This window comes from Saccostrea cucullata, unplaced genomic scaffold (assembly GCF_032062105.1).
Source record: "Saccostrea cucullata isolate Sc308-1 unplaced genomic scaffold, CSIRO_AGI_Scuc_v1 ctg806, whole genome shotgun sequence".
Classification (NCBI taxonomy): Eukaryota; Metazoa; Mollusca; class Bivalvia; order Ostreida; family Ostreidae; genus Saccostrea; species Saccostrea cuccullata.
In genome coordinates, this window is record NW_026919417.1 from 3,719 (window position 1) to 70,617 (window position 66,899).

The 66,899-nt window shown below is 34.3% G+C and overlaps 1 long non-coding RNA gene across 1 annotated transcript; it reads right to left on the reverse strand.

Annotated features, from left to right (window-relative positions):
* Nucleotides 1-29,160: 29,160 nt before the first annotated feature.
* On the reverse strand, nucleotides 29,161-53,204 carry LOC134231089 (uncharacterized). Its single transcript, XR_009984502.1, has 5 exons — nucleotides 53,153-53,204; nucleotides 48,230-48,301; nucleotides 30,292-30,354; nucleotides 29,361-29,595; nucleotides 29,161-29,280 (listed from the first exon to the last, which is right to left on the reverse strand). It is a non-coding gene; the product is annotated as an uncharacterized LOC134231089 (long non-coding RNA).
* Nucleotides 53,205-66,899: the final 13,695 nt, after the last annotated feature.

The window sequence follows — 66,899 nt, forward strand, 5'->3', positions numbered from 1 at the left end:
ATCATTTTGCATTCTTTAGACTTCAATGGGACTTATATTACAGGGATCATTTCACCACGACGTCACACGTGGCGTCTAAAATAAAAAAAAAATATGCCTTAATGAAAAAATGAAAAGTTTAACACTACCCCGGGATATTTAATTTCAATTTGTAATAATAGTTATGTTAAAACATCTCTGTACCATGAAAAGTGCTGCTAGAATCCTACTCTCCTATAACAAAAATAATCATTCAACACTTTTGGACGAAACCTTCCCAAAATTTTTACATTTTGTTCATAACATCGAAAAAAAAATCATCAATTCCCATAAACCATACGATTCTAGCAGCTCTTTCCAAAAACAAAAGAATAAGAACTTTAAATAGAAACAAAAAATAAGTTTCAAAGTATGCGGCGTTGTATTGAACTTTTGCATCTTTTTTGTTACAAAAGACAGAGAAAGGCTGAACGGTAAGTAAACATGCTGCCTGCTTTAATTTTACGAAGAAATTACATTAGCATACCTTATTCATAAGCTTTATTCCTACATGAATCACACATGGTATTCATTCTAAATACTTTTAAACTCCACTTTCTTGTGTTTTTTACATGAATTTTCCGTTGCCTTTTACTTACACTCTGCTACAGTACTGCATTATCAACAGTTATGACGTCAGGGGTTTGGTATTTAACCCCTGTGGTAACTACAGAGACCCAGAAACGACAGAATTCCGTTTATATTTTGCCTCTGCATTTTTGATTCTTTTTTAGGACCTCAGATTAATCGTAGATATCGATTTTAAAAAATTGTTATATCTAAACGTCACGTCATATAGCTTACTATGACGTCATATCATATCGGCAAGAAGAATATTTGGTTGTAACCTTAGCATACCTGCATACTTTTGCTCACATTTTTCTGTTGGAAAGATCGAAATGTTTACTTCCGAATTCCGAATACAAGAGAAGAAACGAATATTTAACATGAGTGAAAGCATATTCCCAGTTTAAATGTTATTTGAACGATCCCAGAGCGAACGCCAAACAATCTCATCAACGATGAACGCGAATAGCTGTTGAAAAGTGAATGCAAATCTGTGAATGATAAGCAAAAGAAACCGAACGATGTATGCACATTGAACGAACAGAGCTAGTGAGCGAACTGAAAAACAGAAAGTAGAATGTTTCCGAGATTGCTTGTATGATGAACTGTATTAGTGAAAATTTTATAGAGACGCAAATTTAGCGATTTATCCTTAAAAATTGTTACTTCTTTTTAGCGACATGCAATTTTAGCGATTTTAAAAATCTCACAAAAGAAGACATTACAAACAAGAGGCCCAGGGGCCACAGCACTCACCTGAGCACATCAGGCTTGAATTTACTCCCCCCCCCCTTCCAAGCGTTCATCATTTGAACAAACTAGAATCTACACTACCTGAGGATGATTCCATATAAATATCACAAATCATAGCTTTGAAGTACTTGAAAAGAAGATTTTAAAAGGTATCCCTGGCCCAGTGGTTCTGGAGAAGAAGATTTTGGCCCTACCCTTACCCCAGGGGTCATAATTTGAACAAACTTGAATCTACACAACCCGAGGATGATTCCACATGAATTTCATCTTTCCTGTCGTAGTGGTTCTTGAGAAGAAGGTTTTTAAAGATTTTTCCTATATATTCCTATGTAAAACTTGGGTCGGCCATTTTGGCCCCACCTTTGCCCCGAGGGGTCATGATTTGAACAAACTTGAATCTACACTACCTGAGGATGATTCCACATGAGTTTCATCTTTCATGGCCCAGTGGTTCTAGAGAAAAAGATTTTTAAAGATTTTTCCTATATATTCCTATGTAAAACTTGGATCGGCTATTTTGGCCCCACCTTTGCCCCGAGGGGTCATGATTTGAACAAACTTGAATCTATTCTACCTGAGGATGATTCCACATGAGTTTCATCTTTCCTGGTCCAGTGGTTCTGGAGAAGAGGATTTTTAAAGTTTTTTCCTATATATTCCTATGTAAAACTTGGGTCGGCCATTTTGGCCCCACCTTTGCCCCGAGGGATCATGAATTGAACAAACTTGAATCTACACTACCTGAGGAGGATTCCACATGAGTTTCATCTTTCCTGGCCCAGTGGTTCTAGAGAAAAAGATTTTTAAAGATTTTTCCTATATATTCCTATGTAAAACTTGGGTCGGCGATTTTGGCCCCACCTTTGCCCCGAGGGGTCATGATTTGAACAAACATGAATCTACAATACCTGAGGAGGATTCCACATGAGTTTCATCTTTCCTGGCCCAGTGGTTCTAGAGAAAAAGATTTTTAAAGATTTTTCCTATATATTCCTATGTAAAACTTGGGTCGGCCATTTGGCCCCACCTTTGCCCCGAAGGGTCATGAATTGAACAAACTTGAATCTACACTACCTGTGGAGGATTCCACATGAGTTTCATCTTTCCTGGCCCAGTGGTTCTAGAGAAAAAGATTTTTAAAGATTGTTCCTATATATTCCTATGTAAAACTTGGGTCGGCCATTTGGCCCCACCTTTGCCCCGAGGGGTCATAATTTGAACAAACTTGAATCTACACTACCTGAGGATGATTCCACATGAGTTTCATCTTTCCTTGCCCAGTGGTTCTAGAGAAAATGATTTTTAAAGACTTTTCCTATATATTCCTATGTAAAACTTGGGTGGGCCATCTTGGCCCATTTTTGCCCCACCTTTGCCCCGAGGGGTCATGATTTGAACAAACTTGAATCTACACTACCTGAGGATGATTCCACATGAGTTTCATTTTTCCTGGTCCAGTGGTTCTGGAGAGAAGATTTTTAAAGTTTTCCTATATATTCCTATGTAAAACTTGGGTCGGCCATTTTGGCCCCACCTTTGCCCCGAGGGATCATGAATTGAACAAATTTGAATCTACACTACCTGAGGAGGATTCCACATGAGTTTCATCTTTCCTGGCCCAGTGGTTCTAGAGAAAAAGATTTTTAAAGATTTTTCCTATATATTCCTATGTAAAACTTGGGTCGGCGATATTGGCCCCACCTTTGCCCCGAGGGGTCATGATTTGAACAAACTTGAATCTACACTACCTGAGGATGATTCCACATGAGTTTCATCTTTCCTGGCCCAGTGGTTCTAGAGAAAAAGATTTTTAAAGATTTTTCCTATATATTCCTATGTAAAACTTGGGTCGGCCATTTGGCCCCACCTTTGCCCCGAGGGGTCATGAATTGAACAAACTTGAATCTACACTACCTGAGGAGGATTCCACATGAGTTTCATCTTTCCTGGCCCAGTGGTTCTAGAGAAAAAGATTTTTAAAGATTTTTTCCTATATATTCCTATGTAAAACTTGGGTCGGCCATTTGGCCCCACCTTTGCCCCGAAGGGTCATGAATTGAACAAACTTGAATCTACACTACCTGTGGAGGATTCCACATGATTTTCATCTTTCCTGGCCCAGTGGTTCTAGAGAAAAAGATTTTTAAAGATTGTTCCTATATATTCCTATGTAAAACTTGGGTCGGCCATTTGGCCCCACCTTTGCCCCGAAGGGTCATGAATTGAACAAACTTGAATCTACACTACCTGTGGAGGATTCCACATGAGTTTCATCTTTCCTGGCCCAGTGGTTCTAGAGAAAAAGATTTTTAAAGATTGTTCCTATATATTCCTATGTAAAACTTGGGTCGGCCATTTGGCCCCACCTTTGCCCCGAGGGGTCATAATTTGAACAAACTTGAATCTACACTACCTGAGGATGATTCCACATGAGTTTCATCTTTCCTTGCCCAGTGGTTCTAGAGAAAAAGATTTTTAAAGACTTTTCCTATATATTCCTATGTAAAACTTGGGTGGGCCATCTTGGCCCATTTTTGCCCCACCTTTGCCCCGAGGGGTCATGATTTGAACAAACTTGAATCTACACTACCTGAGGATGATTCCACATGAGTTTCATTTTTCCTGGTCCAGTGGTTCTGGAGAAGAAGATTTTTAAAGATTTTTCCTATATATTCCTATGTAAAACTTGGGTCGGCCATTTTGGCCCCACCTTTGCCCCGAGGGATCATGAATTGAACAAATTTGAATCTACACTACCTGAGGAGGATTCCACATGAGTTTCATCTTTCCTGGCCCAGTGGTTCTAGAGAAAAAGATTTTTAAAGATTTTTCCTATATATTCCTATGTAAAACTTGGGTCGGCGATTTTGGCCCCACCTTTGCCCCGAGGGGTCATGATTTGAACAAACTTGAATTTACACTACCTGAGGATGATTCCACATGAGTTTCATCTTTCCTGGCCCAGTGGTTCTAGAGAAAAAGATTTTTAAAGATTTTTCCTATATATTCCTATGTAAAACTTGGGTCGGCCATTTGGCCCCACCTTTGCCCCGAGGGGTCATGAATTGAACAAACTTGAATCTACACTACCTGAGGAGGATTCCACATGAGTTTCATCTTTCCTGGCCCAGTGGTTCTAGAGAAAAAGATTTTTAAAGATTTTTCCTATATATTCCTATGTAAAACTTGGGTCAGCCATTTGGCCCCACCTTTGCCCCGAGGGGTCATGAATTGAACAAACTTGAATCTAAACTACCTGAGGAGGATTCCACATGAGTTTCATCTTTCCTGGCCCAGTGGTTCTAGAGAAAAAGATTTTTAAAGATTTTTTCCTATATATTCCTATGTAAAACTTGGGTCGGCCATTTTGGCCCCACCTTTGCCCCGAGGGGTCATGATTTGAACAAACCTGAATCTATTCTACCTGAGGATGATTCCACATGAGTTTCATCTTTCCTTTTCCAGTGGTTCTAGAGAAAAAGATTTTTAAAGATTTTTCCTATATATTCCTATGTAAAACTTGGGTCGGCCATTTTGGCCCCACCTTTGCCCCGAGGGGTCATGATTTGAACAAACTTGAATTTACTCTACCTGAGGAGAATTCCACATGAGTTTGATCTTTCCTGGCCCAGTGGTTCTAGAGAAAAAGATTTTTAAAGATTTGTTCTATATATTCCTATGTAAAACTTGGGTCGGCCATTTTGGCCCCACCCTTGCCCCGGGGGTCATGATTTGAACAAACTTGAATCCACACTACCTGAGAATGATTCCACATGAGTTTCATCTATCCTGGCCCAATGGTTCTAGAGAAAAAGATTTTTAAAGATTTTTCCTATATATTCCTATGTAAAACTTGGGTCGGCCATTTTGGCCCCACCTTTGCCCCGAGGGGTCATGATTTGAGCAAACTTTAATCCACACTACCTGAGGATGATTCCACATGATTTTCATCTTTCCTGGCCCAGTGGTTCTAGAGAAAAAGATTTTTAAAGATTGTTCCTATATATTCCTATGTAAAACTTGGGTCGGCCATTTGGCCCCACCTTTGCCCCGAAGGGTCATGAATTGAACAAACTTGAATCTACACTACCTGTGGAGGATTCCACATGAGTTTCATCTTTCCTGGCCCAGTGGTTCTAGAGAAAAAGATTTTTAAAGATTGTTCCTATATATTCCTATGTAAAACTTGGGTCGGCCATTTGGCCCCACCTTTGCCCCGAGGGGTCATAATTTGAACAAACTTGAATCTACACTACCTGAGGATGATTCCACATGAGTTTCATCTTTCCTTGCCCAGTGGTTCTAGAGAAAAAGATTTTTAAAGACTTTTCCTATATATTCCTATGTAAAACTTGGGTGGGCCATCTTGGCCCATTTTTGCCCCACCTTTGCCCCGAGGGGTCATGATTTGAACAAACTTGAATCTACACTACCTGAGGATGATTCCACATGAGTTTCATTTTTCCTGGTCCAGTGGTTCTGGAGAAGAAGATTTTTAAAGATTTTTCCTATATATTCCTATGTAAAACTTGGGTCGGCCATTTTGGCCCCACCTTTGCCCCGAGGGATCATGAATTGAACAAATTTGAATCTACACTACCTGAGGAGGATTCCACATGAGTTTCATCTTTCCTGGCCCAGTGGTTCTAGAGAAAAAGATTTTTAAAGATTTTTCCTATATATTCCTATGTAAAACTTGGGTCGGCGATTTTGGCCCCACCTTTGCCCCGAGGGGTCATGATTTGAACAAACTTGAATCTACACTACCTGAGGATGATTCCACATGAGTTTCATCTTTCCTGGCCCAGTGGTTCTAGAGAAAAAGATTTTTAAAGATTTTTCCTATATATTCCTATGTAAAACTTGGGTCGGCCATTTGGCCCCACCTTTGCCCCGAGGGGTCATGAATTGAACAAACTTGAATCTACACTACCTGAGGAGGATTCCACATGAGTTTCATCTTTCCTGGCCCAGTGGTTCTAGAGAAAAAGATTTTTAAAGATTTTTCCTATATATTCCTATGTAAAACTTGGGTCAGCCATTTGGCCCCACCTTTGCCCCGAGGGGTCATGAATTGAACAAACTTGAATCTACACTACCTGAGGAGGATTCCACATGAGTTTCATCTTTCCTGGCCCAGTGGTTCTAGAGAAAAAGATTTTTAAAGATTTTTTCCTATATATTCCTATGTAAAACTTGGGTCGGCCATTTTGGCCCCACCTTTGCCCCGAGGGGTCATGATTTGAACAAACATGAATATAATCTACCTGAGGATGATTCCACATGAGTTTCATCTTTCCTTTTCCAGTGGTTCTAGAGAAAAAGATTTTTAAAGATTTTTCCTATATATTCCTATGTAAAACTTGGGTCGGCCATTTTGGCCCCACCTTTGCCCCGAGGGGTCATGATTTGAACAAACTTGAATTTACTCTACCTGAGGAGAATTCCACATGAGTTTGATCTTTCCTGGCCCAGTGGTTCTAGAGAAAAAGATTTTTAAAGATTTGTTCTATATATTCCTATGTAAAACTTGGGTCGGCCATTTTGGCCCCACCCTTGCCCCGGGGGTCATGATTTGAACAAACTTGAATCCACACTACCTGAGAATGATTCCACATGAGTTTCATCTATCCTGGCCCAATGGTTCTAGAGAAAAAGATTTTTAAAGATTTTTCCTATATATTCCTATGTAAAACTTGGGTCGGCCATTTTGGCCCCACCTTTGCCCCGAGGGGTCATGATTTGAGCAAACTTTAATCCACACTACCTGAGGATGATTCCACATGAGTTTCATCTTTCCTGGCCCAGTGGTTCTAGAGAAAAAGATTTTTAAAGATTTTTCCTATATATTCCTATGTAAAACTTGGGTCGGCCATTTGGCCCCACCTTTGCCCCGAAGGGTCATAATTTGAACAAACTCGAATCTACACTACCTGAGGATGATTCCACATGAGTTTCATCTTTCCTTGCCCAGTGGTTCTAGAGAAAAATATTTTTAAAGATTTTTTCCTATATATTCCTATGTAAAACTTGGGTCGGCCATTTTGGCCCCACCTTTGCCCCGAGGGGTCATGATTTGAACAAACCTGAATCTATTCTACCTGAGGATGATTCCACATGAGTTTCATCTTTCCTGGTCCAGTGGTTCTAGAGAAAAAGATTTTTAAAGATTTTTCCTATATATTCCTATGTAAAACTTGGGTCGGCCATTTTGGCCCCACCTTTGCCCCAAGGGGTCATGATTTGATCAAACTTGAATCTACACTACCTGAGGAGAATTCCACATGAGTTTGATCTTTCCTGGCCCAGTGGTTCTAGAGAAAAAGATTTTTAAAGATTTGTTCTATATATTCCTATGTAAAACTTGGGTCGGTCATTTTGGCCCCACCCTTGCCCCGGGGGTCATGATTTGAACAAACTTGAATCCACACTACCTGAGGATGATTCCACATGAGTTTCATCTTTCCTGGCCCAATGGTTCTAGAGAAAAAGATTTTTAAAGATTTTTCCTATATATTCCTATGTAAAACTTGGGTCGGCCATTTGGCCCCACCCTTGCCCTGGGGGTCATGATTTGAGCAAACTTTAATCCACACTACCTGAGGATGATTCCACATGAGTTTCATCTTTCCTGGCCCAGTGGTTCTAGAGAAAAAGATTTTTAAAGATTTTTCCTATATATTCCAATGTAAAACTTGGGTCGGCCATTTTGGCCCATTTTGGCCCCACCTTTGCCCCGAGGGGTCATGATTTGAACAAACTTGAATCTACACTACATGAGGAGAATTCCACATGAGTTTGATCTTTCCTGGCCCAGTGGTTCTAGAGAAAAAGATTTTTAAAGATTTGTTCTATATATTCCTATGTAAAACTTGGGTCGGCCATTTTGGCCCCACCCTTGCCCTGGGGGTCATGATTTGAGCAAACTTTAATCCACACTACCTGAGGACGATTCCACATGAGTTTCATCTTTCCTGGCCCAGTGGTTCTAGAGAAAAAGATTTTTAAAGATTTTTTCCTATATATTCCTATGTAAAACTTGGGTCGGCCATTTTGGCCCCACCTTTGCCCCGAGGGGTCATGATTTGAACAAATCTGAATCTATTCTACCTGAGGATGATTCCACATGAGTTTCATCTTTCCTGGTCCAGTGGTTCTGGAGAAGAAGATTTTTAAAGATTTTTCCTATATATTCCTATGTAAAACTTGGGTCGGCCATTTTGGCCCCACCCTTGCCCCGGGGGTCATGATTTGAACAAACTTGAATCCACACTACCTGAGGATGATTCCACATGAGTTTCATCTTTCCTGGCCCAGCGGTTCTGGAGAAGAAGATTTTTTAAAAATGCCATTAATTTTTCACAAATTCATAATTATCTCCCCTTGGAAAGGGCCGTGGCCCTTCATTTGAACAAACTTGATTCCCCTTCACCAAAGGATACTTTGTACCAAGTTTGGTTGAAATTGGCCCATTGGTTCTTGAGAAGAAGATGAAAATGTGAAGAGTTTACGACGACAACGACAACGACGACAGACAACGGACAAATTTTGATCAGAAAAGCTCACTTGAGCCTTCGGCTCAGGTGAGCTAATAAATTTCAATTAATTTTTTAGAGAAATTCAATTTTAGCGATCTTGTCACCCTTGCTAATATTGCCAAAACTAGATCCTCGCAAAAACCCTGCTTTTAAGGTATTTTGTTTTGTATAGGAAAGATTTACCTCTTTTTTTCCAACAACATCGCTTGTTTGTGTATAAAAATACGGTGACGATGATGACAACCGCTACTATAGGCAGTGTAATAGATAAACTGTAAGTCCTAGAAAAAATGTAAAAAACATTTACTTAGATCTTGTATTATATATTCATTTTACAATATAAAAGGAAAAAAAGTCAAAATGAACGATAATACAATTTCAAGCTTTTTTTTGCTGTTGTTTTAAAACAGTTTTCCAAAATTTGTGCTGGCACATATTAACTTAAATAAAGACTACTTGCCAGCCCACAAATGTAGTAGGAATACATTTTTATGGTTCTGGAAAAGTAAACAGTCGACTAAGATTTTTTAACCATTTCATATGGCATTTGTTTATGACTGCGTTTCATACAATTCAAATTGGCATTTTAGCAATTTTAATTGTTCCTGGCCACCTATTTCTAGGTGTTTTGAGACTTTTTTTTTTTACAAGCAGCATTAAGAAAAAAAACTGGGAACTTAACTATTAAAAAAATATTTTTTTTTATATTATTATTAGTTTTCATTTACTTTTTCTAGTTACATATTCTCTATAACAGTATCAATTATGTTTGTCGCAGGCGGGCCGATAGGTCGCCACACAAATAGAATACTAGAAGAGTTCTTTCAATTTATCACATTTATTCAAGGATTAATACATATGTAAAAGTTGTGGTATTGGTATGTTGTTTGGGTAGATTGGTTCCCTGGACCAATTTGGGATCTACAAAATCATTGTAAATTCACATATTATAACAATTGTAAATACTACCTTGATTCGTGCTCATGCATATCATAACATTTACTGTATACTTTGCATTTTACTGCATACTGCATTTTACTGCAAATACTAAAGCATTTTACTGCATACTAAAGCATTTTACTGCATACTGCATTTTACTGCATAACTCCACAAAATATTTATACGAAATATTTGTGTACAATGCATACGTACTTTATACCATACATTGTAGCTACTGCATACTATAATAAGACCCTAATTTACTCGTATACTTTTAGCATACTTCTAGTACTTGAAATGATAGCAATGCACACATTACTCAATCACGTAATTTACAACAAAGTTTAGAACTAAGGTCCTTGGCCATTTCAGGAAATTGTATAAAATAAAACCTTTTAAATAATGAAACAAACTTACCTCAGAAGAGATGTAAAGGCTGGTCAAATACTTTGTAGAATACTACTGTGATACTAATACTCGAGCAAGTGAAGAACGTCTGCTCTACTCAATTGCTACACCCAAACTGACCACTTAATAGCACGGGATTTAAAACCCGCCAAGTAAATTCTACTGAACAGATAAGATATTATGGAACACAGTTATGGCATTCAAATAAGTTATTTACATAGCAAAAAGGTGTATGTTGAAATATTATGGAACAATGTTTGGACGTTAATTGTGACACACCTCCCCTATTCAAATAAGTATGAAGTACTTTTACAGCTCAACAATTAACGTATGAAGTAAAAAGAATTTTCCCTTTATACTATATACATTTTTTTTCTACTTTTTGTATTAAGCTAAAATAATAAAAACACTTTTCTTATTGTTAACTCATTACTGACTGTCACTGATTCACTCCTGTCGACTTAAATAATCCGCTCCGACGTTTTCCTTCCCCCTTATTGCGATGATACGGAATCTATAGGGCTGAAGGAGTAGTGCCCACCTCATAAGTCTGTAATTTACAAATTTAGTTCGGTTAAGAATCACCAATGGATGGTGATCGGTCTCCAACACGAACTCCTTACCATAGAGATATCGGTGGAATTTCTGGACCGCCCATACAATACCTAGACATTCCTTCTCAATGGTACCATAGTGTTCCTTACTGGGTTTCAAATTCCGGCTTGCATAAGCTACGGGTAACTTGATATCGTCTTCCTCCTGTAACAGAACTGCACCTAACCCTTTGTCAGAGGCATCCGTCTGGAGAATAAAAACTTTTGAAATATCTGGTAATTTCAGTATAGGTGACTTTGTCAAGGCTGATTTTAAATGTTGAAATGCAATTTCCTGTGATTCAGTCCATTGAAGTTTATTTGACGAGAATTTCCTTGTAAGATCTGTTCAGGGAAGAGCAATATGTGCAAAGTTGGAAATAAATTTTCGGTAGAAAGGAGTTTTCCACTTAAGTATAGTAGCTTGGTCCCTTTTTTCGCCCCTATTTTACAGAATATACTTTAGGAAATGATATAATTTTTATTTTCATGGTGTATAACATAGTATTTCTGATTAAAATTTTGTACAATCATTATTAATGATTTTGAGTATCAAGAAATAAAAGCCAATTTTCAACACCTACCGCACATACAAATTCCGGAACATTTTCTTTCGAACAGAGTACGGTTTCTCTATTACATACACATGGGCGGAGACATTTAAATTAGTTACTATTTAAAGGAAGCCACGGTGAGCTGTAGCGTGAGATAAGAAACAATAAACAATGTACGGGTTAGAATAATATTCAATAAGCTTGAATTTTATTTTGCACTATTCGTATTCTTCTTAATTTGGCGTGGGTGAGGGGTCTTCTTTTTGTTCTTAAGGTATTTTTGGTCTGAAAATCCCCTAATCACTTTTTTTATGTTTAATCCATAAATGCATTTATCAAAAATATTAACCACTTTATTAATTTTCTTCCATATGACAATTTAAAAATTAATAGCGATCGAATAATAAATTACGGTAAATACACAGAGAAATTTAATACACTTCCTTTCCTTTGTAAAGGGGGAGCTAAGAAAAAATAAACAAAAAATAAACAATAGACCTGAACAGAAGTTTCGTAAAGCAAAAGAAAAAGAGTAAACTCTTCCAAACTTGAAAAAATCGATTATGTAGGAGTGGGAGTCAAACTATTACTCATTTTTATTTAAAAGATAAAACAACAATTTTAATGTGTGTTTATTCATATCGTACTAGGCTAAAGGCGTAAGAAATTTTTTCTTTTTTTTGGTGGTGGGGGGGGGGGGGTGAAGACCTAAAGATTTGTCTCTGAAAAGAAGGGGTCACCCCTCCTCCTGATACTACATGTCTGACATGTATATTTATTTCTTAATTTTGCTCTAAATTCCGCAATGAATATTCCGATTTACTTATAGATTATATGGCGTGTACAAAGCGCGTAATATACAAGTGTACATGTATAATCACGTCAAAAACAGTTGTTGAATAATAGAAACATAATTACTACACTTCATAAGGATTCTTGATAATAAATATCACAAGATTGGTAAATGAAATTCAAACTCAATATTCATCGACTTCGTTGCATTAATACATTCGAAGCTTGTCCGACTTTATATGCACCCCAAAAACGTGACAAAAGTGTAAAGTTGCTTTGAATATTGAAGTGGTCAGTACAGTGCATTTGTTTTTATAGACTGGTTAAATGTGAAGAAACTGTAACGTCTTTGATATTTTTGCTTGTTTGTTTCTTTTCGCAAGAAATTGATTAAATGTGTATTTATATACATCTACTAGTATATTGATTGTGTTGTTCGCAATGCCCAGGAAAATTGCGATTACATGTATGAGAATTAAAATATGTTGCCATCATTTGAAGATTAACATGAGTGATATTCTTCGAAGTCTATAGAGAACCCTGTTTTGAATTTTAAAATAAAAAGGCCGGTGACTGCACTTTACAAATACGAGGTACATGTGTCGCTTCCTAGAGAAAACACGCTTTTCGGAGGTATTCACCTGTGGCGGTATGGAATCACGTGACAAATTATCTATTCTTAGCAGGTCAACAAAAGGTTAATCTTATGTAAATGTACTCAGCAAACAGTTTCAAAATCATGATACTTTTAAGTAGAAAACACAGTACGCAATGTTGTTTAACAAAGATATTTTCATACAATCTGTATTAATATGATATACATATTAAATTTAAATCTCGACTTTGAACAAATCTGCGCTCGATGTTTACGAAAGCTGTAAATTGGGTACCTGTCACAAATTTCTTTTGATATTCATGAAAACCAAAGGACCCCACCTTCAAAACACAGGTTCGCGTGCTGTCTATTGCAATTATTTGACCTTTTTAAACGTTGACGCAAATACTACAGACACGAGAGAATAATGTAATTTATTTTTTAAGTTTTTTAATGAAAGTTTAAAATTTGACGAGTAACCGGGGACCACAGATAATGCCTTATTGAGACTTCTTCTTTACCAACCCTAGGGAGGATCGCAATTGTTTCTTGGTAGTTGGACGACTTGCCTGTTGTATAACTGATATCTTGTCGGGATGAGGTTGCACTTTGTCACCTCCAACGATGTGTCCTAAACACTCCAGTTCCTTGTAACCCACAGAACACTTGGTTGGTCTATCTGTAAGGTTTGCCGCACGTAGACGCTGAAACACTTCGGAAAGCACAAGAACATGTTGATCAAACGTGTCAGTAAATATAAGAATATCGTCAATGAAATTATCAACGTTTGAAACATTGTGCAAAACCTCCCACATAAGTTGACAAAATGTCGCTGGTGTGGTAACTAAACCGAATTCGAATGGCATTTTAGTAAACTGAAAAAAGCCCTAAAGGAGTTTGAAAAGCAGTTAAAGGACGAGCAGACTGAGTAAACGGAACCTGCCAATAACCCTTAGAAAGATCTAGACGTGAAAAGAACTTGTGACCTGACAATTTTGCAAATATCGCATCCATATCTGGCACTGGCTCTGCGTCAAACACAGTAATTCGATTAAGTCCCCTGAAATCAACACAAAACCGATAAGTTTTGTCTTTCTTCACAACCAAAACAACAGGTGATGAATAAGGACTTTCTGATTCTTCTATGACCCCCATCTCTAACATTTTACTTACCTCCTCCTTAACCGTTTCTATCATTGCAAATGGAATTTGCCTCGGACTTACTCTAATGGGTTGTCTGTAGTTGTCCGTATGTCGTGTTCCAATACATGGGTGTGACCTGGTTTGTCACTCAAATCGTCACTAAAGCTGTGCAGAAGTTCCATCAAAATTTCCATCTCCTGCTTACTCAAGTCTGGATTTAAATTTACATCCTTGTATGTTTCTACCTTACATGAATCTACATACCCTTCTTGTTCATCTTCGTACTCCGACTCATCAATTTTATCTGAACTGACAACAGACATTGCAGAACTCACCACTGGATTTGAACGTTCAATATAACCTTTCAACAAATTTGCATGATAAGTTTTGAGTTTTCCATTTATGTCTAATTGATAGTCAACATTACCTATCTTCTTGACAATTTGGTATGGCCCTTTCCACTGCATTAACAGCTTATTTCTGTCAGTAGGTAGTAGAACTAAAACTTTCTCACCTGGCTTCATGTTACGACTTCTTGCCTTCTTATTGAAGTAAGCTCTGTGTCTCTTAGACGCTTTCTCCAAATTCTGATGGGCCAATTCACAGGTTGACTCTAACCGGTCTCTGAGATCAAATACATATTGATAAGTGGACTTTACCTGTGGATCCTGTATTTCTCTTGTCCAAAGGTCTTTGAGAATCGTCATAGGTCCTCGAACTGTGCAACCATACACTAGCTCAAATGGGGAGAAGCCTAAGCTTTCTTGTGGTACTTCACGATATGCAAAGAGGACGGCTGATAGGTACTTGTCCCAATCCTTTGGTCGATCGATACACATCCTCTTTAACATCTGTTTCAACGTACCGTTAAACCTTTCCACTAGTCCGTTACACATGGGGTGGTACGGTGTTGTCGTCAGCTGTTTCACTGAAATTAGCCTACTTACCTCCATCATAAGTCCAGATGTAAATTGTGTACCCATGTCTGTAAGAACCTCCTCTGGTACCCCAATACGCGAAAACATTTCTAACAAAGCCTCTGCAACCCTTTCAGTATCTATACCTGGGAGCGCTATAGCCTCTGGATATCTCGTTGCGTAATCTACTAAGGTTAATATAAATCGGTTACCTTTATCTGTTGCCGGATGTAATGGACCGATTATATCTACTGCCACTCTCTTAAATGGTACATCTATCAAAGGCATTCTGTCCAGCGGGACTTTGCTCACCTTACCTTTTGAAACAGTTCTCTGGCACGTATCACATGATTGACAGAACCGCTTAATTTCAGATTGCATACCAGGCCAAAAGAATTCTGATAAAATTCTGGATATAGTCCTACCTGTTGCTAGATGACCTGACATAACTATTCATGTGCTAGCTTCATGACAATCGTTCGAAATTTAGAAGGTACTATGAGCTGTGAAAAGGTCTTACCTCCTTCTTTCTCCGATGCTTGATACTCCCTGTACAAAAGTCCTCTCTTCTCTAACCATCTTACCTTCCCATTGCGCGATATTCGACCTTCTTTCGCATTCCGACGTGTTGTTTCAAGGGACGGATCTGCCTGTTGTTCACGCTGTATATCCTCAGGTTTGATATCATCCATGACTATATCTGGAACTCTGAGAGCTGGGAAAGGTTTCTTCTTTTCTCTTGCTTGTTGTCGAGTCTCCACTGCTAAGACAGTCTTTGGTCTCCACTCTGGGTCGGGATCATGGGGTTTCCTTGCGTCATGTACATCTCCAATGATTAAATCAAAAACAGGGTTTTCCATACACCAAACCTCAAATTCACCTGTCACATATGGAGAATCTATACATACCTTTGCAAGTGGCACAACTCGTTTGGTATTATCTGCTAAAATACAAATCTCACTTTTACCTGTTTAACTTTCATCTTTCACCAAGCTTCTCCTTACCACAGTATTTTGACAACCAGAATCCCGAAGAAGTGTGACTGGTTGACCATCCACATATCCAGCAGATAGTGGCATAGGTTTCCTAGTGCTGTGACATGCCGAAGTTAAAATGGTTGATTTGTCACATACCTGAGAGTACAGAACCAAGTTCTCACTACAAACAAATGCAGAACAATTCTCTGGTGTTTTGTCCTCGTCTTTACGCTCATCTTTCTGCACTAGTGCACCTGAAATCTTACCTTTGGATTTGTGACACTGTGGAGCTATATGGCCCTGCTTACAACAAATGTAACATTTTCTTTCTGTCACTGGAACGAACGAAGACTTCTGGTTTTGGGGTCGTTGCTGTAGATCTTTAGGTTTTACTTGTGTCTTACTTACTTGTACTTCCGTAGGTTTCTTAATAACCTTTGAACATAGGTTTGAAGCACTTGTGTTTCTCGCCTCTCGGAATTGGTCTGCTAGAATGCATAATTCATCTGCCGTCTTTGGGACGTTCTGTTTCAGAAACACCAACAAATCATCATTGCACACATGTAAGAACTGATCACGAAGTATAAGATCAAAGAGATCTTCAAAAGTCGTAGAGATCTTAGACATTTCTATCCAACGAGAAAGGTAAGAACCTAATCTGACAGTAAACTGAGAAAATGTTTCACCGTTTTCGGGACGACAAGAACGAAACTTTCTTTTGAAACCTTCTTTCGTCATGTCATATCTCCGGAGTAACGCTGCTTTGAGCTCATCATAATTATCTGCTTTTGACTTTGACATTAAAGCATAAACCTCTAAAGCACGACCTTTAAGTAAAGCACTCAAATGAGTTGACCAAAGAGATTTTTCCCATTTCATAGCTGTTGCATACCTTTCGAATCTTCGCAGATAACTATCCATTTCATCTGTGTTCTCTTCAAATGATGGAATTTTAGGGGTACTTGGTTTGACTGAGTTACTACTTACCTCATTCACTGATATGTTGCCCTTCGTCGCCATTTCCATTTCATGTTCATCAGCCATCTGTTTAAGCTTAAGGTCATTGTACATACGCTCCAATTGTAGTTGGTACTCACGTTCATCTTTCTCCTTTTGACGAACTGCCGCTCTTTCTTCACGCTGCAAAGCTTGTTGATCGCTAACATATTTGCGTAAACTATCGTCTTTATAGGCTAGTCTCTCTCCAGCAGAAATCAAATCATCTAAAGACTCCATTTTTAACAAAAATGTTAAATGTACACAACAAAATGTTTTTACTAACCCACTACTCTGTACACATGTTTGACATACTACTACTATACACATTACTGAACTGTTGAGTTTGGGTGACACAATTGTTAATGAATTTAACTGATTTGCTACATTACCATGACCAGTCTCCACAACACACTCTGAAGTAGTTTGGCAATCAGCTTTTAAGGAAGACTTCTGGATCCCAAATAGCCAATGATCTTGTCCTACAATTACAGCAATCACAATGAAACAATTGATACTATGCAACATAGAAAAGCTCAAATGTTCATCAGTTAAAAAAAAAATATAAACAAAATACAGTTTACTTTAAACGGAATAAATACTTCTGAAAATACAATCTGTTTGAGATAAATAGAGTTTCAATTATTATGTATGTCAGTTTTACTTATAATTTAACAATTCAAGAATTCCTGGTGGAGTCAGTTTTTCCCTGTCTGTATCCTGTTGCCCTATCCTATAGACGGGTCTGTATCCAGTAGATTGTCACGTGGGCGTATCCTTGTTGGTATCTGCTGTAATATGACAAGTTGAATCTACATCATCGGAACAACACACTTTCAATGGAATCCTTGGATCTGTATCTTTTAATGGCGATAGTCTATGGATCAATATCCCTGGATCGAAATTCCTGGATCTCCCTAGGTTGATCTCCCTCGGCAAGTCTCCCTGGGTGGATCACCTTGGGTGGATCTTCCTGGGCGGATCCCACTTCTGACACCAAATGTCGCAGGCGGGCCGATAGGTCGCCAAACAAATAGAATACTAGAAGAGTTTTTTTCAATTTATCACATTTATTCAAGGATTAATACATATGTAAAAGTTGTGGTATTGGTATGTTGTTTGGGTAGATTGGTTCCCTGGACCAATTTGGGATCTACAAAATCATTGTAAATTCACATATTATAACAATTGTAAATACTACCTTGATTCGTGCTCATGCATATCATAACATTTACTGTACACTTTGCATTTTACTGCATACTGCATTTTACTGCACATACTAAAGCATTTTACAGTGCTGCTATCCCATAAGTTGACAATTCTATCCTATCCTATCGTGAATCCTGCATCCACAATCCTATCCTGTGATTTCAGTCTAAACCTATCCTATCCTATCCTGCAACTCTCAGTTTTTTAATATTTATGAATTAATTTGACAAAACGAAAAAAAGGGAATTACCAGAAAATAAAATCAGAAATAATTATGGTATTCACTTAAATGTTATATATTTTAATGGAGAAAAATAATCGAGATCGGCATTCCATAATTCCTGACTGACCGCACAAATTAAATTTACGATTACATGTATCATAACCATGTTAAAAAATAATGTTAACAAACAGATAGTAATTACACGTGGACAAATACTGATTTTGCAAACATATGTAAAGAAATTGGCCTACCAGAAGAATTAAAGAAAAATATACTTAGTGTTTTAATTTTCCTGCTAACAAATTAAACAATGATCGTGAAACCCGGGATTGCGACTTGCGTCCGACGTGTAATATTTAATTATTTTAAAAAATCATATGCCTATATGGTAATAATGTTTAAGTATATGTTCCATGTAAGATTTAATTTTTTTCCTAAACTGAGCACCATGAAAATATCATGCATGTACATGTATAGATCTAGTCTAACTGTGCCTGTGTAACAGGTTTTTCTGTATGCAATTCTGAAAAAGAAGATATGACTAGACCATAAACCAAACAGACAAGTCAAATGAAGATCTAGAATATCCTGACTTTCACATATTAAACACTTTAAATGTGAGATTATCTTATAATATCAATATTAATTTTATGATTTTTTTTAATTTAAATTCATTATTTATTCTTTTTTTAAATTTCAATTCATCATCTATTGTATGTGATATTTTTCATACATGCAAAATATATAGTCAATGCTAAATTCAAGATAATTTAATTGTTAATTTTGTTCATTTCACTTCAGTTTCTCCTCAGTTTATGGCCAGCTTAACACCGTACAAATATATTTCAATTTTCATTTTTTTTTATGTGTAAAAATTTAATAATTTATGTTTAATAGAATATATTTTCTAAATTTGATATTGGTTGACAGATTGACATTAATAAATATTGTAGTGAAGTCACACATGTTTCTAAGATCTTATAAAACATGCATGAGAAATTCAGAATTTACATTATTAACATGTATAACTCATTCTTGAGTAAAACAAGTTTATATTTGACCTTGGCATTTGATCTTGAATGTTAATAAGTGTCAAATTGAGAAATATTAAAATGCTCCACACATGTTCCTTAGATCTTATAAAACATGCATAAGAATTCACAGTACTTACAGCATTTATAACACATTCTTGAGTAAACTTTGTATTTGACCTTGACATTTGATCTTAAAATTTTCAGTGTTTAAATGAGGAAAAATACTTTATCAAGTTCACAATATTTTTATTCAAGGTGATTCCTCAACAATGTTTAATAATTGAATATTCCATTACCATGAGACAGTCATTAAAAGTATCCATGTACAGCATTTATGAATTTCAATGCAAATATCACAGATACATGTACATGAACTTTGTTTAAATTAAAGTTTATCAATGTTTTTATTACACTTGTATAATGTTTTACATGCATATAATTTGGCTTTCTCAACCGTCACTCAAATTGAAATTCAAATGTCAGAGTTATTGTCAGAGAGATGGTCATAAACCGAACAGTTCTTCAAATGTCAACAATGCACTGAAAACACACTGATCTCCTAAATAAAACACCATGATTTCAGACTTAGGACTCCGTGACACTGGTTTGAACATCTTTCAACATTTAATCTAACAGCATATGGCATGAACTGCATTTTGTACAGCTGCAAATGTGCACGGTTTCTGGAAAATAAAAAAAAAAACATAAAATGAAATTATAGGCATGTTGATTGTATATTTTGTCATACACATTTCATACACATTTAACATGTTTAAAATGTTTTTGATTGTGACTATCTTTCACATTTCATGTACAATTGGTTTTAATTTCACCTTTTTCTCTCCCAAAAGTAATGCATTTAGAAATCATGAAATTTAAAATAAAATCTTATACTGCAACCTCAGTCATATAAAATAAAATAAAAAAAAAATCTTATTTAACATAATTTAGTTGTACATTATAATTCATTTTATCTTGTGAACTTGCTAACAAGTATGAATACATTTGTTTTAGTGACTTTTCTCTAGTTTTTTCTTATTTTTTTTTTTTTTTTTTTGGTCTTGAAATTTGAATATGAAAATCTATGATACTACAACACGGTGACCAGAAAAAATCAACATTTCTTTCAGTTTTACTCTCAATATTTTTGAAAGAAGAAAATCACTTGTTCCGAGTAACTGCAGACATGTCACGTCAACTCAGATAATGATATATATGCATTTTAATGACCATGTAAAAATACATGATAAAAATAAAATCATACATACTTTTTAGGTTGAAATCCTCGTACTGCGATGACGCATGACTGCAGACAATCCATTTTCTGTAATGATTAAAATAAAAAAAAATTAACTTATGTTTCATAACTCACAATACATCATACATACATGTACAATATGTAAGTGCACTGCTGAGTGAGCTCATTAAACATTTAAGCAGAAGCATTAGAAGTGGTCATGATGATTCTACATTCATTTATTATTAATTACACAGAAATGAAAAAAAAAAAAACTATTTTCTGACCTTATTAGGGAAATGATAAGAGTAACAACCTGATTTAGGCATAATACATGATTGTTTTAGTCTTAGAGCTCATTGATAGCTGATTGAATCATATGACACAGTATTTGTAAATATTAACCCCCCCCCCCCCCCCCCCCCCCCCGCTTCTGTCTACACTACTTCTTTTTTCCGCACCCAATTTTTGTTTATATTAAATAGAATAAAATGTTTATAGTTTAAGACATGAGAACATTGTTTAAAGGGATAAATATGTATAAAAATGCACACATGTACAGTGTACAGTGTGAAGTATACTTACATGATATCGCACATCATCTATTCAAGTCCGCTGTTGGCGGTTCCTGTGGAATTATCCAAACAAACAGAGCATATTTAACAGAAAAACATGTTATTACACTTTTACACAAGTAAGAATGGGTTAAATCATCCAAACAAGCTGAAGAAATACGGTCTTTCGATGCCTGGACTCTTCGTTGTTTGGTGGCAGAGGATAGTTTCGAATAAAGTACCGGTCAAAAAATAGAAAAAATAGAGAAACCTGAGGTTTGAATGCATATTATAGGTAATTTTTTAGGTAGAATATTTTATGGGCGCATTTGGAGGGAATTGGTGGCCTTGTATATTTTATTGAAATATGACACTTTAGTGTCACTACTACTGTATATGGGATATGGACTAGAAATACGAAACTAAGCTCAAAACTCGCTCTAGCGGTATTTCACCAGAAAAGCGGGGTGGGTTCACAGGATGAATTGTAGCTTGAAAACGAGGTGGTTGAGCCATTATCTCTTGCTGTTCATTGGTATGTACAAATGTTATTCTGCAATTTGTGTGGTAGCTTAGGTCAGGCGCACGGGCCTGGAAGCAGATGCGGCTGCGGCGAAATAGTGAAAATAGGCTTGATTCACATGAAATTTTGAGATTGTCCCTGCGCCATCTTTAGGGCTCATTGTGTAAGTTGTACATGTTTTATTCCTAAAAGCTTCAATTTTCTCAAGGGACTACATCATACTATTATTACATGTAGAGGGAATTTAAAATTTTTCAATGCACATTTTTAAAGCAGCTCAATATTAGGTAAACCGTCAGTCAAACGTTTTGATTGCAAAAAAACCTATCCTCTGCCACCTTTACATTTCCAATTCTTCCGGTGATCGTTCACGGTTAGATCGTACGCCGTGTTACTCGAAGTTTATAATGTAAATATGTATTTAGAGAAAAGAATGTTTTATTTTCTATTGAAAAATTTATAAATATTTCTTTTGTAAACATTTTATATCGTATTTCGTTTTTGTAATTTATTCTGAAATATGAATAAACCTTTGCTCGAATCTGATTGGCTGTAGGATACAGGATAGGATAGGATAGGATAGGATTGGATTAACTTCTATATGTTTCTATCGTGAATCCTCAATCCTGAATCCTATCCGATCCTATCCCATGTCAACTTGTGGGATAGCAGCACTGTACTGCATACTAAAGCATTTTACTGCATACTGCATTTTACTGCATAACTCCACAAAATATTTATACGAAATATTTGTGTACAATACACACGTACTTTATACCATACATTGTAGCTACTACATACTATAATAAGACCCTAATTTACTCGTATACTTTTAGCATACTACTAGTACTTGAAATGATAGCAATGCACACATTACTCAATCACGTAATTTACAACAAAGTTTAGAAATAAGGTCCTTGGCCATTTCAGGAAACTGTATAAAATAATAATAAAACCTTTTAAATAATAAAACAAACTTACCTCAGAAGAGATTTAAAGGCTGGTCAAATACTTTGTAGAATACTACTGTGATACTAATACTCGAGCAAGTGAAGAACGTCTGCTCTACTCAATTGCTACACCCAAACTGACCACTTAATAGCACGGGGATTTAAAACCCGCCAAGTAAATTCTACTGAACAGATAAGATATTATGGAACACAGTTATGGCATTTAAATAAGTTATTTACATAGCAAAAAGGTGTATGTTAAAATATTATGGAAAAATGTTTGGACGTTAATTGTGACAATGTTATTCAAGTAGAAGAAATATATTTATAGTTACCTGTGGACAGGAACACCCTCCCCGACATTATACAAATCCTTGCTTATTCATTTCTTTTACACATAACATGTATTTTACTTGTTTAAAAATCTTCAATTCCTTCTCCCACCGACTAAATATGTTAAATACCCAGATTCCAGATGAGCAGATAAACCCATTTTAACATATCTACGCTTTTCAAGCGGGGGTAAGGGCGATGTCTTAACAGAGTGACATCTAAAAAAAGGAGATAATTCTCTCTGACTCTTTCTGGTATTCCAATTGTATAGAGAAAACAAACCCTTTCAATATTACATGTACATTGTACGCCCCTATCAAAAGGAGATATATGGATTCTTTATACGAAAAATTAGCATTTCAAATTCTGTTGTCTTCAAAAATTAGAAAGTGCAATATGTTAATTTCTCGATATTTAAAACTAAATGTAAAGAGCTAGTTTAATTTATGCATAAAATCTGTCTTTATATCAATTAACTGACTATTACCCTTTTTATATATCAAAATAAAGTAGAGATTTAATTTCCTATAACAATTAGTTTTTTGAGAATCTGGGTATCGGAAAAGAGGCTTTGAAAAAAGTAAATGTTCTTGAATTTCGAAGAAAATATGCGTATCTGACTTCCTTCAGCAAAAAATGAAAATATATACTAGACAAAAAAGTTAAGGATCATCAAATTCAATATGTTTTACAAATATTGTATCCAGGGTTATCCATGAGCTGTTTAACTGTGTTGCTCCCGAAACAGTTAATTTTCTCCGACATAGTAACAATTCAAATTTTATTCGTGTGACACAAAAAGATCTGTGATGATCAGAAAATACAAACTTATAAGTTCTTTCTAACTGAAATTTTATTCAAACAATTCTACAGTCTTTCAATTCTCAAAGGAATAGCGATTAATAAGGGTTTCGTTTTGCATACTCAATTATCTCCTACACCCTTTGGACTTTACTCATGAAGGAGCAAAAACAAATGATTTCTTTTCACAGTTCAATCAAACGATTAATTATTATTTTCATTAAAATTAATTACATTATTAAAAAAAATATATTTAAATGACTTAAGTTTAATTTCTATAGAGCCACGGTTTTAGTATTATGTTTGCACTGTTATGCAAAAATATACCATCGTACCAAAATAAATTAAGTTAATTGCATGATGTACATAAATAAGTTTAGATAATACAAACAATTAAAAGTATTTTACTTTTCTGATGTTTTCTTTTTCACATGTCAGTTATTCGATGATGACAACTGACAAAAAAATTACGTTCAAAATGGTAAGTACGAGGGCCATTCAAAAATTTCGCGGACTGTACTATTATTTACGCTTACAGACGTCATATAGTTAGAAAAATTCACAGAAATATGTATCTTAAAGATTCCAATAAATTTTGGGCAAAATTTCTGTATTTTAAAAAAATTCTACTAAAATTATCGGTATGTTGACATCGCTGATGGAGAGGTACGGCGCACGACAAAAAAATTGAAGCAAAAGCATGCGGAATCCAAAATTTAACTCATTGATTTTCTAAAATTCGCGATATTTTTCAACAATTTTCTCAAATGTACCTTTAAATTGTTCTATTAATTTGTATTTAGATTTTGGACGTAATATTTGAAGTACTAACTGAAATATAATGATTTTTCTCTAATGCAATTCCCGTGAAAACGACTGTGAAAATGACGTCTCCTAAATTGACGGCGCACCACACTTATGTTAAAATATGTGTAATGCTCGATATATCGGCAACATAGATCCATAATATGCATAATAAAACATGAAGTAAACAAAGCTACTCGTGACGTTGGCCCACAAATAGCAAATTGAAATTTTAGACAGTAAGACCTCTTTAAAAAAGTTTTAAAGAGGTCTTTATAAGGGAGGACGGGAAGAAGATTATAGACGAAAAGTTAACTTTATCCGGACTGTAAAGAACGTGATTGAGAGTCATCAATATCACACTATATCTCATAAGTAGGTTTTGGTTTTAAAACAAAAAAAAAAAGAATATTCTTTTCTTGTTTTATAGATTTTAAGATTGACAAGAAATTGTGTTTTGATGTTGAGTAGATAAGGTAACTCAAACTATACATGTACTCAAGGGAAAATGTTGAGAAAATGAAAGCTCAATCACATATTTCTGATAATGCTTGTGACGTCGAAGATTTTGCTGCGCCGTGACTTAATGGTATGTCCTGAAAAATCACTCAAAATTACTACCAATTTCAACATTTTGATATGAAATTTTGAAGACCATATAAGTAAAGACTCTTTTATATTATTTGTGAAATTTTGCCCGATTATGTCGTCAAATATTTCTTCTGTGCAACAAGTCCGCGTAATTTTTGAACGACCCTCGTAGTTCGACTGATCTACCAAAATTTCCTACGCTTTTCAGAACATGTGTTTTTACTTTTATCTATGTGTACGACCATACCATTTATGAAACGAATTAGTGATTTTTAATTAAATTGTGTACATGTATTCTTTTGTAATTATAATGAATAATGATTCAGATGCTAATTTGATCGCGGAAACACCGCGAGATTTTATTGCATCGCGTTAACTCTGCAACATAGTAAAATTTCAAACGATGGAGAACCCAGCTGTATCCTAAAAAGCAGAATGCGTTTTAATTTGAATACATATTTTATATTTTAAAAGCGAAAATTAATTATTGAATGTGATAAATATCTTTCAACACACGCTACGAATTCTTCACTACGGTCACTTTAGAATTCAGCATGTTGGGGATAGACTTAAAAATGAGTCAAATTACTTCAATGAAATAATTGCTAGTATTTTGTATGACCTCCCCGCGAGGCCCTGCAGTGCAGACCCATGCTTTCCATCAGCCGCCCAAGGCTACCCCGAGGGATCTGTTGCCATTCCTCCTTCAATGCTGTCTGAAGCGCCCCTCGATTTTAGGGAAGTGTAAGACGACCTGAAATGTATTGCTAAAGAATGTTCCAGGCATGTTCAATTAACTTCAGGTCTAGATAATAACTTGGCGGGTTCAAACACTAAGTTGTTTCACTGTCCATGTACTCGTTTACGATTCGGACTCTATGAAGTCGAGCATTATCTTCCATTAAGATGGAAACTTCCACCGGAGTTCATGCAATACGTCTAACAATAGGATGAAAAAAATCATTTTGGTCCTTCAATAATGTGCAGATCAGTTTTGCAGTCAATTCTTATGCCTGCCCAAATCAAGACCAAACCTCCATATACTCTGTATTACTCAGAAATGACACAATCAGCATATATTTCCCCATTTGCAATCCAAACAAGTCTTCTGTGATCATGGAAGTCAAAACAAAATCGGGACTCGTCTGAGAGACTCTAATTTTAATGCGAAACGTACTGCTAGTCGGCAAGCCTTGAGATTTGCTTCCGGAAGTATGTTTCAAACCGTTCAAGTAGAAATCCGTCTGACCGTTGTTCTCTGATGCCCAGTATGAAGCTTAAAAGCACTTTGGAAGCGGTGCGTCTCAGCAAATTGGCAAAAAAACGATCCTCACGGACTGCCGTACACCTTGGACGTCCCGATTCTAGCCTTTTTCAACAATTTTCTGCCTGTAAATATCGATTCCATAACCGTTCATTTCGCTTTCGGAAGATAAAGTCTTTCTGCAACGTGACGTTGCGTTTTGCCCGCTTCCAGCATCCCTGCTGCCATAGAGTCTTCGTCCATACTCATATTCCTCATAGCGTCTTATCACCAGTTCTAGCCAGATATACTAAAGTTTTCTTATGTTCACTATAGAAATCCCTCTTTGATACGTCTATGCTTCCATTGTTCCACATACTGTCTAATGCCACGTACTTTCTTGACCAATATGTCCCAAAACTAATTAAAAACGTGTGACTTTATCGAATCGTGTGAATGACATGTTTTTAATACTACTTAAGCTTTGTTGTCACATGAATTCATGGGTATGAAAATATTATTTTCGTGTAAATATATGCTCCCAAATTTATTTAGCCCAGTATAATAAAATTAAAACAAAAATGTGATCTTCGGAATTTGATCTTTCATAAGGTAGTTGCATAATTTGTTCTAAGGTTCTGCTTCATATAAAATATTGAAAAAAATGTGCCTCAACATTTTTTTTTCATCTTCAAAGAAATTTACAAGGAATTGGGAAATGACGAATTTTATAAAGTGCATTGACTAGAGGGAAACCGAGTCATATATCAGTTTAATACGCAAATTTCGAGATTTTCTCCCTTGGTGCGCTCTTTCGTTACGGGGGTGAGTTTCGGTGGAGGTGGGACAGTTATTCATATATTGGATCAATGCATAATTTATATATACTGGTCTATTATGACTGCGTGATTGCAGATGAATTCTAAAAGACATAATCATCGTCCATTTACTTACGCACGTTTATAGACATCAATTAACAACCTGTCCCCTTTTCTGCTGATATGGATACTTTTTGCGCCTATATCATAGGAGCGTTACAATCTCGAAAATTGCGTATTAATATATAGTCACCAACCGTCCAAGGGATAAATACTGCATTTGCAACCTACACTGATAAGTCTTGATTTTTCAGAAATTCTCAGTGTCAAAGAGGGCCCAAAGTGGTTCTAGCTCTTTTGACAAGTAGGATATTAAGTGACTTAGATGTATTTTAATTTCCAGTGCTCTCTCTTTTTTTTTGACGTAAGAGAGCCGAGGCTATGAAAATCAATATGGAATATTTTAATATCTTGAGACCGCATTTTTTTGTTTTAATCTATATTTTAATTGAATGCAAATTTAAGAATTCACTTTCTGTTCTCACTACTTTGTTTGGCATGCAACTGGCATTAAAGGCATCTAGAATATAGGGTAATGTGTGCACAATGGGCTTCCCCAACTAAGCAAATTATTATACATTTCAGACTGTCGTTCATACCCTACTCTAATCTTTAACTATGTGCATTACATTACGATAACGGTAGGAATTCTTTTTTCATAGTCTGCACGTCGAAAATCCAATCCCGAGTTTTGTCGGTATTAAATATCCTTACAGCTTATATAGTGGATTTTTTGCTGTCCTGGTGAATAATACTATTATTTTGAAAACATATGCACAGATATTAAACATCTGTAAATTCTTATTTTATCGGTTTAACATTCATTCCTATTTTTAATAGGGTACCTACTTAATATCGTCGAATTAAGTTAGAAAGGTAGATAATGGCAGTTAATTTTGACTTTTATTATTGATATATGATATAAAATGAATATTAAGGACAGACGAGACGTTCTTTAAAAATATATTATTTTTTCCAAGATTTTGTCATTGAAGAGTTACTGCTTTAACATGTTTACAAACAAAAATATGAGGCATCTTACAATACATTTGTGCGAGATACCACAGAATGGCATTTCTTATATAATCCTTTAGGAAAAAAACTTAATTTGCCAAAATCAAATTTTTATTGTTTCATTTTTTTTAAATCAATTAGAAACCGCCTCAGAAATCAGAAAGTAATAATAAAAAAGGTGCATATTTTTAATAAATTATGGAGATATACAAAACAGATTTTTAGGGAACGTCTGAACTTAAATGTACTTTGTAAATGAAAAGTTTTACTTACAATATTGTTGTCGACTCGGTTTTAACCTCTTTTCCTTCGTTTTGTATAAGGTATGGAGTCAGGTTTATCATCTTATGACACTGGGCAACTTTAAGAAACCAAGTACAACAAAATATATATTTGTATGTTCTCATTTATAATTATATTATTCTAATATTCAGCATGGAGATGAGATTTATTGATACGGTAGGCATACGGAGTATATATATCTCAGTTGATTCGATACGGAAGAGCATGCTCTACGTGTGAACAATTTCTTAAACGAGGTAAATTATTGACAAGCAAGTTGATGAAACAAGAATATCAACAGTCTCGTTTAAAGTCATCATTTCGTAAGTTCTTTGGTCGATACAATGACCTTGTCAGCCAATACAATTTATCATTGCGTCAAATGCTGACTGACGTTTTTCATACCAATTGTTAGTCCATTATTTATCCACTGAATGGACGACGGATTTTTCCGTTATTTCCTAATCATGACAACGAGCACACGGCGCGTGTGACCGGTCGACGGGGGATGCTCACTCCTCCATGGAACCTGATCCCACCTCTGATTTTTCGTGTTTGCTCTGCTCTTATTTTGTATATTGTTTAATGAACTTTGAGATTGAATACTGTTCGTTATTTCCATATCCTTCTTGAAAAGAAAGGCACATAAAAAAATTTATATATTCATTTTGGATAATATACACATTGAAATCCTCACCGAGATGTGCATTTGTTGATAAAAATTTTTTTGGACATGGCTTTGTAACCTTGGTGCATTTCGGTTTTTTAGTCAGACGCAGTGTTGAAAAATCAGCATCATACACCAAACAAGCGTCTGTAAAACACAAAAGTAGTCGTTTGTCCATTTGATTAAAATTATTTCAAAGATCTTGAACCTCAGAGATTTCTACTTACCATGGATATCCATTTCAACTGCACATACTTCCACTAATGCTCTCGTTTGGAGACTATAAAGACAGTGATACTTAAACTCTAGTGGATTTGGGGTGCAATTTTGTCTCAGTCCTACTCCTAAACACTTTTTTATTCTTGCTGCTTTTTGTGTCCCTTCTTCGGAATCAGGGCATGAGGACACATTTTTAACCGTTAATGCAGACCAGGTACAAGGATGAATCGAAAAGTTTGATCTCTACAAAAAATTATCGATAAAAGCTAAATAATTTATTTCATCACTCATTATTAAAATAACGTACAGCAAATTTTGACTAAGTTATTTATGATACATATATAGGGACCAAATTACGTTTCCAGCTTTCTCTTTAAACAAATTTACAGTGGTCAATCTCTTTTATTTCGGCACATTTTCTCCCGTAAAAAAATAATTATAAGATTTGTTTATTTCGGGTCACAAAGTTTATTCTTTTCAGATTTTTCCTTGCCCTTATTTTTTTTTTTTTTTTTAGAAATTTATAAGAAGGGACTTTTTAAGAAAAAAGTTTTTAATATGTACTGTTCCCTAGCAAAAGGAAGTTTTTCTTTTTTTATACGAATAAGGTCAATTTACTTTTGAATTCGTTGTATGCAAAAGAAAGTTATTTTTCAAGGCAAAGGAAATGCACGATTTTCAAAATTAATTTGGGTTACAGTCATTCAGAAACTTATGAGTTATTGACGGGATATATCAATTTCACAAAATGTCTCGGAGATTTAAAATGATTTAGAAAAAAACTTAAATGCAATTTATTAACTGAAGAAATTATTTTATACCTATAGTAGACTGAAATACCTGTGAGTGAAAAAGTTTCAGAACTATCTTCATGAAATGTAAAAAGTCACTTACTATGGTCCTTTTACAAGTCATTGTTTTGGGATAATATTAACTTACTACAACAAAGCAGATAATAAATGCAATCGTCTTTAATTTCCAAAGTCTTCCCATTTTTGTAATCTGAAAATAAAAGATAAAAAACAACTAATGAAACGTACAAAAATCATCTAAGAATAACATAGTGACAAACAATCAAAACTAGATGCTGTCATGAGACAGTAATACCCGCACTAAGGTGTTTACCTCTAAATGCACACTCCTTTAAATTGGGCTTTACCAAGGAAAAAGTCAATATAATTCAATAATTTACATAATAGGGCCTCCATGTATTCATCAAATTGAGCATAATATTCTCAAGTGACCATGTGACCCATAGACCTCGATCTTATATTCGTAATTCATTACCAGTCTGAAATTAAACAACAGAATTTAATTAATGATGTAAATTATGTTTGCTAAAGGGGGGGGGGGTATAAATTTTTGGCCCATAATAGGAACTCTTTAAATCTATTTTCTCATATAGATCAACAACAAATGATATTATTCAAATTAGTGTAAAGCGTTTTTGATGATTTTTTTCAAAATGTACAAACGTTTTTATATTTGATTAGGCAGAAACACTTTCAAAGCTGCCATATACCATGTATACCCAATCAATTTAGTCACCCTCCACCCCTCTCCCATCAACACATCAACACACACACAAACACACCCTATTTTCCTGTTTTTAGAAATAGGCCTAGATGGCAAAGTTAAGATAAAACATCTTTTGTAAATAATAATTTTAAATTTGTTCTTTTACTATAAATGTATCTGAAGACCTGCATCACATTGGGCTTGCGTCACGTACCCAACTTAAGTACAAGTTTTACCATTATCATTTTTAGATAGCACTGCACATGCAGTACTAGTGTTGTGTACACATAATTGCATGTATGTCAGTAAGAATTATTTTGTATTTTAATTGGATTATACTTCAAGTTAATGGGACCTATGGCAGTCGGTAAGTACAAGTTTTGGTATAGATTTGGGTAAAATAGTCTGAAATGCAACTGGTTAGGTTAAAGTTTAAAGGATCAAAGGCCTTCCGATGCTGCAATAAGACGAATTTCACATTCTGAAGAGTTATCGCCCGTTATCGACGTTACATTCAGCTACAAGATACAGAATTTTTTTCTGGGAGGGGGGATTTCCAGACCAGAATTTCCTGAGAAGCAAATAAAAGAAGTTATGGTGCATGGTGTCTGTTTTCTAGGGTGGAGGGCATCTAAAATCTTTTTTATTTGCTTCAGTATATATTATAGTCCTGCAAATTCGAGGGGGGGGGTCTCCCAAGCCACTCCCTGTCCCTGTAAACAGTAATGGCAAATGATCATGTGACTCCTAAATAGTAGGAAACTTTTTCCATTTGACTATACATAATTTTGCTTTTTGTGTTATTATGTTATGTAAATTCAATGGTATAAAGGGTTTAAACGCCCTGGAGGTCATACTCACTCTCCTAATGAGTCTAACTGGAAATGTTCAGAATATGAATGCATTAAATTCAATAAAAGTGCATCAATGATAAGATTGCTTTACATTTTATTCATCAACCTATCCTCCTAGAATTAGGAATGAAAATCATTCAAAGAGATGGACCACATTAAAGTATTTGTATATAGGCTATTAACTTTTTTTTAAATGTAAAAACAAGTAGTAGTTTGCATACATGTCATGAATAAACAGGGATCTGGGATGGGGTGAGGGGAAGGAAGGAGTTCATGTCTTTTTACGCCTTAATGGTTGAAAACTCCTAAAATGAATGTTGACATCAAATCTGACTTGTCCTCATTATTTTTCAAGTGGTGGTGTCTCCATTTGAGTAAAAAATTCCTGAGAGGGATGTTTAACAACAAACAAACAATTAAATGACATAAAAACACAATATTGATTTGCGTTAAGAAATATACAGGGGATTTTTTCCATCATAAATCTTCTCAAGAACAGCAAGGGCATTATTGTCCCCCATTTTGGGGGAAAGGGAGGGAACAACAAATCTTATCTGTCTGTCAGTCTGGCCATCTTTGACAGTATGTGTCACAATAAATTTAACCTTGGTCATAACTTTTGAATAATAAGAGATAGGGCTTTCATATTTCACATGTACATTACCACAAAAATTTCTAAATGTACTATATGATTTTTTAACCCAAGTGAGACAGTGACTTAAAATTTTACCTACTTTCCAAAAAAATAACATTTTAAATTAATCATTTTGAAAGAGAAAAGATATGGCATTTAAATTATACATGTATAATACATGTGAAAAGACTTTTCTAAATATATCATGACTTTTGACTCTGTGATCTTGACCTAGAAGTTTAACCTACTTTTCAAAAATATTATATTATAATATATATATATATATATATATATATATATATATATATATATATATATATATATATATATATATATATATATATATATATATATATATATATATATATATATATATATATATATATATATAACTTATGATTGAAAAGAGATGGGACTTTCATATTTGACATGTACTTTACCTGCAACAAAATATTTCGAGCATGCGATGATTTCCCCTCTTTGACCTAATTTATATAAAGTGACATATGATAGGGGTGCATATTTGACACACAATCTGCCATAAATTATGGAATCCCATTCACTTAAACACAGAAAGCAGAGGACCACATTTCTTTGAATTTGCTTGTATAATCTTGATATAGAAACATCCTCATATAATGTAGATTCAAGTTTTTTATGCTACGCCATGATTCGGAATACATGTATTAGTTTTTGTCATGTCCGTCCTCCACCCTTCCATCTGTCTTTCCATCGAGCTCAGAGACTTTCTAGATATTTTTATCAAAGTTCATATGTTGATGCATATACTGGTGTAAACTGTCCAACTGCGGCAATATTTTTTTACCTTGACTTTCCTTTGACCTTCACTTAACTTTTTTTAAAATTAGTGTTTAGCTTTATTTTAAAGAAACCATAATGATTCAAGTTGTGTAATGAAACTTCACATGATGATACGTACAGATTTAAGCTTAAAATGCTTCACTCTTTTTTTACCTTGACATTTCCTGTGACCTTGACCTCACTTTTCTAAATTAATGTCTTAGACTAGATCAGTTTTGAATAAAAAATTCAAGATATATTTATCAAACTTCATATGCTATTACATACTGATGAGAGCTATTATTGCATTTGAACTTATTTTGATCTTGAATTTTCTTTTGACCTTGACCTCACTTTTTAAAATATGTGTTTATCTAAGTTTTAAATAAACCATTAATTATATTTTAATCAAACTTCATATGCTAATAGTAAATTCACACTGATGTAAGCTTTTCAGCTAGAACAACATTTTGACCCAAACCTTTCCTTTGACCTCTCTTTTCTTAAAACAAAGTGTTAAGCTCAGTTTCATTAAATCATTCAAGATATTTTTATCAAACATAAAATATGCTGATATGTATTAGTGAGAGCTATTCAGCTGCATCAAAAACTTCATCTTGCACATTCCTGTGACCCTGACCTCCCTCCTCTTTAATTTGTATTTTGCTTAGTTTTAAAGGAATAATTTAAGACATTTTTATGTTTAGCATGCACTTATACATAATTTGATGAGAATTTATTATCTATATCCAATTTATTTATATTTTAGTTTCAATTCTGAAAAAAAAAACTGTTTAAGATATTTTCATCAAACTTTATACACTAATACAAATTTTCATGTACCATTAGTAATACACATCTGGCGGGACATTCATGTCCTATAGACATATTTCTAGTTTTTCAAATCATCACCTCAGGCTAGGGTCAGGCCACAATTAGGGATCAAAGTTTTATTTAGGAATAAAAGGAAACACATCTTCAAAATTCTTCTTTTCAAGAACACCAAGAGCATGATTAATATGGAAATATTCTCAAGAGGTGTAGATTCAAGTTTGTACAAATCATGTCCACCAGGATTAGGGAGGGGCCATATTTTTCCTGCCCCTTTTTGCCATCCACATGAAAATTCAAATTTTGAAACCATTTTACTTATACGCAAAATGATCATGTTCTTGAAAGCAGGGTGATTAAACATATCAAATATATGTAAAAAAAAATTCTACCCCGATTTGCCCCCCCCCCCCCCCCGGGCAAAATGAAAATTCCAAAACCTTACTGCACATCTACATGACACCACCAACCATCTCTTAAAAGATGATTAGGCTACTGAGTAAAATGTAAGAGGAGTTTAGGGAAGACGGGGATTTTTGCATTAAAAAAATCAATTTTTGATCCTCATTTGACCCCCCGGGGCAAAATCAAAATTCCGAAAGCTTACTCCACATCTACATGACACCACCAACCAACTCCCAAAAAATGACCAAGCTTCTGTGTAAAATGTAGAAGGAGTTCAGGGAAGATGGTGCTTTTACCATAAAAAACGTCATTTTTCGACCCCCATTTGATCGCCTGGGGCAAAATCAAAATTCCGAAACTTTACTGCACATCTACATGAAACCACTAACCATCTTTCAAAAGACGATTAGGCTGCTGTGTAAAATGTAGATGGAGTTAATGATAGAAGGTGCTTTTTGCATAAAAAAACATCATTTTTCGACCCCCATTTGACCTCCTGGGGCAAAATCAAAATTCCAAAACCTTACTGCACATCTAAATGACACCACCAAACATCTCTTAAAAGATGATTAGGTTACTTAGTCAAATGTAAGAGAGGAGTTCAGAGAAGACGGTGCTTTTTACATAAATAACGTCATTTTTCTACCCCCATTGGAATAAAGAAGAAGGGAAGACGGGGCTTTTAGCATAAAAAACGTCATTATTCGACCCCCATTTGATCCCCTGGGGAAAATCAAAATTTCGAAACCTTACTGCACATCTACATGCGACCACCAACCATCTCTTAAAAGATGATTAGGCTGCTGAGTAAAATGTAGAAGGAGTTCAGGGAAGACGGGGCTTTTAGCATAAAAAACGTCATTTTTCGACCCCCATTTGATCCCCCGGGGCAAAATCAAAATTCCAAAACCTTACTGCACATCAACATGACAACCCCAACCATCTCCGAAAAGATGATTAAGCTACTGTGAAAAATGTAGGAGGAGTTCAGGGAAGAAAAGTGTGACAGACGGACGGACAGACGGTCGGACGGACATGAGTAACAACAATATACCCGAACTTTCTTTAGAAAGTGCGGGTATAATTATTTTACATAATTGCATGACACCAAGTAAGACTTCAGGTTAATTCCACAACATGTCAAACAACAGGAAATTAATATTCTAAATAACTTGTAGCAGGTCTTTCTAACGACCTCAGTAACTAACATGTAATCATATGTCAAAATACAAGTAAACCTGCACCCAATTGCGTTTTCAACATTTTTATGACCTATTGAAAATTCGGAATGCTGTAGGCGGAAATGTATATCCTAAAAATCTACAATTATTATAATGAGTTGGTTTTTTTTTCAAAAAATAATGTTATACCCATTTTTGGTAACTTTTTTATTTTATTTTTATATGCTTTCCTCAAAAGTTACACTGGTAGAAACATACAACTTTGTTAGGCTTTTTTATTTGCAAGGAAATTTTTTGATCCAGTATCTATTTTCTTATTCTTATTTTTCTGTAGCATTTATTAATTAGAACTAGGGTCTTCCATCTCAAAGGTTAACGGAAGACCTTTCTTTGGTTTTTACCGAATGTTTACACAAAATTTTTTGGTTGTTTGTTATTTAACACCCCACTCGAGCATTCTTCACTCATATGTAAACGCCATAACTTTCCGGTGGAAAGCTTCGAATTTTTTCCTATTCTCGGTGCTCTGGGTCATTGATCTGTGAGGGATTTTTTTCCTGCCACCACCTACTGCGACATAGGACCTCTGTTTATACGGTCTCATTCAAAGGACCGGTCTCTACGTCTCAGATTTGAGGATCGCCTCCGCAATTAAAAAAAAACAATTATGAATATGAACTTAATATCATTGTGATCTTTCCTGCAACATATCATATGAATGCGAGTGCACTTTTATTACCAATGGTGAAAGATTACATAACACATAATTAAAATGACGTCAATTTGTAAATGTGAATTTGCAAAGGTAAATTTACTTTATATGTTAATCTTAAGTCAGCTATTGTTAAAGTATATTATTAAAGTAGTGTTTCAGACATGAATTTTTGCATTAATTGAGAAATAATTTTACATGCAATGTAAACAATACAAATACATCGCATGAACATATGTTTTTGTATGAATTAAATTGTAAAAAAAAAAAACAAGGCATTGCATATTAAACTGAAAAAAAAATTCTCCCTAAAATGTGCACGTGAAAGAACATTTTTCCCTTTCCCCGTTCTTTGTGGCTAGGGTTCATGGGATAAATATTTTATCTACTTATGCATACGTATCAATATATTTGACAGAACAACGAGTATGTCTTCCGTTGGATCTGTGGACAGGAAGTACCGATTTTAGGTCAAAGTCACTTAACTTTCTTAAGTGAACAACCATTCCTCTCGATCAGCATGAGCCTTCAGTGAATCTTAAGAAAAGTAATGTGCGTAAGATGTAAGTTCATAATCTTAAAGATAATACTCAGTTATATACGGTAAACGATACAAATGGTTTGACTATAGTGCCGGTTATGATCTTACAGTTTAAGTTAAGTTTGTAAAAGTGTGCAATTACATGATTTAATTTTCGATTCTGGACATACGTGTACAGTGCGGGTTTATTACTACTAACATGTACATTGTATAACCTGCTACCGATATTTAATTTCAGAACAAAATTATAATGTTACCACACTATACCAATCATTTACGAGTTTTAGATAAATTAAGTTCACTGTTTTAAAATCTGGAATTATATTTTTTTATAATTAAGCAAACATATTAATCTTAATATTCGAAAATAATAATTTTTCATTAATTATGTTGTAGAATGGTTTTATATAGATATATGTACCAATTATTTTGCCTATGACTGCAGGTTCAATGGTTCACCGAGGTATGTCGCTTTAATTGTTCTCGCCCGCGGGTAATCGAGGGATATATTACTTACACACACAGAATCTGGGTTCCAGGTGAATGTGAGAATCGCGAAGTAAATAATTGTGAATTATTTGACTTAAAAATATTTATGAGGTCCAGGCTTATATTGTACCAGTTAATATTGTTTGTGTTCATATTTAAACGAAGAAAGGATACTTGTACTTTTTTCTATCACTCTTTCTCTTGGAAAGATCTTTATTAATAAAAGGATGCCATCGAATACTCTTAACGGGATTCAAAGAACACGTTTTGAATATATAAAGATATGATGATACAGTGTCAAAAAATGTTTATTACTTACGGCAAGTTTATTTCAATTATACGCATAAAGAGTTCTCCTTCAATAGCGAAATGAGACATGAGAACTATTCACGGTCAATACGGATCTAGCTTTCTTTCCTATTTTTCATAAGACTCGAACAAAATAATATTTTTATAAGACAGAGATGGTATAAAGGAACAATTTCATAATCAACATATCAAAATATTTACCGTTTTTGAGTTATATCGCAAGAACTGTCAAGGGTCCTAAATCCCTAAATTGAATGGCCAGCCCCTTCTTAATGATGTCAAATAAAAGATCTTGAAGTTGTGCACAATATTTGTTCAACATACAAATTATTTTATAGTCTCAAAGGTACATAAGGAAAATATATATAAATTTCCGATCTTTAGGGTGTTCTAATTTTTTACCCCTATCTAGCATCGTTTTGAGCGCAGAAATCGAAAAACAAAAACTGTTGTGCACAACTTCAATTCTTCTATTGAATTTCTGCTCCAGCTTTTGCCATCTCCGAGACTTTGTCTGGAAATAGGAGTCTATAAATTTTCGTTTAAAGTGCAATAACTCAAAGCAGACCTTAATTTTAAAAAATGTTAGGCAACATTCTGATGGAGTTAAGTAACGCCAATAAACTATGAAAATTTAAGCAAAATCCACTGAGAAATGAGTGAGATATGAGGCTGCAAAGTTGACGTCTAGGAAGTAGAAGAAAGAAATAGAAATTAGAGCAAAGCAACGAGTAGGTTTTCCATCCTGATTGAACGGATGTAACTTTATTTTTTTATAAAAATGATTAACGACGTTCACAAATGTTTAAAATCCTCCTAATCTATGTTAAATATTGCAAAAGTAAGCTACTTTTGCTACTTTTGGTTTGGCTGGAACTGATTTCGACGGACGGAAAATCAAGTTCAATGCTACCAGTGACATGTGTTCCCCCCAAAACTTGACATTTTGAACAACTTTTGCTTTTTTAATGTATTATAAATTCTCAATGCTTTTTATGATATAAAGGAAAAACTTTCGGCCCCTCTGGATCCCTTATTTTAAGGGCCAGTCCCTTTTTCGATATCATAAATATTATTTGAAAGAACTTGCTATTCTTTACATCTCTTTTGTTCTTTATGTTTCAACAAAATATTTTCAGGTAAAAAAATCATAGAAAAGATTTGAGAAGTTTTAAAAGTCGTGATAGGTCTATTTTTGGGCCATGGCGAGCGCTGAAATGCGTCATTTCCAGTAAATTGGAAATAATTCATGGACTTCTCCATACATAGCCCTTCTTTGCCTTAAAGTTTGAATTTTTATCTACATCCGTTCTTCGGGAAAATTTTGGACAAAATGACCCTAAAAATCATAAAATCAACGATATCTCTAGACCGAAAGTGATGTAATCGAAACGAAAAAAAACGCATAAGGTTCAAGTAATGTTCCATACGTCCTGAAAGTTTAATAAGATTTCGTTGAGCCGTTTTCAAGAAATCGCGTGCTCAAAATTGATAAGAAAAGAAATAACTAGAGAAAAGCTCGTTGTAAAGCAACGATGAGGTTTTCGGTCCGGTTTGACCGGAAGTAACTTTCATTTTTAACAAAAATCACTAATAACACCCGGAAATTGTTTAAATCCTATACATCTTCGTTAATTACTGCAACAATAAGCCAGTTTTTGCTACTTTTTGTTTGACCGGAACTGATTTCGATGGACGGTAAAGTGATTTTAATGCTCCCAGTGACAGATGTTAGGCATAAACTTGTCAAGAATTGCAAAACTACGCTTTTTCTGACAACATATGGTTTTGCCGGACATGACGTCGCCGGACGTATTTTAACATCTTCAATAGATTAGGTTGACATTTTGAACAACTTTGCTTTTTTGATGAATAACAATGTTTTTTAAGATATAAAGGAAAGACTTTCTTCCTCTTTAGGCCCTTAATATATAAATTTTAGGGACCAAAATTTTTTCGAGTTATCATTTGAAAGATCTTGGAATTCTACAATTCTTTTGTTCTTTATCATTAAACATATTATTTCCAGGTAAAAAGATATCGTAGAAAAGGTTTTAGAAATTTTGAAATTGGAGAGAACTACTTTCGGGCATTGCGAGCGCCGACGTGCGGCACTTCAGATAAATATGAAATATATTCCACAAATCTACAGACATAGGTCCAACATGCCGGAGAGTATAATATGTCTATCTAAAGCCGTTAAGTACAAATTGAGCAGACAAAGTGACTTTTAAAAATCAGTAAAGTGCTAATAATCCTGGACCGGAAGTTACGTCATTAAAATAGAAAAAACGCATAAGGTTCAAGCGATGTAACATAAGTCCTGAGAGTTTCACGGAAATCCATCGGTCCGTCTTCGGTTGATTGATTAATTGATTGTATATTGTTTAACGTCCCTCTTGAGAATTTTTCACTCATATGGAGACGTGGCCGTCTTCGAAATCGCGTGCATAAAATCTTCGAAATCGCGTGCATAAAATCGAATAAAAACAATGATAATAATAACTAGTGCAAAGCTCGTTGCAAACAATGAGTAGGTCTTCCGTCCTGTCTGACCGGAAGTACTTTTCATTTTTTTTTTAAAAATGAGTAGTGACGTCCAAAAATGGTTTCAATCCTCCAAATCTATGTTAATTACTGCAAAAGTACGCCATTTTAGCTACTTCCCGTTTGAACGGAAGAGACGTCACGTGGCGGACGGAAAATTAAGTTTTAATGGTTCCAGTGACGAATGTTTCCCAAAAACGTGTCAATAACGTCAAAATTGCATTTTCTAACCACTTCTAGTTTGGTGGGAAGCGACGTCGCCGGATGTATTTTGATGATGTCAGTAGATTCTGCTTGACATTTTGAACAACTTTGTTTCTTTGATGTATTACAAATTCTCAATACTTTTTGAGTTGTCCTCGAGATCCCTTATTATAGGGGCCAGCCCTTTTTTGAAATATCATTTGAAAGATTTTTTTAATTCTGCACAAATATCGTTCTATATGTTTTAACAATTTATTTACATGTAAAAAGATAACAGAGAGAAAGTGTTAAAAATTTTGAAACTCTCAATATTACTTTTTTCAGACCATACCTAGCGTTAGCGTGCAGTACTTTCGGTAAAAGTTAAATGCACAATGCAAGTCTATATATGTTGCCCTATCTTCTTTACAAGTTTTATTTTCCTTTGATGAGAGGTTTTATAAAAAAGCGAGGGACAATCTGATACAAAAAAATCACTTAACTGCGAAAACCATCGATTCGGAAGTGACGTCATCAAAATAAAAAAAGAGTATCGAGATTCTTTAATGTTCTATCAAACCTGTAAATTTCATAATCTTACGAGCCGTTTCCGAGAAATCGCGTGCACAAAATCGGTAAGAAAAAAATAATTAGAACTAGATGAGATCTCGTTGTGAACAACGAGTGGGTATTCCTTCCAATTCTTGATGAGATGAGATAAGATTTTGATTGAGATTTTTTTTACAATGATAATTTTCTTAAGAAAAACGATTTGCTGCTTTTATTTTTTTTTTTAAATATTGAACGTTAAATAGTCATAAATTCGAATTCTTGTACCTCTTGGCCTTTAATATGAGGGGCCAGCCCTTTTTTTGAAAATCATCTTAAAGATCTCGTGCTTTTAAACACTTCAAGTTCATCAATTGTTCAGAGATTGTTTTTCGCTTTCGATTTATGAGCAAAAGAAATATTTAGGGGCCGACCATTCAACTCCTTCATGGGGACGTTTAACGAAAAGTGAAAGGTTGCATAATGTTTATAACATTATTTTGAAAATCTTTTGTTTAATATTACTTTTAAAAATATTTCCAACTTGTGAGATATAAAGCTTCAAAGATTAGCATTCTGGCCCTAGTGGCCCCTAATTATACACCATATGATATAAGAGTCGTTTTGTATAGTTATAGATGGTTGATATTAACATTTATGCTTCATTAATGTATAACAAAATATTGACTGATAAAGAGTAATCGATTGAAGACTTTTGGCCCCTAATTTGAGTGCCCAGCCCCTTTTACTGGATTTCATCTTAAAGCTCTTAAGATTTTGAACACTGTGATAAACAACAATTCATAGATTCTTTTTCGTTTTCAAAATCTTTGCAAAAGAAATATTTTGGGGCCAACCATTGAACTCCCTAATGGGGAATTTTAGCGAAAAATGAAAGGTTGCATATTGTTCAAAACATTATTTTGAACATCTTTAGTTCAAATATTACTTATCAAAATACTTATCATTTCGAGAAATAAAGCGTCAAAATTTAGCATTCTGGTCCCTTGTGGCCCCTTATTATGTAACATACGACATAAAAATCGTAATTTATAGTTGTAAATGGTTAAGATAAACATCTTTGCTTCAGTAATGTATAGCAAAATATTAACTAATAAAGAGTTATTGATTGAAAACTTTTGGCCTCTCTTGGCCCTTAATTTGAGTGCCAGGCCCCTTTTTCTTGTTTTCTTCTTAAAGCTCTTATAATTTTAAACACTTTTTGTTTAGCAACTATTCAGAGATTCTTTTTCGTTTTCGAGTTATTTGCAAAAGAAATATTTAGGGGCCAACCCATCAACTCCTTGACGGGGACGTTAAGCAAAAAATGAAAGGTTGTATATTGTTCAGAACATTATTTAAAACATCTTGTGTTATTATTATTATCAATATTAGTTGTTAAAATATGTCTCTCTTTTGAGATATAAAGCGTCAAAGATTTAGCATTCTGGCCCCTTGTGGGCCCTAATTATGTATCATACGACATAAAAATCATAATATATAGTTGAAGATTGTTGAGGTAAATGTTTTTGCTTCAATAATGTATAACAAAATATTGTCAGCTAAAAGGTTATTGGATAAAGACTTTTGGCTCCTCTTGTCCCTTAATGTGATGAGTCAGGACTTTTTCCTGATATCATATTGAAGATCTTATCATTCTGCACAAATGGTGTACCGTATGTTTTAAGAAATTAAAAATAATTTAAGAGATTTTATTTAAAATGTCTCATAAAATCACACATGATTTGTATCCAAAATTTTGACCCCTACCGAGCTTTCATACTATTCACTTCCGGAAACTATCTAAAATCGTAGTAACATAGGAACATGTCCTCTATCATCTATGAAAATTTCAGCGCTCTAGCTCAAGCTGTTTTTGAGGTCAATAACGGACAAGAAGGTCCGCTGAATTTTAATAAAAGGGCGATAACTCTAGACCGTAAGTGATTTTCAAAAAATCCTTCAAGTGGTATAAACTTCAGATTATCCAGCAACAACCCTGAAAATTTAAAGCAAATCCATCGAACCATCTCTGAGAAATCTTCTGCACAAAATTTGTGCAGAAAAAAAAATAACTAGATATGATCTCGTTGCGAGCAACGAGTGGGACTTCCGTCCGATTCTTGATGAGATAAGATTTTAATCGAGATATTCATTCTAAAAAAATGATAAAGATTGTGAAGAAGAACGATTTTCCTTCAATGATCTGTAAAAAGATATTAATCATTAAAGGCTTTAAAGTTCGACTTTTTAGACCCTCGCGGCCCCTTATCTATTAGGGACCTTTTTTCTTCCCATCATCTTAAAGCTCTTAGAATTCTAATCACTTTTTGTTCAACAACTATTCAGAGATTCGTTTTCGTTTTCGAGTTATTTGCATAAGAGATATTTAGGGGCCAACCCTTCAACTCTTTAATGGGGACGTTTAACAAAAAATGAAAGACTGCATATTGTTAAGAACATTATTTTGAACATCTTTTGTGTAATATTACTTATCAAAATATTTCCCACTTTTGAGATATAAAACGTCAAAACTTCGGTATTTTGGTCTTTGTGGCCCCTTATTATGTACTATTCGACATTAAAATCATAATGTATAGTTGAAGATTGTTAAAATAAACATTTTTGTTTCAGTAATGTATAACAAAATATTGACTGCTAAAGAGTTATCGATTGAAGACTTTTGGCCCCTCTCGGCCTTTAATATTAGGGATCAGCCCCTTTTTCTGGATTTCATTTTAAACCTCTTAGGATTTTTTTTGAATATTTTTTGTTCAACAACTTTTCAGAGATTCGTTTTCGTTTTCGAGTTATTTGCATAAGAGATATTTAAAGGCCAACCCTACAGCGCCTAATGGGGACGTTTAGCGAAAAAGGAAAGGTTGCATATTGTTAAAAACATTTTCTTGGACATCTTTTGTTCAATATTACCTATTAAAATATTTCCCACTTTTGAGATATTAAGCCTCACGAATTTAGAATTTTGGCCCCTTAGGGCCCCTTATTATGTACCATACGACATTGAAATCATAATATGTAGTTGTAGATTGTTGGGATAAACATTTTTGCTTCAGTAATGTATAACAAAATACGCGGGTATGTTAAGGCAGCACATGCATCAGAATTCTGCGGATTAACACTTTTTTTAATAATATGTCACACTAATAAATCGCAAAAGTCATGGATAAATATTTTGTTATCATTATGCATTCTATAGACGTAAATGACACATATACTACAAGAGGCACTACACAACGACGTCACCACGTGACGTCTATAATTAGAAAAAAATGTCTTAATGATAAAAAGAAAAGTTCAACACTACTCCGGGGATAATTAATTTCAATTTGTTGTCATAGTTATGTTAAAACATCTCTGTACCATAAAAAGTGCTGCTAGAATCCTACTGTCCTATCAAAGAAATTAATATTCAACACTTTCGAAGGAAACTTCCCAAGATTTTTACATTTTGTTCATAACATCGAAAAAAATGCATCAATTCCTGTAAACCATACGATTCTAGCAGCACTTTCCAAAAACAATAGAATAAGAACTTTAGATAGAAACAAAAATTAGGTTACAAAGTATGCGGCGTAAAGTTGAACTTTTGCATTTTTTTACTACGAACGACAGAAGAAAGGCTGATCAGCAAGTAAACTCCCTTTCTGCTTTTATTTTACGAAGAAACTGTAGAGCTATATAAGCATACCTTATTCATAAGCTTTATTACCACATAAATCACAAATGATATTCATTCTAAATGCTTTTAAACTCCGATTTCGTGTGTTTGTTTACGTGAATTCTCGTTACATTTCACTTTCACTCTGCTACTTCATGATCAACAGTTATGACGTCACGGGTTTGGTCTTTAACCTCTATGATAAATACTGAGACCTAGATATGAAAATTTTCCGTTTATATAATGCCTATGAATATTTTGATTCAATTTACGACCTCAAATCAATCTTAGATATCGATTTTAAGAAATTGTTATCTCTGAAACTTCACGTTGTATAGTTTACTATGACGTCATACCATACAGGCAAGTAGATTTTTTGGTTGTAACCTTAACATACCTGCGAATTGACTGCTAAAGAGTTTTCGATTAAAGACTTTTGGCCCCTCTTGGCCCTAAATTTGAGTGTCCAGCCCCTTTTTCTGGATTTCATTTTAAACCTTTTAGGATTTTGAACACTTTTTGTTCAACAAATATTCATAGATTCTCTTTCGTTTTCGAGTTAATTGCAAAAGAAATATTTAGGGGCCAACCCTTCAACTCCTTAATGGGGACGTTTAGCAAAAAATGAAAGGTTGCATATTGTTAAGAACATGATTTTGAACATCTTTTGTTCAATATTACTTATCAAAATATTTCCCACTTTTGAGATATAAAGTCTCAAAAATTTAGTATTTTGGCCCCTTATTGCCTCTTATTATGTACCATACGACATTGCAATCATAATATATAGTTTTAGATTGTTGAGATAAACAATTTTGCTTCAGTAATGTAAAACAACATATTTACTGTTACAGAGTTATCGAATAAAGACTTTTGGCCCTTCTCGTCCCCTAATGTGATGAATCAGCACTTTTTTTCTTGCCCCTATATTAAAGATCTTGTCATTCTGCACAAATATTGCTCAGTAAGTTTTAACAAAATAATTTTACTTCGAAAAATATGATGCAAAATGTTTCCAAAAATCTGTCATGATTCGTGTCCTAAATTTCGACCCCTACCGAGCTTCCATACTAGGCACTTCCGGAAAATATCCTGACCATGTTGCAATATGGCAACATGTCCTCTATCATTCCTGAAAAAGATCAGCTTTCTAGCTTGAGCCGTTTTTGAGTTCCATCACAGACAAGGAGGTCATCAAAATTTCGATCAAAGGGCGATAACTTCCGACCGAAAGTAAATTTCAAAAATTAAAAAAGGTATAAAGTTTATATAAAGATACACCTACTCCGAGAATTTCAAGTAAATCGGTCGGGCCATATCCGAGATATCTTCTGCACAAAAATTGTAAAGAAAACAAAGAATAAAAACTAGATACGACCTCATTGCGAGCAACGAGTGGGTCTTCTGTCCGATTCTTGATGAGATTTTGATTGGGATTTTCATTCTAAAATAATAATTTTCCATAATCTGCATTAAGACATTGAACATTTATCGAATTTTGGACCCTCACGGCCCTTAACATTAGGGATCAGCTCTTTTTTCTTCATGTCATCTTAAAGCTCTCAGAATTTTCATATTTCTTTTCGCTGAACAACTATTCAGAGTTATTTGCATAAGAAATATTTAGGGGCCAACCCTTCAAGTCCCTAATGGGGACTTTTAGCGAACAATTAAAGGTTGCATATTGTTTAGAACATTATTTTGAACATCTTTTGTTCAATAATACTTATCAAAATCATTCTCACTTTCGAGATGTAAAGCGTCAAAGATTAAGCATTCTGGTCCCTTGTGACCCGTAATTATGTAATGTAAGACATAAAAATTATAATATATACCGGTTGTTGTACATGGTTGAGATAAACATCTTTGCTTCAGTAGTGTATCACAAAATAATAACTGATGAAGAGTTATCAATTGAAGAAGTTTGGCCCTTTTTGGCTCCTAATTTGAGTGCCCAGTCTTTTTTTCTTGATATCACCTTAAAGGTCTTAAGAATTTGAACACCTTTTGTTCAACAACTTATCAGAGATTCATTTTCATTTTCGAGTTAATTGCAAAAGAAATATTTAGGGACCAAGCCTTCAACTGCTTTATGTGGACGTTTAGCGAAAAATGAAAGGTTGCATATTGTTTAGAACATTATTTTGAAAATCTTTTGTTCAATAATACTTATCAAAATAATTCTCACTTTCAAGATATAAAGCGTCAAAGATTAAGCATTCTGGCCCCTTGTGGCACCTAATTATGTAATATACAACCTAAACATTATAATATATAGTTATAGATTGTTGAGATAAACGTTTTTGCTTCAGTAATCTATAACAAAATACTGATTGCTAAACAGTTATTGAATTAATACTTTTTGCCCCTCTTGTCCCTTAATGTGATGTGTCAGGACTTTTCCTGATATCATATTTAAGATCTTGACATTCCCCACAAATTTTGTTCAGTATGTCTTAACACAAAAATTTTATTTTAATAAAAGATATGATACAAAATTTTTCGAAAATTCACTCATGATTTGTGTCCTATATTTTGACCCCTACCATATTGGACCTTTATGAAAAATGTTAAATCCAATGTTCAATTCAGCGATGTGTCGTCTATCATCGATCAAAATTTCAGCTCTCTAGCCACTGTCATTTTTGAGTTTACTCACGGACAAGGAGACCCTCTAAAATTTACTGAAAGGGCGATATCTTCCGACCTGAAGTGATTTTTTTTTTTCAAAATTGAGTCGGGGGTACTTCAGATAGAAACACATAATCTCTGAAAATTTGAACAACATCGATCTAGCCATCTCTGAGAAATCTTCTGCACAAAAATTGTAAAGAAAAAAAAGAATAATAAAAGTGAAAAAGAAACAATAGAATAATAGAAGGGTCTTCCGTTGGAGACGGAAGACCCTAATAATAGGGAAAAAGAAACCGAACCAAAACAATACGGTCTTCCGTTGGAAACGGAAGACCTTAATAAAGACTGATATCTATTTGATAAGATTTTATGTTAGGCTGTAAAAACTGAAAAAATTTCCGTTTTTAAATCAAATATTTAACGTGAGTTAAACTTTAAGGATTGCTACCTCCTAGTGACAGATTTTTTACTCACTTTAATTGTATTCTAAACTTTCAAGTCGTGTTTGTTCACGGTAGAATTGTCATAAATATTATATAATTTCCAAATGCGCTTAAAGTTTACAAAAAACTTGTTCTAAAAAAACCTTTTAAGCAAAAAACTTTATAACCACGTGTTTTATTTTTTTTCTCATGGGTTTGTCTAAATGCTGTTATCTGATTTGTCAGAAGGGTTAGCGCCTTGTTTATTCTGCGTATTAATAGTAATTCACAGTTATCGTTCTTGACTTCCTTATTTAGAAATCGTCCAGACCTGTACAATGTAATTTGCAATTGTAAAACAATTACACTTAATAAAATCATAAAATAACAATGTATTTTTTATCTTGACAATTGAATTTGGAATGCACAAATAATTTATTCATTCAGATTACCAAACATTAAAAAGATTTGGACAAAAAAAATACTTCAAACAAGCAGATAGAGAGATAAACAGACAATGTGATTCGAGGATATCCCAATTTTTGTTTTGAAGAATAGAACAAAGTTTATCATTCAGTGTGTAGTTACCTTAACTCTGAGGCAAGCCTTGGTTCTCGGGGTTTGTAAATCTATATGAGAAAGGCAAACTGTATATTGAACCTGTAAAACAAATATTCATACGGTAAATATTTTCTAGGCATAACTTAATTTAAACTTAAAATAGAGTGAATACAAGTCTTACGTTATCAAAAGCCAGAAATGGCTTACATTTTTTTGAAATTATTTTTTTTATATTTTGATATTATCTGGCATATAAAATATCCTATTGTTGAAAAGCCCGGAAAATTTAAGATATTTCCGACTTGGTTCTCTAGCTATAGAGTACCGATCGAACACAACCTACATGTAATAGAAAGTGAAACGGCAGTGCACCCCGGGTTCGCTCTCTGGGTCCGCTTCGGGTTCACTCTGGGTCCCCGAGCTAACCCGGAGCGCACCCAAAGCGAACCCTTAGCGGACCCAGAGCAAAGCCAAAGTGGACCCAAAAGAGCGACCCAAAAGAGCGACACAAAAAATCAGTAGCGGTCCCAGATGACGAACACACGTGCGGTATTTCTTTACAGAGCTGTTTATCAGGATTTGCGATTAACCAATCTGCGCGTCAACCGATCAAAAGAGCATATTGATCTGTCGATTGGGATAAAGATCGGACGTGTTGATTTAATTCGATATAAATCCAAACATTGCTCATACCATCAAAATGTGTAAATGCACAGTGTTAATCTATTATGATTATTAAAATGTTACGTTGCATTTATTTATTTTAATTCTCCGAGTTGTATTTTATTGCGTGGACCCTGCGGTTCAACAGGATGCCATGGGGCAAACGACAGGCTACGCATGCGCGAATATGCTGGAGAGTTCGCACGTTAGGCAAATTGCCCGTAGAATAATTCGAGTTAGAATCAATGTCATTTATTGGCAAATCGCGCATATCGCATCTATATATTTAGGGGCAGATCCGAATTCATCTCTTATACGTATACTTTTATTGATTCTGCATGTTTTATGGCACAAGCATTTCAAAAAGTAGGAAGAACCTGCGGTATATCAACAAATGTAACAAATGTAACTTATCAACTTAAATGAAAAACGTCATTCAACGACTAGTTAAAGCATTTTAAAGATTAAACAAGTTTTCACCAGCATTAATTTTGTGAAACAAGGCTCGCAAAATAATTTGATATTTCAGTCATCCAATTACCGTCTAATAGAGGTCAGTAGCAACGGTTTTTAATGTGGGGGGGGGGCTCTGACAAAAAATCTGAGTACTTCAGAGCTGTGCCACACGTGAGCAATCAGATCTATTTTACCATGATACATTTTTTCGTATAAATCGGAGATAAAATTAAACAATTTTGCTTTGAGACTACAAACCATTTGCGTCGGAAGCAAATTGAAAGGGGGAGTAGGCTAAGTGTAAAAAAACAAACTATACCTTCATAAAAAACCTGACAAGCAAAAAAAAAACAAACAAACAAACAAAAAAGAGAAATGTCCTTTTCCTAGAAACACAAACCTACGCAGAATGTTCAATGTCTCTACTAAGTATATATTTGGAAAAAGGGGGGAACCCCCCCCCCCCTTGAATATTCACTACACCTAGATTTTTTTATATTGAATTTCGGTTAGAAACACATGTATATGGTCCACGTATTGCAGTCCTTTCGTAAAGGATAGCGACTTGTATTTATATATTTATTTTCTTTTTTTTTTATTCAAGCAATTGATAAATTATATATTTGAATTTTCCACGTAGAATGATGCATGAATATATCTAGTTTTTTTTATACCAGTATTTAAAGTCCATTGATAAATATATTGGGTAAATACATCAGTCAATGCGTACAAAAGGAAATCAATAATTGGTATTACAATTTTTACTGACAAAAAGAGGAGAGAAGGAAAATAGTTCGTCTTTGACAATTATTGTAAAATTTCATCATCTCAAGATACTGACAGTACAAAAATATTTACGTGCCTATTATTCAATTATTTTATTTCCATTTTCTCAATTTACGTGTTCCTTTAGATTATTCAAAATTCACATAAAAAATGTATCTTCTTAATTAGGCATGAAAAAATTACATGTACATATTCCTGTACAATTTTTGAAAAAAAAAATAGGTGCAGCAGGCTTATAGAAAACAATTCGATTATAGGATTTGGAGAACGACTCATGGAAATTTAAGAAAAAGTCATCAGGCTTTATTATTAAAATCGATTCTAATGATGAGAGTTTACATGTACAGTTTTGATCTCTCTCTCTCTCTCTCTCTCTCTCTTTGATCTTGATGTTTCCTGTATTTGTTTATATTCTAATATTTTGAAGTATTTTTCAATTTCATTGATGTGTGTGTGTGGGGGGGGGGGGGGGGTTACATGTATATTAATATATTCTTATCGGGACGGAAGAACAATTATTATTTATCATTTTATGTTTTTCATACTGCTTAAAATTCATAATTATGAGCGTGACAAAGATCTGATATAGTTTTATTTTTCTTAAATGTCCGGTAAATATTTATTTCGAACTTTTAATGTGTAACTACTATAAATGAAATCTAAATATATCATGTGTACAAAAGGTTAATTTATAGATGCGATATGCAAACATTTAAACTACGATTTACCAAAATTTAGGAAATAACAAATATAATTTCAAACTATTAAACTATGTAACGCATGAATTTGAATGTATTTGTTTAGATGCTTTCGCCAGTTTCACTTGTACACCATTCAAAATCAATCAAACATCCTTTTCTTCCTCTTTTGTTTTTGTTTTCACGTTAGGACTAAAGAAAAATAAATTCTTAATAGCCCGCTGTTAAATGACTTGGAATTTCTTGGGATGGCAGTAAGCAGTCAGCAGTTGGCAGTAAGAAGTTGGCTGTCGTATATGGCATTCCATATCTAGGAAAGGTATTATTGAAGGAAAAATTGTGAACGTGTTTTTTTTTTCTTTTTTTTTCTTTTTTTTTTTGTTTGTTTGTTTGTTTTTTGAAGGGGGATTTAACAGAGCAGAACTTAATATAAACAACTCTTTTGAATAAATGTACATTTGAGTTTAACTTCATATAAGTTATTGAAATTGCGGTTTTATCTGAGTATAACAAGGGCATTAAAAATAAACACTGTTTCATATTATTCACATATGATTTCTGTTTCATTATCATTTTCATGTGATCACTGTCAAAATATTCATATGATTCTCATATAATAACTGTTTCATATGATTCTCATATAATCATTGTCAAAATATGCACATGATTCTCATATGCAGGGACTTTTATTTGTGAATCACATATTCATTACTTCATATGCTTTTAATATAATGCATTCATATGTTTCAAATATGATTTGCCACATATCACCTTCAAATAATTGTATATAGGAGGGGTGATCAAATAGTTCGCAAACTATCTCAGTCTATATTTACAAAACCACAATTCAGATAAGACTGATATTTAACATCTAGAGAGTCATACAGATGTTCTTTTAAACATTTGTAATGAAATGTTTTGCTCAATGTTTGTGACGTGATATTGTGAAAATGACGTGAATATGTAGATTACATGTACTTGTGACGAAAAATGGTTGACTCAGTCTCATTCGAGCAACGACCGGTTGTAAAGTGAAACATATATCTAAGAAGTTCCTTTTCAAGAACCACATGATAATTTGTACACGGTTTATAAAGACAAAGGGCTTGCCCTAAAATTTGTCACTAATTGAATTTTTTGTTTAAGAGAAGAGGGGGGGGGATATTTTTAAAATTGAGGTTTGTTCGGTTACCCAGTAAGAACAAGATGGGGAATAGATGTGTAATTCGTTACGCAGTTCGAAATTAAAGATTGCCAACTTACAGTTTAAAAATTAGTTGAATACTTTTACAATAAAATAATTAATAAATATCTTATATATCGTTTGATTTAAACTTAAAACATATTAGATATAATAAAAAAAGATAGGCACCCATACTTTATTCACACTGAATAAACGACTACTCAAAGACAGAGGACTTGGGTTTTGATGGTTACCGTGCTCAATTTGGAAAGGGATATCATTATCAACCCAAACTATTGCCGAGATTTTGCTATTTCTGACAAAGTGACTGTTTTTATTAAAACAACTTGCATGTTAAGAATGTATTTATATGAGTCGGAAAAATCCTTAAGTTTCCTTAACAGAAAGCTACGGAGCATGCCACATGACTGCCTATATCATGTTATCCGCACATGGACAGAATGTTTGCAGATGTACGTTAAAATTTGCGAGACCTTCTTTGAAAAATTCTCAACATTGTAATACTATATCATTTTTTATTTGGAAGTCTTTCAATTAGTTCGCAAACTTTTTTTATCACCGCTCGTGAATATGATTCTCAAATAATCCACACATAATCCTCATTTGAAAGGCAATGCATATTTGTTGATCATCTGTAGTGAAATTGCTTATGTATGCAGTACATGGAAGTGCGTTCATGCACCTAAAAAGTCCACTCCATTCATGGAAATTGCCCAAGATTGACGAGCTTTTTCATGGATTTCCCATGATTGGGCTTTGTTATTACGACAAAGTTCAACATAATCCTATAATTACTCATATTAATGTAAAATGTCAACTGTAAATATTGAAACTAGAAAGACTGAATGAAATTCCAAATATTTGTAAATATTGTAAAATTCCTATCATATCAGTTGACAACTTCGTAATAAAATGACTGCTCAACTCGAATAAAAACTAGACTTTTGATAAAGCCTACCTTTATACCTACCTTTGTACCTACGTGATATTAATTATTTCAAAATGGCGGGGCCCATGCACAAAAACGAAAGTACGAAACAATGTTCAGTAAAGGAATACATACAATAACCCTTTAAAATGATCATAGTTAATCAACATGTAAAGCAAATATCCTCATTGCACTTGGTTATCAAAATTGCAAACCTTTCTTCATGTAAATCCACAATCTGGTGGACATGGGTGTTTCTGATTACCTTATATATATATATATATATATATATATATATATATATATATATATATATATGCGTGCCTCATTATTTCTCTGGTAATTTTAAAGATACGGAAGACAGTTTTTATATAAATTAAAGGACATGCTAGTAAGGTAGTTATAAAATAAAGGTAATATCTTCAACAGACAAGAATTAATTTTATCAATCTTATCTTGGTTTGTAAGAGTCATTTTTTTAAATGTGTTTTAAAGGAACTTGGCTTAAAATTTGCATCTAAAAATTATACTTATACTTAATGTTCACTTTCTAAAATGGACTTTTTTAAAATCGGATATATTTAACTCATTTAGCATTCCAGTCTAAAAAGGTAGGTTTGATCTACTTTATCTTAAATTCATAAAAATCCTTCGCCTACAAAAATAGATACACTTCCAGCCCTAGCAAGTCAAACGATATAGCATTTATAATAAATATTGCCTTTTTATTTTCTCGTTCTTGTCACAATGTGCCCTATACGAATTAAGTCTTATTTTATTGCAAACTAAACCAATATAACAAACGAGTATCGTGCTTGGACCAATTTCTCTTTAAAAGAATATCCGATCATGATGTCAGATCAACAACTCGTCAAGGACATTTACGACAAAATCTCCTTTTGAGATTGTCAGTACAGTGGTAATTGCCACATTCTAGTAAAGGTTGATGAAAAAACAGCTTTAATGAAGAAATTTATGAAGTATGTTGTTGACTTTATGATATAAAACAGAATTGCAATTTATTTGGAGTCACGGCGATAATGAGCCAGGTAGATGCCTGATATATATTGCAAACAAACGTTTTCTAAACCTGTCTTATATGCAGAATTTATGATACATGACATATATACCCCTGTAACTTGGGAATAGATTGATTGATTGATTTATATTGTTTAACGCCGAGGCGGCAATATTTCAGCCATATTTCGGCGGAATAGAAATTGCAAACATTCAATCGTGCTCAATATTATCAATTGATTTCTTTGAAAACAAGACAACAGGACATACCAGGCTTTGGTGAGATATGTAAAAATAAATACAAAGCTCGCCAAGTTGTGTTGAGAAGTACTGTATGTATGCCTTAATTACCGTTGTACATGTATTAATTCAGCTTTATCAGCATGTAAATATGAGGCCATACGACCCGGATTTGTTAATCCTGAGCAGTCAGGAAAAATGAACTCTCCCCCAAAACAATAAGATCCAATGTCTTTCATTGTTACATTTTATCCATAAAATACTACAATTATTTGACTACACTACAAGGAAAATTGGGGAAGAGTGAGGAGATGGGGGGGGGGGGGGGGGGGGGGGGGCAACCGGGCAGTGTTCGGTGAACAATGTTGTATAGTACAATTTTGTTTTGAAAAAGTGCTGGTATTACAAGCTCAAATTTCGATCAAAATTATCATGCATAATGCCCGTGTATTAATTTCTGATATTTAAACACACCAAACGCCGTAATTCGTCATTTATTATCCCCCCACGTTTGAAAAGTGGGAGAGTATATAGTAATCGGTATATCCGTCCGTCCGTCTGTCTGTTACGCTTTGGGGTATCCATCTTTTATCCGCAACTCCTCTCATACCACTGAATTCAATTTAATGAAAATTTCACAGAATCGTTATTACTATTGTCATTGTGCACCTATTATTTTACTTTTTGATCCAACACATATTTTGGGTTTTCCCTAGCAAAACATGGACACTGCCATTTTATACATATGGTAGTCGGGGTATCATTTATTGAGCTCATTCAATTTTTATTTATTGTATCAGATCCATGTTAAAATCGCGTAATATAAGATTGAGGGGTGATTTGAAAACAATCACAAGATGAAACACATCTTTTAAGTCCGGCTTAATGGTGGCTTATAGGTCCTTAATGGTGGTTTAATGGTTGTCTTTAAGTCACCATTAAGTCAGCATTAAGCACCTTTAAGTAACATTTACACCACCATTAAGTTACCAGTAAGCCAACTCAAAGTCCTTAATGGGTGCTTAAATGTGGCTTAATGGTAGCTTAATGGTGGCTTGCAGGTCCTTAATGGTAACTTTTAGACCACCATTAAGTCTCCATTAAGCTACCATTAAGCTAAACTTACAGGTGGTTAATATCCAAACTCCATTAAGCTACCATTAAGCCACCATTAAGCCACCATTAAGCCACATTACGCAGTCGATAATATTGTTTATATGGGTGAAAAATTATTTTATAGTGATTTGTTATCAATATTATAAATGTAGAGTTCGCTTATATTTTGATTTGGTAAAAATAATGAAAAAGAACGAAATTCAAAATCCAAAAATAAAAAAAAAAACGCCATAGTCGGAGCGCGATCCCATGACCTTACGGTTGGAAGGCGAAGGCCTTATCCATTAGGCTACCGCCGCTCTTAAATAATCTAACGAAAATATTAAATATGAAACCTTTATTTTTTTCAAAATTTGTTTGGACTTGTAAAGGTATTTACTAGTATTTTGTTGAACATTTCCAAAAGTCTTTAATTGATTTATTAATCAAAATATAAACAATTCTATTTGTGGATCTTAACACATTAATATACATTTCTACACTGAGTTCGGCTTTTAGATTGATGTAATGTTATTGAGTTCTTCGCTCTGTTATTCGAAAATTTTCGAAATGTAAGCATTAAATCATGATTGAAAATAAATTAATTATAGATAAAACACAAAAGTCTATCATCGAAAAAGAAAGAGGAAAAAACAGATTCTACTATTATTTTTAATATACTGCGGATATTAACGGTTTCTGTGTCAACAATTTAGTGACAATCCTCGCGTAAGAGTTACCTGGTTAATTACGTTTACAAAAACTTTTTTTTAGAATATCATATTCAGTTTCAATTCTTTTTGTATCATAATGGATATCAAAATAATTGACCTTTTACGATGAATCATATTTTCTTTATTTTTTATATGCTTGCGTTTAATTTAGATTTTTTAAAAATAATTGATCATTAAAATCTGTCAGTGTACGTTGTGTATGTATAGTTTCCTGTTAGTTAACCGGGGACGGGGGACTCCTAATTAAGGTCTATTGTCTGACTAGTAGGTTTACTGTACACTGATCATCTGTTAATCTTACCCCGTTTCTCAATGTGTATATATCTGGTTGGAAGTAATGTTTAGTCTGATCGACCGTTCCTCTGAAAATCGATTTTGAAATAACAATCATTGAAGACCGACTAGATTTTGACAGATACTTACCGCTGCATTATTAAAAAAATACCGAATTAATTAGAATTATTCATGATGTAAAAGCCATTAAAAAGTTTTTTATGGTAAAAGTCAATCTTTGAAAACTAAACATTTGTATACCAGTACCCCCCCCCCCCCAAAAAAAAAGGACAGAGATTTTTTTCATGATATTATATAGTTATATTCCTTTGAATTCTGTAGCGGAATGTTTCTTTTAACACATGAAATAAAAATACCATTTTGTTTTTTAAAAAGTAATATATATTTTGTGTTCATGAATATAGATAATTTTAAGAACAAATTGATTTTTGGTATTGTAAATTTAAGATAATTCACAAGGACTTGCTCACGGTGTGTAATAATTATTTATTTTTAAAAATCATATACACTAAAAATAGAAACAACGCATGTAATAATGATTTATTTAAAAAAAATAATATACGGTTCTGATACGGGATGTCTTGTTTTATTATCTAAGAAAAAAATAGACACCTCGAGCAAGCCCATGTGGCTATTAGCTAACTTTGTTCCCAGTGATCAAGTTTATGCATGTTGACAAAAAACTCGTAGAAATTATGATCGAGACAGAATTATGAGTTGGAATAGATTTTGCGTAAATGATATTAAAATAACTAAAAGTTGGTTCAAAGATTCTATATAAGATGCGTAGAAGTTTAATGAGGGTTGACCATTAAGTCACCATTAAGCTCAGCTTAATAATGGCTTAATGGTAGCTTAATGAAGTTTGGACATTAAGCACCTGTAAGTTGCAGCTTAATGGTGGCTTAATGGTGGCTTAAAGGAATTAACTTCTTTAAGCCACCATTAAGTCACCATTAAGCTACCATTAAGCGATTGCTTAAAGGTGGTCTTTTGTCTTGTGCATCTATCCCTCTGTATTCAATAATAAAGAAATGAAATAGGAATTACATAGATTACATGTTTAGTATGTATTGGTCCCTGCTGACAAAGCAGGTAATAATGTTGTCTTTGTTTGTAAGGCTCATTATATAAATTGTATATAAGATGAACTTGGATTTAATTATTCAAGTAGTAATCCAACTTATACTTATAATTCCCTTTCTAGGGAAGAAATTCTTCATAATCGTATTGTCAGCTTTGATTATTTCTAGTATCCTGCAGAGCCCAAATTAATTTGAACTACTATATATACATTGGATAAGAATCTGTACAAACAAAAATACATTGCGGGTTCCAGTAAATGTTCAACCATGCATCTTTCTTTACTCCTCACTAAGATATTGACAGTAGTAAGGGAATAACTTCAAGAGTACTATGCATCAATATATTTAAGAAGTTCCAAAGAACTTTTGGACAAAATAAGAAATCACAAAAATTTACCAAAATCAATAGCTTAAAAACTTACGACTTTCCAACTTGATACACAATCATTCCCCATGATAAATTAAAGTTCAGGGCTTTTTATATCATTGAAAGCTGCTTTTTCAATAATATGGAACTCGTTAATTTACTTTTATGGTCATTGATCATTGGTCATTTGCAAAATTATTTTGTTAAAACACATTCTGATTGCATACACAAGTACTCTGAAGTTGACATTAAAAAATGCTTAAGTTTCTGATTGACAATATCTATGTAGTTTTGTAGACCAGGTCTTCCAATAATTAACTGGGATCCCCATGGGTACAAATTGCGCTCCATTATAAACAGACCTATTTTTGTGTTTATATGAAACAGGGTTCGTGTAAACTCTTATGCGTAATAAGAAGAAAACACTTGCTGTGGCCTTCAATTCGACATTTAGATATTTCGACGACGCATTGTCACTTATCAATTTGGATAGATTCTGGTAAGCTTGAATTAAAAGATACCACAGAGTCTGACACATCTGTTTCATATTTGGATATTTAACTTAAAAAGTACGTCAATGGTAATCTAACAACCAAGCTATATGATAAACGTGATGATTTTAAGTTTTCTATCGTCAACTTCCCTTACTTATGCAGCAATATACCTCCATCACCTGCGTACGGAGTTTATATATCACAGTTGATTCGATACGCAAATGTATGCTCTACATATGAATAATTTCTGAAACGAAGTACATGTAAACGATTGACAAAAAAGTTGATAAAACAAGTATATCAGAAGCCTTGTTTAAAGTCATCATTTTGTAAGTTCTATGGTCGATACAAAGACCTCGTTAGCAAACACAATTTATCATTAAGTTGAATGCTGACTTACGTTTTTCGTACTAATTGTTAGTCCATAATATATACACTTAATTGACGACGGGTTTTTCCGTTATTTCCTGAACATGACAAGGAGCACACAGCAGATGTGAACGGTCGGCATAGGATGCTTACTACTTCATGGCACCTGTTACCAACCCTGATGTTTTGGAGGTCCGTGTTTGCTCTTCTCCTATTTTGTATTGTTTTATGGACTCTGATAATGAATGCTGTTCGTTATCTCCATTTCCTTCTCTACCATCGACTGTTACAACGAATCAAATTGTCACTGGCAAAATCATCGGATATTTGTTGACCTAATCGAAGCGAATAAGCCTAGACTTGTTTCGAATTTGACCTCTGACGTGACTCAGTGTGGGATGTTTTTAGATGTTAGTGTAGCGATTATGCGAGCGGATCTAGCATCTAATTTTAATTAGGTTTGGGCATGACCTTCATCAACATTTTTTTAAGTGCAGCAAGGTCAAATAATTGATTATCCGAAGTAAATTAAATTTATTTTGTGTTAAAATTTTATGTGTACTATTCTAGAAAAAAATCGAGAAAACTTAGAAAAACTGATTTATATGTCAAAGATACATGTACATGTAATTACAAATGAAAGCAAAAGGTCATTATAATTTTTCTTACTGCTTAAAAGAGCGCAATGATTCCCACTTTTGTTTTGAGTTTTTAAAAAAAAAGTTATGTGTGTAGATTCTAAAATGAAAATTTACTTGATTGATTGATTGTATATTGTTTAACGTCCCTCTTGAGAATTTTTCACTTATATGGAGACGTCACGGTTTGCCGGTGAAGGGCTTCAAATTTTGACCTTTACTCGGCACTCAGGGCCATTGAGCAGTGAGGGATCTTTATCGTGCCAACGCCTGCCGCTGACACGGGGCCTCGGTTTTTAAGGTCTCATCCGAAGGACCCGCAACTTTCACTTCAAAGTGCCGAGCGCATGTCGAAGGAACAGTTTCTACCCATTTTTTATCGACTTAGGTCAGTCGCGGCCGAGATACGAACTCACGACCTCCCGATCATGGAGCGAGCGCTTTACCGACTGAGCTACCGTGAACGGTTAAAATTTACTTGATGAAACGTTCTTAATACTTTTATTGACATTAACCAAACTCCTTTAGAGTATTACAAAAGCACCATTATGCTGGTTTATCCTTCAGAATCTGTTTTCGAATTCTTGTCATTTAGGTGTTGACATATGATTGAGATGACCTTCAGCCACCATCTTTTAGTGATTACTTAAAATCACATTTCAAAAAATTACAGTCTAAAAATACATCACTTATATCCATAAGGATGCATGAAAAAGGCCAAGGTTTCTTAAATAGGGTTTACACCCTCATTGCCTTAAAAAATAATTATTTTCCTACATGTTCTATAAAATAATACATGGGTGGGTGAAACTGTCCATCTAAGGTTTTATTAAAATCTTATTCGTACATTAAACTATATTCTCAATAAAAAACTTGTTAAAGCAGAATTTTTTAAATCTCATCTGTATTTTGAAATGATGAGCCAGCGTTGATTCGGACCTAAGCAGGGATGCTGACAAACATAGTTTACTATGTCGGTATTTTCTTACTTATCATTTGTTTGTTTGATACTGAAATTATTCCGGTAATAACTTTTAAAAAGTATCATACCACTAATGAACTTAATGCTTTTATTCGCAAGTATCTATAAACCAAATGCCATATATAAAGAGGAATAATATCTATTGGATATTATTTGACCAAAATGTTGCTTATATATAAATAAATAATAACACCCTTTAATGTGGAACTGAATTAATTTCTTATTCAATTATACTTGTAAGATTTTTTTTTTACTTTTGCTGATTACCAGCGAGATGGGTTGTTCGAGGATATTTGGTAAGCTAAAATCTACTCTAAGATATACACAAAAATAAAGACGTTTAAAGCGATTGCTAATTAAACGCATTTAACTGATTTCCGAAAAACACAGGGCGCAGGTATTTTTACACCTTCCACCGATTGCCGCGTGTATAAAAGAGGGGCGCACGTAGCGTTTTCCTCCTATTGCTCGATAGCTTTCCCAGCGTTTCTACATAATTCTGATAATTGTTTTGAAGTACTTAAAGCGTCCGAGAACGGTTCAACAAAAATAAAAAATCGTGCCACCCATTAGAGCCAGAAAGTCCCAAGTCACTACCAATTCCACCAACTGAAGGCAATCAATCGGACCAAGGGAGTCAGGCAGCAGAAGGGCAGAGGGGGGGGGGTTAAGAAATTTATGGATGGAGCTGCTCGTAACTGGTACATGTACCCAGGCCAAGGAAGAAGTCATTCAAGCCTCCACGGGAATGGCGAAGGCGCATGAGCCGCTTGTTACTAATGATAAGGGTAGGCAATTAGATTTCACTAGTTTGTGGCCTGCCCCGGAGGAAGCTGCCCTGTCATCGGCAGATAATTTCGGGGCGATGCCAAAAATGGAGGTTTGCGCTGGGACGATAAAGGTGGCAATGTTCCAATCGCTTTAAAACAATCAAAGTACTCAAAAGTACAGAGATCCGAGTTTATTTACAGAATATAATGTTTTCTTACATGAATCACGTTTATATTTTGATGAAAAAAATATTTCAAACTATCAATATAAATGATAATTAAGACACTGACAGCGAGTTTTTTAATCCTAATACCACGGTCCAATTTTGTCAGAATCAGGATTAATCTGGTACCGCAGCTGAATGTAAACAAACAGGCCAGTCTGGTTCCCTATCCTGCCTTACCTCGTATGTGTAGAGAACTACGATAACTGATTATCAAAAATCCGTACGCTAATGAACTATGTTCTTTGACTCAGGACTGAAGTTTTCAAAGTCATCACTACTAATATTTATCAAGAGAAAACTTCGTTTATTTTTGTTGCTTTATTTAGCGTTTGTATTATCTTAAAAGCGGTTAAGAGTAAGAACTATATTTTTGCAGGTAACTTTAAAATGGCGACTATGGGGTTGACTTCCTGCCTTGAACAGGATGAAAAAAGCCGGCAATTGCTCTTTGAGCAATAAGTCCGGCTAAAAAGCTATATAAACTTAGACTCGCTGACACAAAGAAGTTTTGAACTGCGGCAGTTTGCCGCGGGTAGTAATTTTGTCTTAAATGATAAGGGGAACTTCAGGCTAAGCCCAAAGTTTTGAATGAGAATATAACATCATTTAATTTCTATAAAATACTTGATTCTGATTGGATAAAAAATTGTTTTGATAACTGCATCAATAAAATTTAGAGTTCGCTTGTACTAAGCAGCCGGAACTACTTTGACAGTCGTTACATGTATATTCCCGCTTCCAGATTACTTTTTGAAGGAATAATTAAATACTTTTACTTTTAATAAATATTTTCCTGAATTTCGGAACCTGTCCGTTACGGTCCTGACTTACTTTCTACTTTCGTTTTTTTTTCATTTTGAATTATTCCCCTTTGCTAAACAAATGAAATCGTCTGCATGACGACAATTAATACAGTTACGGGAAAGGAGGGTAGAAATCGTTTAATCGGCACACTTTACTTAAATGTTTGACTTTGAGATGTCTGGTATAAAACAATAGAACTCTGAAAAAATGTTTTATTATGCTACCAAAGCGGGGAAAACCGTAAATCTGTTAAATCATGGGAAACGAATGATCGAGGACACTATGAATATTGAGGACGGAATTCTTTAATCTTGAACTATCTGCGGCAGACTCTTTCAGGTTTTACAACATTGACATGTTATGATATACTCGTATATTCAGTTTGAAATTCAGATGAAAAGATGCGCAAATGAAATCCAACGTTTCTGTGACCTAGAACTGTTAGGATAGTTGAGTAGCTTCCCTTTACATATACGAACTTAGATAACTTACCGGAGAAAATATACCCGGAGGGATAACACAACAGGTAGGTTTTTTGTGTTAAAGAACTGTAAATTATTTCGGAGACTGTTGGTAATCACACAACAATATTTGAGAACGTTTTTCGTTAGCATGGTTAGAGCCATTTTGAATTTTCAGCAACATTAACGTTATGGCGATGTATTCGTGCGCACTGTTTTGAAAAGTGAAAGAAACTTTCATTTCATCAATTTAAAATCATAATTAAATGATAAGAAATGAATGTAATATTTTTTCTTTGATCGATGTATCAAAGAAAAATTTGGACGGAAAACTTTTTCATCAATGTGCTAAGCGCATTAATGAAGTATCAGTGCAATTTTTCCTATGAAAAGGAAAAAAATATTTCATTCATTTCTTAAAACCATCGATGGACTGATGCTTTTCTGTTATTTATGCACATTTATATTCAAGGGCACACAGGGAGCGTAGCCGAATTGGTTCAATATATGTTTGTCATTCGTGACGCAGCCAGGTAAGAAAAGGTACAGTTTCAATACAAAACTTGTCCTGTGATTTTCTGAAAAATAAATAATAATGTAAAAAAAAAAAGAAAACTCGTGTATTTTTAGCTATTGAAATTCCATGCATAAAAATTATACAAATCATTTTTCTCACATGCATTTCTAAATGCTAATTGTGACGTTATAAAAATGTGCATTTTCCCGTATTTTCTTAAAATGTTGCAGAAGACAATCTTCAATGGAATTTTCTTTCAGAAAATATTGCCCACATGCATCGCCCACAAAGATTTTTTGATATGTGATTTTTCATTGCATTTTACACAACATATCCAAAAACTAAAGTCGGCGACGGCTGTGGACAATATTTTCTAAAGGAAATTCCCTTTGAAATGGGTCATTTAGAAGCTTTTTCTGTTTGAAGTAAACAATTCCATCAAATTTATGGCGTCATATTTCCAGAATGGTACTCCTTTTATGCCAATTTTTTTCTCGATCTTTCAAATTCACAAACTAAACTAATATTTTGGCCAGTTTCATTTGTAGGACACAATAATGCTAATACCACACCTTCTTTCCGGGCATGGGATGGAAAAATTACGACGAGCAATTTAGAGTGCGTCAAGCAATCTGTTACCAAAATTGGTCAAAATTTCGAAATTGAATTATGATTTATGGCTACGCGTGATTGCTGTCCCACCCTGGCCGGAATCTAGCCTCGCTTCATCGCATGCACTAAAAAGCGACAAAAAAGTTTTATTTAGATCTGACAATCAACCAGTGGTACATATTGTGAATTGGATGACATCCAAATCAGAATTAGTAATGATAATGTTGCACAATTTCGTTCTAAAATGCTTGCAGTTGAGCATTTCATTTAAAGCGCAGCACGTCTTGGGAGTTCAAATCTCAATGACGGAACGGACAGCTTGTCACGTTTACAATTTCAGCGATTTCTCAAGTTGGCTCCGGACTCATATAGTCAACCGAAACCATATCCAACGGCACTTTGGACTATTTTCGAGAAGAAATCACTCGATTGTTTGATGCAAGCATTTCAGCAAACACCAGGACTGTGTACTTGCAAGCTTAAAAGAAGTTTAAGGATTTTAGAATATCGACAAAACTATCTAATAAATGACCAGTCCCTTCAAACCGTATTTACCGGTCACGGTAGCCTAGTGGTAGAGCGTTCGCTTCGTGATCGGGAGGTCCGGGTTCGATTCTCGTTCGCGGCGCCGCGTCATACCTAAGACGTAAACAAAGGTAGTGACTGTTCCTTCGCCAAGCGCACGGCACTAGAAGTGAAAGTCACGGGTCTTTCGGATATGACCTTAAAAACGTAGGTCCCGTGTCACGGTAGGCGCTGGCACGATAAAGAACCCTCACTGCTCAATGGCCCTGAGTGCCGAGTATAGGTCTAAATTTGAAGCCCTTCACCGGCATACGGTGACGTCTTCATATGAGTGAAAAATTCTCAAGAGGGACGTTAAACAATATACAATCAATCAATCAATCAAACCGTATTCTGTTATATATCGCATATCATTCAGGCAAGGACTCAGCAGCTTCAACAGTTTCCTCTTATATTTCGGGTATCAGCTATGTACACAAACTGAGACAATGGACTGATCCGGCAATTCAATTCAATGTTAGGAAATCTTTAGAAAGGTTGCGAAGTTTAAATAGAACAAAAGACCTCCGAGCACCTATTTCGAAGGAGCTTCTCGCTAAAATATGTGGCGCTCCAAATCAAATGTGTTATTCGGAATATGAAACACTCTTGTTTAGATCAGTTTTTACCTTGGCCTTTTACGGCCTTTAGGGTAGGAGAATTAGTGAAAACTTCGCGGCATTGCGTCCATGTTCCGTTTACTATTAAGGATATAAAATTATGTACGTCAAAAAGCGTTCCTTGCGTCTCTATCTCTGTGAAATTCTCTAAAACCGATCAAACAGGAAAAGGGATCTATATTTTATTACCATCTACTTATCAAGAAAATTTAACTTGAAAATATTTCTTGCATTGAGACCACGTGTTGAGAGTTCTTTTTTCATGCACAGTAATAATTAAATCCCCGCTAACGAGATATCAGTTTAACGCTGTAAATCGCATTTCACTTGAATGCACCTTGTCTTGGTCGTAAGTTCTTTTGTAAAACGTAAGGTTTTCTGTATAGTGCGTATTACGAATGGGAAGAAATGGAGGGGAGAACAATTTTCCGTTTCTTCAAAATCAGTGTAATCAAATGTATTTTAAAAAGAAATTGTAAATTACAAGTCTTTTCTCAAAATTATTAAAGGTAGGACACAATACTCATAAGTTCAATTTTAACTCAAGTTCATTTTTTAAAGAGTGCAGGATAAAAACGAATGATATCTGATTGTGAACATTGAATGATCTTTGTAGGAAAAACAAACATTCTCAGAGTTCGCAGCACAGTTAAAGCTACAAATGGAAATATCGGCGATATTTTAAGATAAAAAATATATTCTTTATTTGGATGAGCGATTCTTTTTAGGACATTATTGACAAAAAAATGTAATGTAGTTTAAATCTACATGTTGGGGGACATTTAGATTTTTTTTAAGACCTGTCACGTGATGTCGACGTCACATGATTTTAGCAATTAAGCTTGCAGTTTGAAGGTCATCTATAAATTCCAATATTGCAAGGGCATAACCAAGTCAGAAATCTTAGTTGAATTTATAATCCTTTTCAACACTATATGTAGTTTGTGAAAAATGCTGCGAACCTACATAGATTTCCTTTTTAATTGATAAAATTGAATTTTTTTGACGGCAGGTTGAATATTTTGCTGGTCAACTACATTAAATATAACAATACATTAATTTTTTTGCAAGATCTCAAGAGGTTCGCAGCACTTAAAAAATATATTTATACTACTTGAGTTTAAGTGTAAAATCTTGACAAGATACACTGAGGGTATGCCTTTGCAATAAATCGATCTATTAGGGCCCTTCCTTTACTTTTTCAATAATTCTACATACAAACACAAGACAGTATCACTTGTCTTGGGAATGTACGGACAGTTTATCAATAAAATACTAAAATAGACATTGCATCCAAGTTAACGGCCTTTTATTTAATTGCAAATAATATTTTATTTAAGAACAAAAGACATTTTTTCATTGTACAAAATGTGACTTGATCAACCTCTCACTGTGTAGAAACTGCGTCATTTTTGTGAGATGACGTCACATTGACAAGTACATTGCGATCGATGCATCATTTATATACCTTTGTGTGGGATTTAACAAACGACAATACTGCATGTACGAGGGGTGTTAGAAATGTTCGCGGACAAGTTCTAATGTGAGCGTGCTATTTCCACGAAACCGGTCAAACTTTCCAAATAAAATCTTAACCTTTTTTCCAATAGATATACAAGAATTTGGTGCTCTCCGGTGATTATTGAAATATATACAGCTTTTTTTATTTTGATAAAACTTGCTGCACGGAGCATGCTTTATTTTGGCACGTTTACATCACACAGATTCTTTATTAAAATTAAAAATCCACAATTGTAGCGCAAAGAGATTTATGATTTTTTACCTGCCGCTAAAGTATTCATGAAACGTCACTTGGAGAAATTTTGAACTAAATTGCAGAGTATATGACTGTTTTATAAAGCCGTTTTTAAATGATCAACGCTTAAAAACACAGCCAAAAATTGGAACGTCATTGAGCGTCATGGAACACTGCACTACGTAAAAAGTATGTGTGTAGACAGGAAAATGTCTAAAAAGAGATTAAAATGTTCAAGATGCTGCTGAGAATTTCCTACACATGCAAAGGACAAGTTTTCAAATGGCTGTAGCTTCATAAGAATGGAAGGATTAAT